Here is a 72,089-nt window from a genome sequence, read left to right as displayed (position 1 = left end):
TAGCCTCATTTTTTGAAGAGACCTTAACGAATGAATCAAAAGATTTAATAAACATGAACAGGAGTTCATGAACACTCATGATTTAGGTTGATCTATAAATGATCATCAGTTATGATATGAATTACAAGTCTTTATTGTTAAATGGTTTTTGGATAAAGACTCTAATTCATATCGGTCCATGTCATATATAATCATATTATATAAAGCACCTTTACCGAGATGTCTTTCCACATCAATAATCCGAATCTAGATTATTTGTATCATTATGATACTCAGTAAACCGTACTTACAACTCCAATTAAAGAATTCCATAACCTTAATTTGTTGTTGTTGACTATTTTTATTCATTCATGTGATCTTAATTCTCTCGTACTAATACAAGATCACATCCTCAATAATGAATATGGAATTTTTCTGATATTTTCAAAATTATTCAAACAATAATTTAACAATCTAAATATAACAATAATAATAAACTATTGTATTTATTTATTCATTGAAAAAACAAATGTCTTTACATGCTTCTAGGACACACTCCTAACAATTTTATTATTACTTATTGTGCAAGTTACACAACGCCCATGGCCCATCTATGTGCATTCTTGAGTCTATAAATAGAGGACTCAAGGATTTATTATTTTGTAAGCTGTAATTCTTTACTTTTAGAGAATTCTAAGAATCTAGTTCTATTATAAATGTTCCTGTATCCTCCCTCTTAGCTTGTGAAACTTGGTTGACTCTAGTCATCTGATCGTAGGTTTTGAGAATTTACATAAATAAGAGTACTAAGTGGACGTAGGTCATTACCGATTAGTGGAGCTGAACCACTATAAATTTTTATGTCATTTGTTATTCATAAGTTCAGTTCTTACTTTATATCATTAGTTTGACTCAATGTTGTTGGCCAAATCTCTAGTCAAAATGTTGGTGCTCTCGTTGAGAGTTGAACTCAAGAAGAAGAAAAAGAAAAATGGCTAAATCTACTAGGAAAACACAGGGTCAGTAAGTTGGTCAGATGTCTGAAATTCCTTAGAATCCACCTCCTCCGCTGGGAGTGATTGATGAAGAGCCTCAAGTAGAACTCAAGGAAGAAAGCCAAGAATTGGATCCTGAAACTCTGCGTGCAACCATGGGAGTGCTGCAAGAAGTGTTAGCCACACTAAAGGCTAACTAACTAGGAGAATGTTGTTGAGACTATGATCATGCAACAAATAGAAGTTGACAAACAAAGGCGAGAGCTCAATGATAGGCAAGATGAGATGGGTCGGCATCAGAAGGATGGAACTGTAGCCTTGGAAGCGGATATACAGTTTGAATAAGGAGTTTGACCTGCATAGAACCATCAACCTGAACCATCACGAAATCCTCAACAGCCAGAATAACACCGGGTTGCTCAACTTGAAAAACAACCCCAAAAGTCTGGTAGACATAGTAAGCGGTGTCAGCCTCCTTGGTCCGGTCGAGTAAGCGAACAACCACCTCGACAAAATAGGGATGAGCAGTGTCCCAAAGCTCAAGACATCCTGTAACTGAAGAGCATGTCCTACCTGAAAGAGGACCAAGAAACGTTCCCTCAGGAAATAGGGGCAGCCATACTTAGGTTTTGCGGTTAGAGATCCCCCACGGCAAAGTAATGTCTCGGGATCTGGCGACCAACACAAGCCTCATAGGCCTCCTCTGGTTTATCGAGACGGTTTTGGATGAAGAGAAGGTGATAGTGCGTACAACAGGTTGTAGTTTAGAGATTGGCATGATTACAAGTAAGGGGATTGCATATACAACAGAAATCCAAGAAGAGACGCTGTTCAATCTAAGGAACAAAGGTTCGAGCAGCAGGACCGTCCACCTACTCCACCAAAGAATCATCGACAAACAAGTCAGAATGCAGGGGGTAGCCAAGGCAGCTGAATGTCTTTGATTGACTAGGGGCATCAGGGCAAAGACGAAGAAATGAAGATCTGAGGGATATACTGACCAACCGAAGGGAATAGTATGATGAACATATCTCTGTTGAAGATAATCCTACCCCTACAATACCAATTGCTACCAGGCCCAAATATATGCTTTGAACCAAGTAGTTCAACACCTGGTCAGCAACAAAACTTCTCACATAGACTATGATCAGAGGAATGGCACTCCTTTCATTGATAGAATTTTCGTGGCCGAAATCCCTAGTAAATTCAAAATGTCTGTGCTACCCAACTATATTGGAAAAGAAGACCCAATATCTCACATGAACAAATTTGAGATACAAATGGATATTCAGAAGGCCTTTGAAGATGCTCGGTGCAGGAGTCTCTCGACCACTCTGTTTGATGCTGCTAAGGTGTGGTATTTTAAATTTCTATGGGCCAGTATAACATCACGGGAAATGTTCGTCAAGTAGTTTTACGGACAATTTTATGCTAGCCACATACATCCAACCGAAGAAAATCAGTTGGTAGATACAATATAGAAGGAAGGAGAACCTCTCAAAGAGTATATTCAGAGGTTCATGAGAGCGACTCCTCACGCCAAAATAGTGGGAGATGAAGGAAAAATTCTGGCCATTACAATTGTGGTACAATGCCAATCCCCATTATGGAGTAGTTTACGAAAAAATGAAGTTAAAACCATCCAAGAGTTTTTGGACCTAGCATATAAGTACATTAAGTTAGAGGAGGCTATCCCCAATGAAGGAAAAGCTCCAAACGCTGATCATAATAAAAAAGAAGATCCAACCAAAGCTGTTGGCGACCCTAGTAAGTTTCACACCGGTGGTAAGAACAACAACAAAAATGGTGGAAAATGGGCAAGCACTGAGCCGTCTACTTTCGATAATAAACGCCATAAACATAATAGATATGAGAAGAAGTGTACCAAGCCAAGCACACCACCGTACCTTTTAGGCGACCAACCCCCATTAGGAAGGACATTTCAAAAAGAAATACAACAAAGTTTTATCACTTCCATAATGATTATGGCCATGATACAAATGAATGCAACCAGCTAATATATGAGATTGAGTTTCTGATATGACAAGGACATTTGAGGAGACTTATACGAGCAGGGCATAATCCCCAACAAGGAGCTAACGGAGGCAACAAGTAGGCACGTGTATGTCAATGCTTGCCTCCCCTACAACCAGCCCCAGTTGCAGACTCTTTGCTCAACATTTGTGGTGGACCACACTTAGTTGGTGATAGTGGTAAGGCAAGAGAGAGGTACACCAGGACCATACATCATGAGAGAGATATTGAAATGCTAACCTTCGAGGAGAAAACTCCCAAAAAAATCTCGAATAGGGGATGATTGTATAACTTTATCTGAGATTTACACACAACATGTTCGGTTCCCCCACACAAATCCCCTGGTCGTATAACATGATGGTGAAGAGAGTGTTGGTGGACACATGAAGCTCAGTAAATATACTTTACAAGTCATCATTGGAAAGAATGAAGCTATCAGTACAAGATTTGGAACCATGCAACCAAACCATTTATGGTTTCTCTAGTGAAAGAACTGCCCCTACGAACAAGAGAATACTCACTACCTTTATAGTAGTTGATCGTCCTTCTACATATATTACTTTGATCGAAAGACCCACCCTGGCAGAGCTACGAGCAGTGACTTCGATGTGGCATCTAGCCATGAAATTCACAACATATGCAGGAATTGGGTGTGTGTTGAGGAATAAAATAGAGGCAAGGGAATGTTATAACTCCTCTATTACAATGGCAAAGAAATATAGAGAGGGGAGTGGGCTCATTTCCTCGAGCAACTCTAGCGGATCAAAGAAAAGTTTGCAGGGAATCCGTGAATCGAATGCCCAATCTGGTGAACAAGTCACCAAATAGGGTGTTGCCCAAAGTGAGGACAAAGACATAGATCCTCACCTTGGGGATTTTGAGGAGGAAGTTGGACCTGTGGAGGATCTCAAGGAGATCCAAATAGAAGAAGAACAACCGACCAGAGTTGTGAAAGTCGATAAAAACTTAGAAACAACAATAAAAAAGAATTGGTGGAATTTTTAAGAGAGAATCAAGAAGTATTTTCCTGGTTGCATAATGATATGGTGGGAATAGACCCGAAAGTTATTAGTCATGTCCTAAACATCGGCAAGAACCACCCACTAGTCCAGAAAAAGAAGGTTGCTTGACAAAGACAGATCCAAAGCGCTAAAATAAGAAGTCGAGAAGCTTAAGGAAAGCATATTCATTAGGGTGGCATTTTATCCATCATGGGTTTCCAATCCCGTATTAGTCCCAAAGCGAAATGGAAAGTGGGGGACTTGCGTAGATTTTACGGACCTCAATAAAGTTTTCTTGAAGGATTGTTTTCCACTACCAAGGATTGACCAACTCGTCGATGATACATTAGGGCATGAAGTGTTATCGTTTATGGATGCATACTCTGGTTACAATCAAATAAGTATGCACCCACCAGGCGAGGAACACACCATGTAATGCCTTTTGGTTTGAAAAATGCTGGTGCGACTTACCAACGACTTGTAAATGACATGTTCAAGGGTTAGATTAGCAATAACATGGAAGTATACATTGATGGCATGTTGGTTAAATCGAAAAAAGATGGTGGGCATGTCAAGGATTTACAAGAGTGCTTCAACATCTTGAAAAAACATTACATGAAGCTTAACCTTCTCAAGTGTTCTTTTTGAGTCGTATTAGGGAAGTTTTTGGGGTGCATAGTGAACTCACGAGGAATAGAAGCTATCCCTGAAAAGATTCAAGCACTGATCGATATGAAATCGCCCACCAAGATTAAAGATGTGCAAAGTCTAACAAGAAGAATTATTGCCATAAGCAGAATTATCTCAAAATCAACCGACAAGTGTGTCCCATTTTTTAATTTGCTCAGGCGAAATAAGAAGTTTGAATGGACAGAAGAGTGTGAGAAGGCATTGCAAGAACTCAAGAAGCATATGGCCCAACCTCTTGTTCTATCTAAACTAGTTGAAAGAGAATCTTTGTACATCTACCTAGCAATAACATAATATGCTACTAGTGCTATTTTGATATGGGAAGAGAATCGCATCCAAAATGTTGTATATAAGTAAGAGGCTAGTAGGAGTAGAATCACGATATCCAGCAATAGAGAAGTTAGCTTATCACTTGGTATTGGCATCCCAAAAGTTACGACCCTATTTTGAAGCTCACCCCACAATAGTTTTCACCGACCAGCCATTATGGCAAGTCTTGCAAAACCCAAAAGTCGTTGGTCGACTATTAAAATGGGTTGTGGAGTTAGTACAGTTCAAAATTTCTTACTTACCACAAACACCAATGAAGAGACAAGCATTAGAAGATTTTGTAGCTGAATTCACTAATCTCCCAACATGCGACTAGACACCAGGAACACAAGTGCAAGCAGAAATTCCCTCTTGGAAGCTATTTGTTGATGGGTCTTCCAGCGAGCACAATTCTGGGGCAGGATTGATTCTTACAACACCAGAAGGGCATCAATTTCACTGTGCACTTAGATTTTTCTTTATTGCCTCCAATAATGAAGCTGAATATGAAGCAGGATTTAGACTAGCTAAGGATGTAAACATAAAATCATTAGAGATATATAGTGATTCACAGCTAGTCATTAATAAGATTTTAGGAGAACATCAAGCTAGAGGGTTGAAAATGGTCGCATATCTAAACAAAACAAAAGACTTGTTGGCGCAATTCAAAATATATACATTGCAACAAATACCTCGCGACTAGAATTTCAACGCTGACGCATTGGCCAAGTTGGCAAGTTCCAAAGATGCATATATGCTAAACATAGTACCGGTCGAACATTTATCAACCCCCAACATACATGAAAATGATTCCACCTTTGTTATACATACAGCTAATACTTTGGTGACTCCCATTATCCAATACCTCGACCTAGGAATATTGCCAACAAAAAGGAATGAATCGAAGAAATTACAAAGACAGTCTGCCCAATTTATTCTAGTTCGTGGAATTTTTTATAGGCGAGGATATTCTATGCCCTTACTATGATGTATTCCCAAAGAAAAAGATAAGGAACTATTACGAGAAGTACATGAAAGGTTTTGTGGAGAACACGCTGGGGGGCAGAGTTTATCAAAGAAGATTCTACATCAGGGGTACTTTTGGCCTACAATGAATGAGGATGCAACGGAATTTATAAAGAAATGTGACAAGTGCCAATTTTTTTCCAAAATACCTCGAGCATCGCAAAATGAGCTGAAGCAGATGTTAAGCCCTTGGCCATTTGCAGTTTGGGGAATAGACCTAATAAGATCTTTGCCAACAGGAAAATGGGGTGTGAAATACGCGGTAGTAGCTCTCGACTAATTCACCAAATGGGTAGAGGGTGAATTGCTTGCAAAAATCATGACCAAGAAAGTTCTAGATTTCGTTGTCAGAAACATGGTGTGCTGATAAGGACTGCCAAAGAAAATAATATATGACAATGGCACATAATTTGATAGCGACCTATTAACTAATTTTTGCGAACGACCTGGTATAAGTAAAAGCTTCTAATCAGTAGCCCATCCACAATCAAATGGAAAAGTCAAAGCTGTGAATAAAACGATAAAGGAGACCCTAGAGAAAAGACTCAAACAGACAAGCAGAGTTTGGATAGAAGAATTACCTGAAGTCCTCTGATCGTATAGAATAACACATCGAACAACAATGGGTCATACGCCATTCTCCTTAACATATGGATATGAAGCCATGCTACCAGTTTGATTAGATCCACCCTCACATCAAAGGCTAACATATGACCAGAATACTACTCACTAATTGCTGATGGAATCATTAGACCTGATAGAAGAACAAAGAGAGAAGGCTCAACTACGAATAACAGGTCATCAACAAAAGGTTGCTCGATATTTTAACTCTCAAGTACACGTGAGAAAGTTTGCTTTAGGAGACTTGGTACTTATAAGAGTTTTCCTTAATACACGCAACAAAGCTGCTGGAGTCCTTGGGCCAAACTGGGAAGGTCCATATCAAATTGAAGAAATTCTACTACCAGGAACATATAAACTTGCTCACATAAACAGAGATCTTGTTCCTCGCTATTGGAATGGAGAACACCTGCGCAAGTATTATCAATGAATATTTATTTTCAAAAAATGGCTTGTATTAATTAGTTTATTCAAGTTTTTGAACAGGGGATAGTCAGTTGTTTGGCTGGTTGCTTATAAGTGTAAGTCGTTTGATCACTCGTACAGGCACAAATTTGTCCATTTTTGAAAAGAAATAAAAGGAACTGTGCGCAGCCAGTTATTCTTGCCAATTATTGTATTTTCTACAAGTATTTGCTCATTACGTGTGTTGTTTTGCTATATTTTCATTATTATTTATAAGTACGCGAGCAGTAAATGTTCAAACATGTATTGGTCTATGGCCAGTGACCAAGCACCTTAAGCTACTCAATCACATGGGGGCCATATAAGATACTAAGAAGCAAAGCATATGAAAATATGTAAACACACGAGTAAAATAAGGGGAATCATACAACAACATTTAGAATATTTTTCTAAATTTTTTAGATTTTGCACAGAAGTATAAAGTGTTATGCTAAGTTCGGTCACACAAGCATATGTTATAGTAACAATTATAATATTAAAAAAGAGATGTCTTTACACCACGAGTAGTACTGCTCGGATGTAATTACAAAACTATCATAAAAGTAACATTGTTTTGAGCAGTGAATTATTTCCGTACCAAAAATAGGTTGCTCAGGTGTTATAATTAAAAAATAAAAGAAAAGAAATAAATTCAGGGAGGGGGTGTTTGATGGGGCTGCTAGTCGACAGTCGCTCCTGCCTCCTCCTCTCCATCGATCCTCATGGCCAAAGAAATCTCAGAGATGCAGGACATTTTTCTCCTCCTCTAGTCGAGCAGTGCATCGAGCAAGCTTAGACTCCCTTATCTGTTTTGGAGGATAATCAAAGTTTACACCTTGATTGTTCTTCCAAAACATATAAAAGCAGGTAAAGGTTGCACCTTAAAACCTCTCCAAGTTTCTCGCATTAATCTCCTCGAGCAATTTCACCTTGTCCTCCAACTCAATGGCCTCCTTCTGACTCGCAACCACCTCATCGTGGTTAGACTTGGACGCAGCCTTGTATTTTTCTTTTAAAGATATGGCCTTGTCAAAGTTCTCCTTGGTTCTTTTTAGCTCCTCATTGAGGGCCTTGATCTTGTCCTTCGCTACTTTTCGCTCCTTCACAAATTTGGAGCCGTCTTCTTCAAAATGGCGCCACCCATTATTTATGGTTAGGATGGCCTTTGAGATACATAAGAATGATGTTAGTAAAAGAAAAAAATAATAATAATATTAACAATAAATACAACAGTTAGAAAAGACTTACGGCGAGAATTTCATGGAAACCACAACCAATGACCTGGTCGGTTTTCGTCGGTTTTCAACGAAGGAAGAGAGAAAAGGACTCTTTGCTTAGTCGATGTTTGGCCACTTTTTGCAGCTTGTCTAATGTGGAGTTGGAGGCATTGGTCAACATCTCATTCATAAAGGGATCTCCCACCTACTTAGTGGAAGATTCAGGTTGAGAAGAGGAAGGAGGAGTAGTGGTCTTTAAAGGAAGAGGAGTCTTTGTTGATCGAGATTTCTTACTCAGAGGTGCCCCATTGGTTTTACCTCCTGAGGCGTAGATGTCAAAAGCATTGTTCGATTGGATGACTGAAAAAGTGTCAAACATATTAATTAAAGCATCCACAAGAATTTATAAAGATCGACAAGGAAAATTCTAAGTATGATACCTGCACTAAAGTTACTAGTCGCAATGTTATCTGCGTTATTATTGCTACAAACATTATCCTCCTTGAAGAAATCCGAATTAAAGCTATTGGTTGGAAAAATAAAGTTGACATTCCTATCAAACATACTACTAGGAATGGGCAACATATTTAAAAGAGTTGAAAAATCCATACCATTTTCCTCCTCAAACGAGTCATATACCCGATTAGGATGATCAAGTACTTTTAGTTTTCCCTTCTCGTGGGAAGGACGAAGAGGTCCTAGTTAAGGATTGGAGCTTGGTTCCCTGATGGTGACCCCCATCGAACGATGCCTGGGGGTTGGGAGATGTCATCAGTGCCTTCTACTGTGGAACTCCAAACAGTTGATTCCTTCACGTCTCGGTCAGACTTCGAAAGGTCGACCAGCCTTAAATTATTTTTGGTTACCAGTTCCTAGACACTCTTCTCTACAGAGATCATACTGGCCAGGGCCACAACCCTCTCTAGCATGCCTTGGGTAGGCTCTGGTCAGAACCATGGGTCTATATTCAACAGAATAGACTAAGACAAAGAAGAAAAAAACGACCAAAATTTTGAACAAATCCAGGAAGAAAAAATTACCTCCCCAAGTGAAGGAAAAGTTGTCGGCTACGAGATCCATGGTGAGGAAATACTCTTGGAAGTATTTACCCACATTGGACTTATAGGTTATATCGGTTAAGAATGTACAGGAAGATTCCTGATGGCAGAAATGGAAAAACCTCGTATTATTTTGGTTGGGGTTGGATTTAAGACTTAAGAAGTAGTTAATTTCGTGGGGAGTGGGTACAAGCCATTTTTTATGATGGTAAAGAATATAGAGTATCGATAACACTCTATACCCATTCAGGGTTATTTGGAATGGAGAAATGTCGAAATAGTTCGCCAACCCTTGAAAAAAGCGTGCAGAGGCAACCCCTACCTCGATGTGATACCTCGACCAAGCACTGTAAGCACTGCCAGGCACATTTGCCCTCTAGTCGGGTGTTGGCTTGAATAAAGTAATCCCATGAGGCCATACTTCTTGGGATACTTGGCCACCATCCTACTCGATATGATGCTAGGAGGGACTATGTACTAGGTACATCATTTTTTATGGCTTCTCTTACAAGAGCATGGAAAAGGAGGGGCTCGGGAGGCTGCACAGTACTTAAGAGTTGGTTGGTGGTCGAAGGACCCTCACCATTGGTCGCATGCTGGCCAATGTGAGGATCGGGGATCATTTTCTTTCTCCGAGCAACATGCTTTACTAGGGCCATAGATGTGTTGGTTTCTGTGGTTTTCTTCTGGTTTGGTTAGAAGGACTTTATGGTATTGGCTGTGGTTGATTTTGTGGAATAGGCAAAGTTGGCTGCTCGGAGTCTATGAACAACAAATTTAGAAGATCTCTGTCTATTGGCCTCTCACCTCCCAGGGGATCGTGCATGAATATTTGAGAAGACGAAGGGGAAGTGAGAATCTACGATCAATAGGGTGAGAAATATAAAAAATAACTACTATTCGTGGAAACTAATTCATTCTTTAGCTAACCAACAGTATTTAGCAACAAAAAAAATCTATTATACGAGCATCAAACATAATAGATCAAAAAGTGAAAATAGTTTTTATTTCAAGAAAAAATTTCGACTTCTGCAAAGGCAGGAGAAACCCAGATTTTTTCCGATAGACCCAAAATCAGTAGTTATACCCTGATAAAGTCTTCCTATAAGGTATCTAGCAAGCAAAGCATATCAACAGGTATGTAAACACACGAGCAAATTAAGTGAAAGCATGCTATAGTACTTAGAGTATTTTTCTAAATTTTGCTTAAATTTTGTTAAATCAAACCAAAGTGTTATGCTAAGTTCGTTCATGCGAATAGATGTTATAATAAAATGAAAATATTATAATATCAAAAGAGAACCTTTTATACCGCGAGCAGTTACTACTCAGATGTAATTGTCTATTAAAAGTAAAAGTTGCCCGTGCAACAATAAAAATATAAATTGTATTGATATCACAAACCATAGTTCATGACAAGTTAAAAATAAAAGAAAAGCATATAGAATTATGAAGCAGTCAAAGGATTTTGTTGAGGTTCTTGAGGCTTCTGGTCGTTGTGGCCTAAGCATCTTCGTTGGCACCCTCAATACCTGTTGCCAGGGATATCTCAGGGGATCCTTGAGCCTTCTCTTCCTCTTCCAAGCGGGCAGCACACCTTGCCAACTCTGCCTCCCTTATTGAGTCAGGTAGATAAGTAAAGTCAGCCTTGGGATCGCTTTTCCAGAACATGTAGAAGCACTGGAATGCTGCTCCTTCTTACTTCTCCAGGTTGCGTACGTTGGCCTCCTCAAGGTCAGCAACCTCCTTGCGGCTGGTCTCCAACTCCAATTAAAGTTTGTGGGCTTCTCGGTAGTTTATCAGCAAGGTTTCCTTGTACTTATCCTTGGAGGCAGTAATTTTGGCAATGGAGTCCTCCTTCTTCTTTAATTCCGCTTCAAGCTTGGAGATCATAGCCTCAGTTTCTCGCAACTCTTCAGCATGCTTTGCCCCAACCACCTTGTGTTGCTTGACCAGCCTCTCCTTAGCTACCTTGATCTCTTCAGCCTGCTTGACGACCACCTCCTCTGAGCTGCGCCAAATGGTACTCACGATCAAAATCCCCTGCGATCAGAACACAAAATTTAAAAGGTTGTTAGTTTCTATTGGAGAGGTGAACAATAAAACTATAATGAAAGCAGTAGCTTACAGTGAATAGTTCGTTCAGCCCACGGCTAAGGAGCTGGTCGACCGGCATGGTAGGAGCGTTGCTGAAAGATTCAAAACTACGCCGGTGTCTGGACAGTTTCTTCAACCTGTAACTGGCCGAAGCACAGGCGGAGTTCAGGATCGCTATGACCAGAGTTTTATCTGGTTGGGCAGCAGGACTTGGGTTGGTGGCAGCTGGAGGTTTTTGGTCGGTGGTTGTAGGGTGAGTCTGGTCGGTAGGCCCTCTTTGCAGATGGGTCGCTGCAGCCTTCTCCAGCCTAGCGCCTGTTTGATTTTTTCCTGCTCGCAGGAGTGGCGGTGGTAGGATTGGTGTACAGGTCGAATGCTCTCTCAGCAAGCATATCTGCAAGGAAGGAAACATACGAACAATCAAGAAATATAATTATAAATGTTGTCTAAATCAAGGAAATAAGAACAAAGAAATTATAAGTAAAATACCTGAGCTACACCTACTGGTCGCTACAATATTTAATGTACTACAACTACACTCACTCTCTGGCTTGAAGAAATCTGAATTTAAATTAGGTGTGTATTTAAAGTTTCCGTCCCCATCAAATAAATGACAAGGAATGGGCAAGTTGTCTAAAATTGAGAAGTCAGTACTGTTCTATTCTGAAGACTCAAGAATAGGCTGGAGGTATTCAGAAACCTTCTTTTTGCCCTTTCCTAAAGGGACCGGAGTAGTGGCAGTCCACGGGGCGCTGGAAGGTTCATTGATGGCCACTCCCGTTGCCCTCCTCCTCGGGGATTGTGACATGTCTTGGAGTTGAACGGGGACTTCTCCACCGGTGGCACTCCCCACTGTTGATTCCCTCACATCCTGGTGAGGTGCCAGAAGGCCGACCAGCCTTAGATTGGCCTCTGTGACCAGCTCTTTGATGCTCTTTTCTATGTTAGTCATGCTGGCCAAAGATGCTACTCATATTTCCATATCTGGAGTAGGAGCTTGTCGATACCATGGAACTGAATGGCATAAAATTTCTAAGAAACGTGCGGGAAAGCTAAAGGAATTCAAGAGACCAGTGAATAAAGAATTTACCTCCTTCAGTGAAGGCCAAGTTGTCGGCGACCAGGTCTGTGGTTAAAAAGTACTCCTGGAAGTACTTTCCCACATTGGATTTGTGGGTAATCTCACTCAAGAAAGTGCGAGCAGATTCCTGATGACAGAAGTGAAAAAACCCCGTATTGTTTTGGTTATGGTTGGACTTAAGATCGAACAGATAGTTGATCTCGTGTGGCGTGGGAACGGGCCACTTTTTATGGTTATAAAGGATATAGAGAGCAGAAAGCACTCTATACCCGTTTGGAGTTATTTGGAAGGGAGCGACCCCAAAGTAATTGGCCACTCCCTGGAATAAAGGATGGAGAGGCCAGATTGCTCCTGCCTCAATGTGGTATCTCGACCAGGTGCTGAAGGCACCGCCATGTAGGTTTGCCCACTGGTCGATGGTGGGTTTATTTAAAGTTACCCCATGAAGTCCATACCTCTTAAGGTAGTTGGTTACCATCCTAGCAGTAATGTTGCTAGGAGGAGCAATGTACCATTCGACATCTAGTCGAAGGACGTCCCGAGGTTGGGCCTTTGTTTGGATTTCTGGTTGAGGAGTTTTTTTGGCTCGTCTACTGGTTGAAGGAATTTTAGCCCGAGTAGCAGGCTAATTTGCAGGTGGGTTGGTTGGTTTCTTTTTCTGGGCGGTTGATTTTACTCAACCCATGTTTGGTGGACTTTTTGAAGGTCTATTAGAAAGGTTATGGGAAAAAGGAATTTCTGGAATTAGTAACGATGACTATTCCTGATCTTCAAGCAACTGGGCGAGCAAATTGTCGTCGATTGGCCTCTCACCTCCCTGTGGGTCATGCATGAAAATCTACGAATAGAGGAAGGGAGATGAGAATCTAAGGCCAAAAGACCAATAACGTGTAAAGAGTCGGAATAACGTTGCTCATGTATAAAAGTTAAGCTTCTATACGACCAGCAACATTCTAACAAAAACACTAAATTCTATGCGAACAGTTTTGAAAATGGATTAAAAAGTAGAAGTGAAATTGAAAAACTTTTCGACTCTGAAAGGGCGGGAAAACCCAGTTTTTTCTACAAGTTTAAAAATCGAATTTTTACTTCGATTTTATGCCCTAAATTAATAATCCTAACTACCAAACTGATTCCTAACCCCTGCAAAATATTATTTTCCTATCATATTAGGCTCGGATCTACGTGCCCATTTATCCCAAAACAATTTCTGCAAGGACATTCAAGAACTCAAAATTTGAAACAGATATTGCATGGCATCTCAACGACTGAAAGGTTTGAGAAACTTACTTGGATGAAGGTTGGAGTAAATTTCTGAAACACTAAGTCAGATGGCTGAACAGAAGCTTCGAGAATCGTCAAGGCTATCTGAGTTTATGGACTTTCTGTGACTTGTTCTTCGATGTTCTTGAGAAGAGAGTATAAAGTAAAAAGTAATTTTGAAGGGGTATTTATATTAGGCGAGGAGCAGTAACCTAGGTAATCATAAGGGTTAACTTTCCAAGGCATGAGTAAGCGTAATAGCCATCAGACCGCTTTTGGGAAACTACAAAGATATGATTGGTTGACTTTTTTGAGAAGGCATGGGTGGCTCTGATAGATTTGACAAGACATACGAAAGGTTGGTTGTCTAAGTTTACTTTATACTGGTCCCAATAAAATAAACTTGGGGGGCAAATGTACACCCAAAAACGGCTCCTGATGACGTGGCAAGATCAACTTACACGTGGCAGGCATGTGACAACTATAAGTGAATAAGTCCTATTCGACCATCGACCAGAGAGTTATTGATTTATCAAGCCTCACGCTTAGGTGCAACCAGTTTGGTTGCATACTTTCATTTACTTTCTTTGGGATATGCAATCTTGTAATATTAACATTTATTATATTTTCTTTTATTACCTTGATACGCAAGTCTTAATTGTAATTAAGGCCATCATCCCATGTAATCTTCTTGAGCCTATAAATAAGAATGAATGTGCTCAAGGAAGGGACTTTTTTTATCTTAGAACTCTGAGAGAAGAATATAGTGTGATTATTCGCCGAAATTGTAATCTTCCCAAGGCTTGTGAAACTCGTGAACCCTAGTTCATTGATCACAGTGTTGGGATTCAACATCAATAAGAACACTAAGTGGACGTAGGTCATTACCATCCAATTAGGGCCGAACAACTATAAATTGTTTGTGTCGTTTTCTTTCTATTTGACTATTCTTCTTGTTTTCATCTCATTTTCTATGATTTATCTGACTCCGTGTCGTTGACCAATTTGAGGGTCAACACCAAATATGTAACATATTTGGTGTTACAAATTCAATCACAAATTTGTAATTTCCAAATATTACCCAATAATGTGTAGATTTGATATTACACATTTTGATTTTAATTTCTCATAGCCATACGAGATATGGCTGTTAGAGATGTGATTTTAACTCCCATAATGTGTATGGAAGTTACAAAATCAAGTGGGAATGAATTTGGAACATTTTGGCAAATTTGGAAAATTGTTTGCTGAAAAAACATCTTGGGTCGCGACCTGAGTTTTTTAGACCGCAACCCAAGAGGCAGAAAACATCATGGGCCACGGCCTAAGCGGCTGACAGCTTTTTCCAAACTTCAGTTTTCTCCAATTTTGAATGTTTCCAACAACCAAGTAACTCCCAAATCTATATTTTAATTCCATAAACATCCAATTAATCATTCATAACAACCATGGGGGTTTGTGGAATTTGAAATTCAAAGGATGTCTCAAAACTCTATAAATAGGAGCCTAATGCTCACTTGTAAGACAAACCATTTTCCATCCACAAAGCACTTGGCTGGAAAATACACCATAGAGGCTTGATAATTCCAGAGAGCTATTTCCTTGAGAGATCCCTTAGTGCTTAGAGAATATGAGGAAATAAGCTTTTGGACAAAGGTCTTGAACCTTGTTCAAGTTGGTAATCCCCACTAATCTACACTTTGGTTGTGTGAGAGTTTGTGTTCCTTTTATTGTTCTTTTCATTCTTTTGATCTTGTTGATCTTATTTACTTGTATTATTATTGTTTTGAATTTGTAATCTTCTTCTTCTAAATCTTTCTATTTACTTGTATTTTGAGCAATTGAGTTGTAATATTTCTTTAATCAATATCATCTTGTCTATTGTATTTTTGCATAGAGTTGTATTTTGGTTTTTCCATATTTTCATTGAGTATAAAAACATATTCTCTAACATAGAGCACCCGTGAGCAAAGGTTAGACAAGAAAACCCAACTTAACATACTAGTTAACCAACAAAAATCATTAGCTAACAATATGCTTCACATATATTAAACAACTAATCTCTGTACATAAACAGAGTACACGACTAGTGCCAAGCGAAGTGCTTCTCCTGGTACTAAGCATATCACCATATGCCGAGTGAGTGTGTAGTGTTCCTGCACCATCACAGCCTGCATTCCGCATGTATTTCCGAGTATGACCTATGCCAATCAATCACAGTCATACATAATGCAATCAATTCAATAAACATAGATACAGAATGGGGTACACAACCCTAATTCACCTTTCAAATAAATAGGTATAACTGTTACATATCAACATCGGGGCTGTGCCCTGCTCTATGTGCAAGTGATAGTTTTCTTACCTCAGGTCCTATGTGAGAATCAAGATGACCTCAAGTGCGATCCATTCCTCGAGCCCCATGGAAAATCCTAGTCACAACATTATAACGTAGGTTTAGTTTTCCCAATAAACCAAAACCCACCATAACTTTTCAATAGTCCTTCTTAGGCCTTAAATACTCTTTAAATATATCCTTATATGTCTTAGGAACCTTAGGTCATGATTCCCTAGGGTTGAACAACGAAACCCAATGGAAATGAATGAAAAATCAGGCTGACAACACGAACCAGTTGACCGCTTTCCCCAAATAGGTCAACTGGTTGGCCAACTCCAAGTGGCTGCCATATCGTAGGCCGGTCGACTGATTAATGTCAGGGAGAAATTTCTCTGCGTTTTTCAGAACTTCACACCTATCTCTATCCGATCCCAACTTGAACCAAACTCAATATTTGTGTCCCAAAACATGTATAAAAGATAATATACATCCAATAACAACATTACGACCTCAAATTTAAGGCGCCAACCCAAAGATTCAATGTTTTAGGTCAAAGTTCCCATTTTTCTTTAAAACTCAAGAACTCAAGAAAATCTTTGATTTTCAACATAAATTCAAATTTTAAATCCCTTAGAAAAAATGTTTCTAATCCCCATATGTCCATCCAAATAATCTACAGCCACCAATTACGAAAATTAAACAAAATCCCCAAAATTTCTCAAGAACAAGTGATGAGCAATCTGAAAAACAAGGGGCAAAATCTCTTACCATTTCACAAAATTCGAAATCCTTAACTTTAGCAACTGCTAATCCTTTCCTTAAAGCTTGAATTCCCTTGTTGATTCCTTAATAAAATCTGCAACCATAAGCTGAGTTCTTAGTGTCTTAGTGCTTTCTGAGCTTGAAGATAATCAAGGAATTATATTAGATTTTCCTTGAACGTACAAGGAAACCTTTAGCCTTGGTTTATCTAGATTTAAGGTCAAAAGACCACCTTTCCCTTCCTTCCAATAACTTAACCCATTAACTCCAAGGGGTAGCCTAGTAATTCTACCATTATTTGCAATAATACCAAAAATTCCCACTATTTCTATAATACCCATTAGACATTAAAAGTCCCACCAATACAACAAAAATTCAACCAAAACCAAATATATCATTTTGACTTTCTGCTATTACCGCTTAAAGGAATCCACCATTGTCAAAATTTACATATTCCAACATAATAACATGGTTGCACAGCACATAGCAGAAAATTACAAATATACCACATATAATCATAAATATACCCTCAACGGGTCAAAATTACAAAAAATGCCCATTCTTACAAAGAACGGGACTTAAACATAATTAAATTTACATAATCACATATATATTCAATTATAATCATATAATTTGACAATAATTTAACTTATGCCCTCCCGACACCCTAATCAATGTACTCAACCTCATTAGAGATTTTCAGGACGCTACAACTATCCCCTCCTAATAGAAATTTCATCCTCGAAATTTACTCGAACAGCCAAGGATATTTATCCCTCGTATTCGACTCTAATTCCCAGGTCACTTTCTTTATTTGTTGTTTCTCTATAACACTTCAACTAAAGTAACAATCTTATTTCGTAAGACTTCCTTTCTATCAAGAATCTCGAAATGTCTAGTAAACTTATGGCTTCACTTTCCACTATTATCAGTGAAACTTGGAGAAACATACTGTCTCCCAACTTGGAACTCCACATCCCTACCTTTTGGATCTTTATAAATTTTCTCTCCATTTGGTGAAACTAATATTCAAGCTATAATCTGATTAATGACTCCACTGGTGTAACACCCCAATTTGCTAATAAGGTTTAGGACCTTGGTTAGCGTGCCTGGAGGGCAATAAAATAATTAACGTGTTAATATATGAATTTAAATGAATATGTGATTAGAATGCATGTTTAGGTGGAATAAATATGCATGTGGGCCCCGTTTGTTTATTAGGGGTAAATAGGTAATTTTAGACCGCTAAGGGCATAAATGCGATAATTGTATTATATGGTTAATATCACGTGTGAGTGGTCATATTATTGTGATGCACGTGCCGAGATGGTCCTTGGGAGCTAATTAGTTTAAAAGTCACAACAGGATTGAATACCCGGCTTGGGAGGAGCCTAGGGGTATTTTGGGAATTTTATAATTTGAGTTTGTGAGTTAATGGTTAATGGTAATTGAGTAACTTGAGTAACCATTGGTAATTATTAAGAGTAACAAGTTTAGATGAGAAAATGGTAGAATTGTGGGAAAGGTGAAATGGCAAATATGCCCTTGAGGTTTAGTTAGGAAAGGATTTTGATGGAGGGGTAAACTAGTCTTTTGGCAGAGGTTTAGATAGCTTCAGCTGGGGGAAAAGGTGATTCACGTATAAACACTTAGTCATATTATTGCTCTTGCTGGAAATTGGAAGAAGAAACTAGAACTGAAGAGGAAACAAGAAGGAAGCTGAAATTTGGAACCTAGGAGGAGAATCAAGAAGCTTGAGGCAACTAAAATCAAGTATAGGCTAAGATTGTTCAGAGGTAAGGGTTTATCCTCTGTTTTTGTTTAAATTTAAGCTTGATTTTTAGAGATTAAGTGTGGAAATTTAAAGATAGTACGGATGGTTTTGTTTGGAAATTCAGTTTGGTAATCAAGGGGAAAGTGGCTTGAAGCTGGGATTGGAGAGAGAGTTCAAGCTTAATTCTTGATTGAGGTAAGAGTTTTAACATCTTTGAATTTTCATATGTGATGTGGTTTAAGAATTTAGAAGCCTGGTTTACATTTTTCAAGCTCTGGTTTAAGTTTTAAAAGCTATGGTTTAAGTTTCTGAAATCTGAAACCAAAGTATGGATTTTGGGTGTGATTGCGTATTTGAGCTTGTTGTTTGTATTTATAGGTTGTTAAATGGTTCATTTGGGGTTTTAAATTGATTTTGGGGTTTAGGTATGTGTTTGGGTTGAATTGGAGGTGTTTTGGCTCGGGGAAAACGCAGGGGAAAACCCAGAATTCTGGGTTCGCGAAGGGGTGTCGCGACCCTGTTCTTTGGTGCCGCGGCGTAGGGCTGCATCAGGAGCGGAAAGTTTCTGGGCGCCGCAGCCCTTAAAGGGGAGCGTCGTGGCCCTAGGCAATTTTCAGACAGAGAATTTTGCATTTTTCGGGCTTTTGCCCGAGGGCTCGGGGGTTGTTTCCATTGCTTTGTTTTAGGGAAATAGAGGTCCCGAGAGCACAGGATTGGCCCCGAGAAGTGGTTTTGGAATGGTTAGTATTAAAGAGAGTTTTATATGTGTTGTGACTAGGTTTTCGGAGAGGCTCAGGATAGAGGACCGTGCTCATAACTTCGGTGCATTGTGAGGCTCGGGATACAGGTAAGAAAAGTGTAGTACCCGTAGAGCAGGGCATGGGCCCATAATGTTATAGCAGGGCACGACCCTAGATTGTATTGCATGTTAGGGTGTAGCCTTGATTGAATTATTATATGCTTGAATGTTGTTTGAGTTATGCTATATGTGATTATAGTAGAATGAACGGCAAAGGAGTCGGGAATGGCAGGGAGCCGAGAACGGCAAAGGAGTCGGGAACGGCAGGGAGCTGAGAACGGCGAAGGCCGAGAACGGTAGGGGGTCTGGGAATAATACTTAGCACATGGAGTGCTTATTGTTAGGGTGAGACCCCAATGGATACATGGGATATCCTTACGGTGAGAACCGAGACCCCAGGCTTTGGTAACGTTTCTGGGACAGCATGGCCGTATTTGCTTAGTCTGATGGACTATCTGTTAATCTGTGGATTATCTAATGTGTTGTTTATATAATATGCATATGTTATGTGCTGTATGAGTTTTCTTGCTGGGCTTCGACTCACGGGTGCTCTGTGTTACAGGTAAGGGCAAAGAGAAAGTCAACCAGCCATGAGTACGGAGAGATTGAAGCGGCGCGTACATGTTCGGCCTGCCGGACTGCTTTGGTTGGGGGCGTTTTGAGAAATGGCTGTATTAAACCTTGATTTTGATAGTTAGTTATCTATAAACTTATTTTGGAGTTGTAAATGTTTTATAAACTGTATTTTGGGACCCCAAATGTTAAACACTTGGACTTTTAAATGAAATAGAGTACTTTCAGAGATTACATCGTTGCCTTTTCGTTTAATCACACTTTTGTTCTAAAATCCTCGTTTAGCGAGTTAATTGCACATTTTAAACTCACTTAGTAACGGCTCTAAGGTAGTAGGTCGTTACAACTTGGTATTAGAGCGAGCCAAGGTTTATTGGTTCTGGAGATTGACCGAACATGTACGCTCGCTGTCATCGAAAAGCTTGACTCAGGGTTGATTGGTATGGTTGATTATTATGATTGAATATGTGCTTGAATGCCATGTTTGCCTGTTTAGTTTGAAAGAGCATGATGAATGAAATAATATATGTATGATGTCAGGGCATGGCCCGTTGTGTGTTATATGCTATTTTTATGTTATCTGGATTGTTGATTTTTGTTGGTTATTTAGAATGGGAGGTGGAATTGGATTTTGTTATCAGGCCTGATGAGCGGTGTCACTGATTGCAGGCATATAGTTATGATGACTCGGCAATCATCTAGACTTCGCGACAGCAGAGCCGAGGATGACAATCAGGGTCAGGACCCTCCACCTGCCCCACAGAACTGACCACAGATATAAGCCGAAATGGAGGCTAGATTGTAGAAAATAGAAGAGGAACTTCGTCAATTGAGGCAGCAGGCCCCTTCACAGGTCACAGGGTTACCAATTCAGCAAAATGTGGCACCAGTGCCGGTTCAGCCTGTGGTTGAGAACAGGTGGGAACCTTTGTACGAAAGATTCAGGAAGCAACAACCTCCTACCTTTGAGGGTGGATCAGACCCACTGTGGGCTGAGCAGTGGATGAATATGATTTCTTTGATCTTAGATTTCATGAGGGTCGAAGGAAATGAGAGGGTAGCTTGCGCTAGCTACATGCTTAGAGAGGATGCCCGCATCTGGTGGGATGTAGTGAGTCAGCGGAGGAATGTTACAGTCATGACTTGGGAAGAATTTAAGAGTATCTTTAATGAGAAATACTACAGTGTAGCAGTTAGAGCTGCGAAAGTTGAAGAGTTTATTAACTTGACCCAGAACAAGTTATCAATTACTGAGTACGCCTTGAGATTTGATAGATTGGCAAAGTTTGCACCAGAGTTAGTGCCAACAGATGAGGCCAGGAGAGACAGGTTTATACGGGGGTTGAATGTCATGATCGCCCATGATGTGAATATTACCTTAAATTTGCACCTATGCTCATGCAGTGGATAAGGCCCTTACAGCAGAGAGGGCCGAGGACCAGATATGTAAGGATAGCGCTGTTAGGCGCGATGCCAGGAGGACGGTGCCTCCTTTTACTGGGCCTAGTCGGGGCAGTGGCCCCAGTGAGCAGAAAAGAAGAGTTCTAGATTCATTTGTTTCTCCTAGTTCTGATAGGAGGGTACGAGGTTCTATTGGAGGTCGTCAGGGCGGAAGTGACAACTGGAGGAGTTTTCTAGTGTGTCCTCGATGCAGACGACAACATCAGGGTGAGTGCCAGATTAGGGCGTGTTTTATTTGTGGAAGTGCCAACCATCTGAAGAAAGACTGCCCACAAGCTAAGAAAGAGGAGCCAAAGCTGGGTGACAGTCTCGCTCCTGCCAGGGTATTCGCTTTGACTCAGACTGAGGCGGAGGCCAGTCCCTCAGTTGTGACAGGTCAGATTTTTAGCGCCGGTTCTTTGTATACTGCATTGATTGATTCGGGTGCTACTCACTCTTTTGTATCTGCTAGGGTGATTGACCAGCTTTGTAGACCTAATATTGTGTATGCTAGGGGTTTCCAGACTTTGTTACCAACAAGAGAACTGGTAGTCTCTAGGAGATGGATTAGAGCATTACCAGTAGAGATAGATGGTAGGGAATTGTTTGCTGATCTGGTTGAACTAGGCATGGATGATTTTGATATGATATTAGGGATGGATTGGTTAACGAGGTATGGAGCAATGATTGATTGCAAGTGGCGAATGGCGACTTTTGAACCAGAAGGTGAGGTACCTTTTGTGTTTGTGGGGATGGTGAATGGACCGCGAGTGCCTATGATCTCAGCACTGAAGGCTAGAGACCTGATGCAGGAAGGTTGCATAGGATTCCTAGCAAGTGTTGTAGATACTTCTAGAGTGGTAACAGTGGGACCGAATGAAACCAGATTGGTATGTGAGTTTCCAGACTTGTTTCCAGCAGATTTGTTGGGATTTTCGCCACAGCAGGAGGTCGAGTTCGTCATAGAGTTGGCATTAGGAGCGAAGCCAGTATCTAGGGGACCCTATAGAATGGCTCCGGTGGAGTTAAAGGAGTTGAAGATTTAGTTACAGGAGTTATTGGATTTGGGGTTCATCAGACCGAGTTTCTCGCCATGGGGTGCTCCAGTGTTATTTGTTCAGAAGAAGGATGGATCGCTTAGGATGTGTATTGATTACAGGGAGTTGAACAAGTTAACTATTAAGAATAAGTATCCACTACCTAGGATCGATGATCTATTTGATCAGTTACAGGGAAGTACGGTGTTTTCAAAGATTGATCTCTGGTCAGGCTATCATTAGTTGAGGATTAAAGAGGAGGACATACCAAAGACTGATTTTCGAACAAGGTATGGGCACTATGAATTTCTGGTTATGTCCTTTGCATTAACCAATGCCCCAGTAACTTTTATGGATATGATGAATAGGATTTTCAAAGATTATCTGGATAGGTTTGTGATTGTATTTATCGATGACATACTAGTGTACTCTCAGACAGAGACAGAGCATGAGTATCATATGCGCTTGGGGTTGTAGCGATTAAGAGAGCGTAAGTTATACGCCAAGTTCAGCAAGTGCGAGTTCTGGTTACCGCAAGTTACATTTCTGGGCCATATTGTCAGTAAGGAGGGGATACTGGTTGACCCAAGTAAGATAGAGGCAGTGAGAGATTGGCCTAGACCGAGCAGTGTTCCTGAGGTCAGAAGCTTTCTTGGCTCAGCAGGATACTACCGACGATTTGTAGAGGGATTCTCCAGAATTGCTACTCCATTGAAAGAATTGACAAGAAAGAAGACCAAGTATGTGTGGACAGATCGGTGTGAAAATAGCTTCAAGGAATTGAAGTGGCGATTGATTACTGCACCAATGTTGAGTCTGCCGATAGACAATGAGAAGTTCGTGGTTTACTGTGACGCTTCCAGACAGGGTTTGGGATGTGTGTTGATGCAAGCTGGGAAGGTAATAGCTTATGCATCAAGGCAATTAAAAGAGTATGAGCAGAGATATCCCACACATGATCTAGAGTTGGCTGCAGTGGTATTCACACTTAAGATTTGGAGACATTACCTGTATGGTGAAAGGTGCAAGATATACACTGATCACAAGAGTTTAAAGTATTTCTTTACTCAGAAAGATTTGAACATGCGCCAAAGACGATGGCTAGAATTGGTAAAGGATTATGATTGTGATATCCTATACCATCCTGGGAAGGCTAATGTAGTGGCTGATGCATTGAGCTGGAAGGGCCCATGACAGTTCTTTAGTTCGAGGCAGATATCAGACAGATTAGTTGAGGAGATGACCAGAGCAGGTATAGAGTTAGTGGTTGGTAGGTTAGCCAACATAACTCTTCAGTCAACGCTCCTTGAGAGGATTAAGGAAGCACAGGGGAGGGATCCCCAGTTGGTTGAACGTAGAGAGAATGTCCTAACTAGAATGACTAAGGACTTCTCTATCTCAGAGATGGGCTTATTGAAGTACAAGGGATAGATTTGTGTTCTGAATGATCCAGATATTCGGTGAGAGATTCTGGATGAGTCACATACCACTCCCTACTCTGTGCACCCAGGTACTACGAAGATGTACCAGGATTTGAGAGTTTTGTATTGGTGGACAGGCATGAAGAGGGATGTGGTGGACTATGTGGCTATGTGCTTAACTTGTCAGCAGATTAAGGCTGAACATCAGAGGCCAGCAGGGTTATTGCAGCCTTTAGGGATTCCCGAGTGGAAATGGGAAAATATCACCATGGACTTTGTGGTTGGATTGCCGAAGACCGTGGGTCAGCATGATTCGGTGTGGGTGATTGTGGACAGGTACACTAAGTCCACCCACTTTTTACCTGTGAGGACAACTTATATTGTGGAGCAGTATGCTGAGCTATATGTGAAGGAAATTGTTCGACTTCATGGGGCTCCGAGGTCGATAGTATCCGACAGGGACCCCACCTTCACCTCCAAGTTTTGGGAGAGCCTACAGAAGGCAATGGGCACACAATTATGATTTAGTACCGCTTATCATCCTCAAACAGATGGGCAATCTGAGAGGACGATTCAAATACTGGAGGATATGTTACGAGCCTGTGTGTTGGATTTTGGGGGATCTTGGAGTAAATACCTCCCTTTGATTGAGTTCTCGTACAACAATAGTTATCAGGCGACTATCGGAGTGGCTCCGTATGAGATGCTGTATGGGAGAAAGTGCAGATCACTGATACACTGGGATGAGACAAGTGAGAGCAGATATGTAGGTCCAGAGATGGTTCAGAGGACTAATGAGGCAATTGACAAAGATTAGAGCGCGTATGCTCGCCTCCCAGAGTCGCCAGAAGAGTTATTTAGACCTGAGATGCAGGAGCCTAGAATTTCAGGTCAGTGATCATGTGTTCCCTAGGGTTTCGCCCCTAAGAGGGGTGAAACGATTTGGAGCTCGGGGCAAGTTAAGTCCCAGGTTTGTTGGCCCCTTCGAGGTTCTAGAACGAGTTAGAGTGGTAGCTTACAGATTAGCGATGCCTCCAGCTCTATCAGGGGTTCATGACGTGTTTCATGTATCCATGCTCCGGAAATATGTGTGAGATACTACTCACGTGTTGAGCTATGAGAATTTGGAGCTGGATCAGGATTTATCATATGAAGAGAAACCTGTTCAGATCCTTGACAGGAAGGACAAAGTCTTGCGAAGAAAGACCATCGCCTTGGTTAAAGTGCTATGGAGAAACAGCAAGGTTGGAGAGGCAACGTGGGAACTTGAGTCTGATATGCAGGAGCGACATCCCGAGTTATTCAGTTAATTTCGAGGACAAAATTCTTGTAAGGAGGGGATAGTTTTAACACCCCAATTTGCTAACAAGGTTTAGGACCTTGGTTAGCGTGCCTGGAGGGCAACAAATGAATTAACGTGTTAATATATGAATTTAAATGAATATGTGATTAGAATGCATGTTTAGGTGGAATAAATATGCATGTGGGCCCCGTTTGTTTGTTAGGGGTAAATTGGTAATTTTAGCCCGCTGAGGGCATAAATGTGATAATTGTATTATATGGTTAATACCACGTGTGAGTGGTGATATTATTGTGATGCATGTGCCGAGACGGTCCTAGGGAGCTAATTAGTTTAAAAGTCACAACGGGATTGAATACCCGGCTTAGGAGGAGCCTAAAGGTATTTTGGGAATTTTATAATTTGAGTTTGTGTTAATGGTTAATGGTAATTGAGTAACTTGAGTAACCATTGGTAATTATTAAGAGTAACAAGTTTAGATGAGAAAATGGTAGAATTGTAGGAAAGGTGAAATGGCAAATATGCCCTTGAGGTTTAGTTAGGAAAGGATTTTGATGGAGGGGTAAACTAGTCTTTTGGCAGAGGTTTAGATAGCTTCAGCTGGGGGAAAAGGTGATTCACATATAAACACTTAGTCATATTATTGCTCATGCTGGAAATTGGAAGAAGAAACTAGAAGTGAAGAGGAAACAAGAAGGAAGCTGAAATTTGGAACCTAGGAGGAGAATCAAGAAGCTTGAGGCAACTAAAATCAAGTATAGGCTAAGATTATTCAGAGGTAAAGGTTTATCCTCTGTTTTTATTTAAGTTTAAGCTTGATTTATAGAGATTAAGTGTGGAAATTTAAAGATAGTATGGCTGGTTTTGTTTGGAAATTCAGTTTGGTAATCAAGGGGAAAGTGGCTTGAAGCTGGGATTGGAGAGAGAGAGTTCAAGCTTAATATTTGATTGAGGTAAGAGTTTTAACATCTTTGAATTTTCATATGTGATGTGGTTTAAGAATTTAGAAGCCTGGTTTACATTTTTCAAGCTCTGGTTTAAGTTTTAAAAGCTATGGTTTAAGTTTCTGAAATCTGAAACCAAAGTATGGATTTTGGATGTGATTGCGTGTTTGAGCTTGTTGTTGGTATTTATAGGTTGTTAAATGGTTCATTTGGGATTTTAAATTGATTTTGGGGTTTAGGTATGTGTTTGGGTTGAATTGGAGGTGTTTTGGCTCTGGGACAACGCAGGGGAAAACCCAGAATTCCGGGGTCGCGAAGGGGCGCCGCGGCCCTGTTCTTTGGTGCCGCGGCGCAGGGCTGCATCAGGAGCAGGAAAGTTTGTGAGTGCCGCAACCCTTAAAGGGGAGCGCCGTGACCCTAGGCAATTTTCAGACAGTGAATTTCGCATTTTTAGGGCTTTTGCTCGGGGGCTCGGGGGATGTTTCCGTTGCTTTGTTTTAGGGAAATAGGGGTCCCGAGAGCACGGGATTGGCCCTGAGAAGTGGTTTTGGAATGGTTAGTATTAAAGAGTGTTTTATATGTGTTGTGACTAGGTTTACGGAGAGGCTCAGGATAGAGGACCATGCTCGTGACTTCAGTGCATTGTGAAGCTCGGGATACAGGTAAGAAAACTGTAGTACGGTCCTAGTAGAATTTCGCATGGGCCCATAATGTTGTTGCAGGGCACAGTCCTAGATTGTATTGCATGTTAGGGTGTAGCCTTGATTGAATTATTATATGCTTGAATGTTGTTTGAGTTATGCTATATGTGATTATAGTAGAATGAACGACAAAGGAGTCGGGAACAGTAGGGAGCCAAGAACGGCGAAGGGCCGAGAACGGCGAAGGCTGAGAATGGCAGTGGGGCCAGGAATAATACTTAGCACATGGAGTGCTTATTGTTAGGGTAAGACCCCAATGGATGCATGGGATATCCTTAAGGTGAGAACCGAGACCCCAGGCTTTTGTAGTGCTTCTGGGACGGCATGGCCGTATTTGCTTAGTCTGGTGGACTATCTGTTAATCTGTGGATTATCTGATGTGTTGTTTATATAATATGCATATGTTATGTGCTGTATGAGTTTTCTTGCTGGGCTTCGGCTCATGGGTGCTCTATGTTGCAGGTAAGGGCAAGGAGAAAGTCAACCAGCCATGAGTACAGAGAGCGTGAAGCGGCGCGTACATGTTTGGCCTGCACGACTGCTTTGGTTTGGGACGTTTTGAGAAATGGCTGTATTAAACCGTGATTTTGATAGTTAGTTATCTGTAAACCTATTTCGGAGTTGTAAATGTTTTATAAACTATATTTTGGGAACCCAAATGTTAAACACTTGGAATTTTAAATGAAATAGAGTACTTTCAAAGGTTGCAACCTTGTCTTTTCGTTTAATCACACTTTTGTTCTAAAAACCTCGTTTAGTGAGTTAATTGCACATTTTAAACTCACTTAGTAACGGCTCTAAGGTAGTAGGGCGCTACAACTGGTCCTCTGAGCATCTCAAGACTACGATACTTTCTCTCACCCATTTCATTCCAATAGATAGGTGATCTGCATTTTCTATCATATAATATCTCATACGGAGCTACTCCGATACTTGACTGATAACCATTACTATAGGAAAAACTCAATCAAGGGAAGGTACTTACTCCACGGTCCCTCGAATTCCGAAACACATGCCCAAAGCATGTCCTCTAATATCTACATCGCCCTTTTAGATTGTTCATTTGTCCGAGGATGATAAACAGTACTAAATCTCAACCTTGTACCCATTGTCTACTGCAAGCCTTCCCAAAACTTGGAAGTAGAAATGTAAGATCTCAATCCAAAATTTTAAATATTGGTGCCCCATGGAGACTTACAATCTCCTTCACATATAACTCAACATACCGATCTACATTATAACTCATTCGCATAAGTAGAAAGTGCACTGACTTGGTATATTGATACCCAATCACCCATACCAAGTCATGCCATCCTACCATCCTAGATAATTCATCCTCCAAAATCCATGGTTATATTCTACTATTTCCATTCCGGGGTGCCAAGATTAACATTGTTGGCCTATGGTATTCAACTTTCACTTGTTGAATAGTTAGAAACTTAGCCACATATTCAATTACATCTTTCTTCATCCCTGACCACCAATATAAAGATTTCAAATCCTAACATGTCTTCGTGGTATATGGATGTAACAAGTATGGAGTAGTATGAGAATCATCCAGAATGTATTCCTTAATACCATTATCCATCAGAAAACACAACCGATCCTTATATCTGAACATATCCATATCAAAACTAGTAAAGTCTTTAGCCACTCTAGCTAAGGCCTTCTCTCTATTTTTAACGAATCATGGATCACTCCTTTGCATTTCTTTGTAATTCACCCAAAAAGAGTAGACTGAAGGGTTCTATTTGCCAATTCACCAACCACAAACTCTATACCAGCACTGGTAATCTCCTCAGCTAACTTTGTTGTGATCTGTTTTAAATTACACACTTGACTCGAATCTTTTATACACAGGGTACCAACCACCACAATGGTTTTCCCTGAATGTTAAAGGATTTCACATTCATAACCCTTCACCTATTTAACCAATTTTTTTTATCTCATTTCTGTATCTTTCTAGGTAATGGAATACTTTAACACTAATGTTAGTGTAAATCTCAAACTTCTCCACATATAAGAAATGTCACCACACCTTAATTGCAATTACCACTGCTACCAATTGGAGGTCACGTGCTGGATACCTCTGCTCATACTCTATTAGCTATCTCTGATCATCAATTATGACTTTCCTAGTTTGCATAAGGGCCCATCTAGTCCCTATCGTGACACTCCACAATACACTATGAGCTCTTCATCCTCAAACGGTAAACTAAGCACTAGTGCAATAATAAATTTTTATTTTAACCTTTGGAAGCTATATTTGAATCTGTTAGTTCACACCCACCTCAAGTTCTTACATACTAGTTCAGTCAAAGGTGTTGCAATCCTCAAGGTTCCTTCAACAAAATGTTAATAGTGTTATGCTAATCCAAGGAAACTTCTAACTTCTGAAGAATTCCTTGGCCTTGGTCAATATTTTACTACTTTTATCTTAACTTATTCAACCTGGTTCATCCATCAATCCATTCTTTCTCACAATGTAACTCAGAAATATTACTTGAAGAAGTCAGAACCCACACTGCTTGAACCTTGCATGTAATTTATGCTGCTTTAGCTTCTATAGTACCAATTTAAGATGTTCTTCAAATTCTTCCCCTGACTTGTGGGGAAGGCAGTCTTTAGAATATCTTCTTCCTTGATCCTCAGCTGGTGATAATCAGATTGAAGATCAATCTTTAAGAGCATTATTTTGTCTTACAACCGATCAAACAAGTCATCAGTCCTTGGTAGTGGATAGTTATTCTTGATAATCACCTTATTTAATTCCTAGTAGCCATTACACATCTACAACAATACCCTCTTTCTTCTTCCAAAATAATACTGGTGTATCCCACGATGAAAAACTCATTTTGATAAACCCTAAATCCAATAGCTCTTGTAACTAAACCTCCAGTTCTTTTAACTCTGTCGGTACCATTTTGTAAAGTTCTTTTGATATCGGTTCTATTCTCAGTGCCAATTCTAAATCAAACTTGGTCTCTTGGTGCGGTAATAACTCAAATAAATCTTTGGGAAACACATTCAGAACCCCCAACCCAATCTGGTCTCCTCTAGTTCAACGGTTCCTGCAATAGGTCTCTATCCTTCAATACTAAGGTCGTTGGAATGAGGGATCCATATATAGCACCCATAATCACGTAGGGGTCCTCCCCTATGGGCTCAAAATGACTATCTTTCTCCTTTCCATGCCCTGGACTTGGATAACCAACCATAACTCGTATTATGTCAAAGTTCTCATTTTCTAACTCCACCCAGTCTGTAAATAATTCTCTACTATCCACCTCCACTGGTTAAGATTTAATCCATCTCCTAAAGATTACTAATTCTCTAATACTTAACAGGGTTCCAAACCTCACACAATGCACATCACAAGGTCTTTAAAGTTTATATATAACTACACTTGATACAAACAGACAAGTGGCACCAAATTTTCACCTAGATTGTGTGCCCTCAAAATAAATTCTCCAATTCTCGTTCCATCCCGACGCTTGCTTTGAGTACCCCAAAATCGTTTATCTAACCTGGTGATACCTGAAATATTTACATCATTTCGTTTAAATAAATAGGGCCACTACCCCTACTAGATCATATAAACAGAGGGATCGTCCTCCTAGCATAGCGTCTTGTGACACCCTCTCCAGATATGTTGTTCTGTGTACCCTTCAATAAAGCATTTCTCCACCACCAGAGCATATGCAGTAACTCTCGATACAGATGCGGTTTTGCCATCGCGAGCCATCATAAAATTAAGTCCTAAAAACAAATCTTTCTTTTTCCTGCGACATATGTTGGCACTAAGTCGTCAATAAACCTTGCCAACCTATCATGCTTCAAGGCATGTTCAATCACATTCCTATTTCCCTGAACCAACTAATGAACTTGTCCACCTTCGTAGTCATATTGCGTCATTATAATCATTTTCATTAAATATTTACTGGAATTCTTCCAAAATCATTGTAGGAATATTCATTGTCTAGGTTATAACCTCCCACCATATCCAAGCACCATCTTGGACCATAAACTTGGCATAAGACATCATACCATCACCCAACACCCCCATAAAATCTGGGATGGAACTATTCATGCTTATCTGGTGCTCAAATCTGCTCGAAATGGATCTAAGCCTCCCTCAAACGGAAGGGTGTTACTTCCAAAACCTTTCTCACAATGGTTCCAATCGATTTCCTTACTTGAGGTTGTATCACCAAAAAAATATCAGTGTAGGAATCACATGATGAGCAACATTCTCTAATAGAATCTTATGCCTCAAATGTCCAATCTCTCATCTTGTCTCTATAATTATGCTTGCACATCAGTTAACATTTGCGCCCACTAGATGAGGAGTAATCTGACGTTCCATAAAAACATACTCCGCCTCTACACTCTTGCCGCAGAGTCTAATTGATCTCCTTAGAAGCACTATCCCCAATACTTCTAAATCGATGAGTCCGGTTTGTCAGGTAATGACAACAACCTCTAGATCATCCCATGATCAAACCCATACAAACACAACATTCACATAGCAGACAAGGGCCAAACCCTATCAATATAGTTCATGCTTCCTATTATAGAATGTAGATAAGGCATATAGTTCAATCACGCAATTAAATACATATTCAAAAACTTAATTACCAAACCGTGAGTCGAGATTGTCTTTAGCAGCGAGTGTACATGTTCGGTCAATCTTTAGGAACCATAAACTTTGGCAGCTTTGATACCAAGTTGTAACTCCCCACTAGTCAAGGATCGTTACACTGTGTGTTTAAAATAATGCTTAAGTCGTTAAGTGAGTCATTTGGACTCAAAAATATAATTAAAATTAATTAAAAGCTTAGGTGATAAACTTTTTGTCTAAGGATATAAACTTTTCTTCAAAACTTCAAATATTTGCTAGGGATTTGAAAAGAGTTAATTAAAAACATAATTACAACCACAATTTACAAAATAGTCCAACTAGGCGAGAAAATCAGACTTATACCCAAAGTCCCTCAAAATAACTTGACCATGATCGCCAAGAAGTCTGAACATGTAAGCGCCACTCCAAATCCCTCCAACTCATGGTTGGTTGATCTTTCCCTTGCTTTACCTGCGGCATAGAGCAGCCGTGAGCCAAGGCCCAACAAAAAAACCCAACATAACATAATAATTAACAAATTAAACATGATTAGCTAACAATATGCTTCACAGATATTAAACAACTCATTTCAGTACATACACAAAGTACATGGCCAATGTCAAGCAAACTACTTCTCCCTGCACTAAGCATACGAGCATATGCCTAGCGAGTGTGTACAACACTCCATAGTGGTCCCGTGCCATTACGGCCTGCATTTAGCATGTATTGCCGAGTACGGCCTATGCCGATCAATCACTGTCATACATAAATGCAATCACTTCAATAAACACTGATACAGAACAAAGTACACAACCCTAATTAACCTTTCAAATAAACAGTTATAACTGTTACATATCAACATCAGGGTCGTGCCCTACTTTATGTCCAAGTGATAATTTTCTTACCTCAGGTCCTATGCGAGAATCATGATGATCTCAAGTGTTATCCTTTCCTCGAGCCCCGCAGAAAATCCTAGTCACAACATTATAACGTAGGTTTAGTTTCCGAATAAACCACAACCCACCATAACTTTTCTATTGTAAATCCCCGCATTTAGGGCACCAGGTAGAATTCTTGTTTACGGGAATTTTTATTCTAAATTTTTTTTATTCCCAAGTATTTTGATACTTGAAAGAAATATGGTATGCCTTGTATGTAAGTTATGTGTTTAAATATTTGTTATCATGTGATAATTTTGGTTATGCAATCTACTAAGATTGTGGTCACAGACCGCGTCAAAATACCTAATCGGGTGAAAATCTTAGATTTAAAATATTCTCCTATAATTATGGCGAAAAATAAAAAAAAACTAAGTTGAGCATAAAATAATTATGAATAAGGGAAAACAAACAATTTTAATGAATTTTCCAGGAAAATTCAATATGTGCAAGCTATGAGAATATATTTTATTTTACTTATGGTGGAATTAAGACCAAAGGAAATTACATAAGTAAAATTATGTAATATTTATTTTAGTAAGTTTAATGTCATAAAACTATTTTGGTGTGACATTTAATTAAAATATATTTTATCCTAGGTCTCTAAGTTAAAATCTAGAGGAATTTCATTTATGTAAGATGACTTCTCTAGTCTTGGGGAGTTAGTAGCTTTATTTATTTTTTAAATGGGAGGGTATGAGTGTCTTTTCCATATGGGGCGGCTGACTTGGGGTATTGGTGAAAGATTAATCATTTCTTTTTTCCATTTACCAAGTTTTCTTCAAAACTACTAAAGAAAAATCAAAGGTCTCACCTTCTTTTCTTCTCTCCTTCCACATGCCTAGCTCACTCTCTCTCCATTCATTTTTTTGTTTCATTTTATTTTGGTATTCAACAAGAGAAGCTCTCCCTTCTCTCTAGAATGTTTGAAAATCATTCCCTTTTTCTCACTAGAAACTCCATTGAAGCTTGGAGATAAAAGCTTAATGAACCAAAGATTTAAAGGTAAGTTGGCATCTTTTGTTTCTCCTTTTCTTCTTCTCTATGCCGAAGCCCTAAAGGGCTGTCCCTCTATTTTTTTTTGGCTAGGTTCTCATTCATTCAAGCTCACTTGATCATCAATTTAAAGCCTAAGAGTGTTGCATGCACTCCACTTTCTTTGAAGACTAAGGTAAGCTTAGGAATTTGGAAACCCTAACTTCACTCTCATTTCTCACTTATTTTCTTCTTCCTATTGTTTGAATCTGATCATGGAGAGTTTAGGATGAGTGTCAAGGAACTAAGAGGATAATGGAGTGGTTTGAAAAGCTCAAGGACCCAAAAGAAACAAAATATAGAACTTCAATGGAAAAAATTATGTGTTTTGATAATAGTTTATGTTAAATCTTCCTATCTGCATTTTTGAGATGCATGGAACGTTTTGTTCTCTTGTTTATATTGTAATAAGGTATTTGATATCATTATATGATGCATGCATGCGTGCTATGTTGATTTTTTTAGTGGAAATCCAAAGTTTCCTTAGGTATGAGCAAATCTGCTTGCTGTCTTGTTTATGGTCTGACTTCCAACAGGTCTAATATGACTTAATGAAGCTATTTGTTAAAATATATTACATATTTTTGTTGTTTAGAACGATTATTTAAGCTTAGGCTTTTGAAACACTTAAAAAAATATTTTCTAAAGTGGGAGTTATGGCCCTTGCAAAATCTATACTCAACATGAAATTAGAATCCTGACTGCTTGCACCTAAATCTTTGTAAAAAATTGTTTAACATGATATGTTTACATCTAGGAGCTAATATTTGGTAGATATATAGTATAGATAATGATTATGAGGTAAAAATACATTTTTGTTAAAATTATTATGGTTTGTGAGTTATGAATTTTCTAACTTATATGCTTAAAACTGTTTGCTGCCAAAATGGTGTTTTTACATTGGGTTCCAACAGGCCAAAACTTAGGTTATTATTCAAATTTTCAAATGAAACTTTCAGAATTTTATTATTTAGAAAGAGTACTTAATTTTAACATTTTGAAACTCTAAAAAATGTTATGTCTAAGTAAATTTTTAAGCTTTTTGTGATTGATGTGCAAGTTGGAGTGAAAAACCGACCTCTTCATGAATGCATGTTTGAACAATGTTTTGGAAAGTTTAAAATAACCATTTTTGGCTGGTTTTAATTATGTAGACTCTTTATATATTAATTAAAAGGCATGCTAGAGTTGACTAAGAAATACCTCATAGATTGTGAGTTTTGATTTTTCTAAATGTTTGTCAAATCAAGTTATGTATTGGACATATTTTGTTTTTAAACTTTAAGTCATAATTCACTAGTCAAATCATATTTTTCTAAAAGTAAATAGATGATAACTTTCTATGGATTAAGGGTTAAAATTTAAGTGGCTTAAAATATAATGAGGTTTTATATTTTATTGAAAAATCTTAAGATAATACTCTTGTGTGAGTTATGAGTTTTTTTCACAAAAATAATTATCACTTAGGACTAAAATTTGTTTATTTGAAAATATAATTTTTTTTTGGATAATAAAATTTATGGGTTACTTAATTTACTAAAAAAATGACTTTTTAATTGAAAAGAGTAGTAAAATAAATTTTAATTTTCACACATGGGGGAAAAATGGTCTGATTGCCCAAACTTTTGTAACACACCACAAAAAAAGGAAACTTTTCTCAAAAATAAAATAATTACATTTTTTCAAAGAGTCAAACTTGATAATTCTAATTTTAGAACGTTTTCCTTTACAATTTTAATAAATTGGGAGATAGTGTTTAATACTTTTATTTTATAAGGTAAATAAGAAAGTGATGATGGAAGTTTTCTTTAAGTTTATGAATAATGCGATAAGGTTGTAAATTTCAAGGGTTTAGTCTATGCATTTAGATTTAAGAGAAAATGTTTTTAGAGTGTTGAAAATTAGTTAAGTTAGGATGTTTCCTATTCGCTCAACTTAAAGACATAAACTTAATTAACTGAATGCCATAATTAATCTAAGTTACTGTATGAATTCCATTACAGTGTTATTCGCGCAAAAAACTCATTTCTGGAGTCAGGAATCTTGCTTATCCACTAAACACAACTGGTAAGACAACTTATGAGTGTTTGGCTACAACATGACATGACTAGTTTGAACTTAATACTTAAGTATACAATTGAAAACTAGTTCTAGAAGGTTACTTAAGACTGTTGTCCTAAGGAGGTTCACATACTCATAAGTAAGGTAAGTAGTTATGATTATGACACTCGGCTTGCTACCCGTATCAAGTAAGTAAGAACTGGATAGCTCCCGATAAGTAAGTAAGCAAGCATCGAACGCCTCCAGTGACTTTGTACGTAACCTCGGTTGGCCACCATAATAATTAAGATGTTCGATTTAATACCCACGACATAAGAGTCCAGTTAAACTCTGTGACATATAAGTGAGACGTCCAATTTAACACTCACGACATAAGAGTTCAATTAAACTCCGTGACGCATATGTAAGATGATTATGGAATCAAGCCATTAAGATTATGAGAGTATGTTTAATTCTCCTAGGAGTCTTAGTAACCGGTATATTTTAAGTATACACCCATGTTTGTCCTGAGTAAGTTAAGTATGCTAAGTAAATCAAGTAAGTTAAGTACGATAAAATGATAAGTATGATATGCATGTTAAGTATGATAAGAATATAAGTATGATATGTATGATATATATGAAATGTATGTTAAGTATGATAGGTGTGTTATGAGTTAAGATTATATGTATATGTACTCTTGCTCTGGGATTTTCTGCATGCAGATCTAATTATGTTACAACTTTGGTTATTGGGCATTACAATAAGTTTGCCAGGACGTTCATGTGTTCTTGAAATTGATTGTTAGGGTTCAGATTCTCTGGAACCCTATTTATGATTGTATATATGTATTCTTACTGTTTGGATTTCCCTGTTTGTCTTTTTTAGGCTATGTATGTTAAGTTGTTCTTACTAAGTATTTCGCTTACCTACTTGTTTCATGTTGTAGGTAAGCTAAAAGGCAAGACAGAATAGTGAGCGCTGGAGTCTGTCATGCAGAATGTACATGTGGCCCAAATGTGGAAGTCATTACGCTCTTGTCTTGTTTTATTTTGTTTAAGAACTTTATGTCATTTGTGTTAAAGTTGTTTTAAGGTTTTAAATTCTATAATCTCATTTTAAGCATGCACGTGCTTCTAAACTAAGTGTTTAAAAGTTTTTATTTTATATGGATTTTTGGGTCCTTTAGTTAACAAAATTAAAATGTTTCCACAAACGATGTATGTTTTCCGCAATTATGTTAGTCAGTTTTACTAGGTCATTACAATTGGTATCAGAACTCAAGTTGAGCCGGTTTTGTAGATAACCCACATGTACATTCGCAGATATAGACCGACACTCACTATCGGTGCTGTCATTCTTTTGTTGTTTGCACTTTTGTATGTGTTGTACCTACTTGAATCCTGTAAATTGTAGGTTAAAATGTCTATCAATCCTGTTATACCCTTTCCATCCCTATCGTACACTCGAGAACATATCTTCCACCTTTACCAGACTTTTATGCGAAGGGGTCCCCGTACAGTTCACGACTTCTACCCATACCTTTGTCGTTTGAAACCTCGTGAGATGAGGGAATGGACTAGGAATCACTACAAGAAAAAAAAGTATTCATAACACTTAAAAACTGCTAACCGGGAGTATTGATAACGCTTCTGAAAACGCTAACATAGCCCCTGTTATTAAAAGTCCTGTCTTTTCTATAACGGTATTTGAATGTTATGTTCGATGTTATCTTAAACTATTCAATAACACATTTTTAGTTGCTATAATATTCAAATAATAACATTTAGTTAGAGTATTTAATTATAAATTTGACATTTAATCTTAATACTTTTTGCATAACACTTTTCAACTGTTACATTTGATTATTTTGATAGCATTTTTAATTTGTTATATTATATAAATCATAACGATTTGTTACACTTATAATATGTTTCTAAATCATAACATATTAAAAGTCTAGTAATAAAATTTTGTTACTTTAGTGTGGATAATATATTTTAAATTTTATTTTTATAAGTATACTTATAAAGTTTTTTTTTAATTAAAATATTTTCATTATTGTATTTTGATAAAAAAAATCAAAATTATTCATAAAATGTAATTCTCAATAGATTGATGAAACGTAAGTATTACATTAAACAATAACTAATTCAAATCATGAATGTGTCTACTTCATGAGATCTTAGTTCTAACTTTAAGTTTGAAAGCATAACATAATAAAGTTTTATAATCTTGAACATTTTTTACTTCAAAAAATGAAAAACAGAACCATTACAAGATACACAAAAGTAAACCATGCATGAAACTTGCTCCATCCTTCAATTCATCATCCTTTGTGCACTTGTCTTTGTTGTGAGTCCATTTGCTTAGCTACAACAAAATTTAAATAATTAATGCTTCAACTTAAAGTTAATAGTAAACTAACAGAGTATGGAGAGAATAAGCCCATTAATAATTAAATTACATTAAACTGTCTGCCAACAAGAGACCAAGCAGAAATATCTACACAAATAAAATCTTCCATTCTGCTCTAATAGCATTGGTAGAATCTAAGAATAGTTCAAGAAATGCACTCTTGCATTATGTTCTTCTTACTGAATGCAATAAACCTACAGTACACCTTTTTATTGCGATTAACAAAATTAAATATGAATCATCTATAAAACAAAGAATATAATCCCAGCAAAGGATCTTCAAGGAGCCCATCAATGTAAAAACAAAAAATATAGTTGACAAAGTTATTAATAAAAAGTGCCAAAAGTAAGAATTAAGTATTCATCAACCAAGAATGAGACAAATTAAAAGCATCACTAATATGAGAGGGATAGGTATATGTCTAAACATTCACAGTTTTTTTTTTACCAAAAAAGCATGCTCATATGAAATGAAAGATACAAGAGCTCAAAAGGATAAAATGCCACTGAGTTGAAGGGAACATCAAAAACATCAAAGAGAAACAATAGCTCCACCACTTGAACCTCATACATGAAAAATTTCTTGTACTGTATATGCATTTAATGATAAATGAAAAAGAGAACCCAGTACCAATAGAATTGGCCTAATATACTCAATTGGGGAAATCAAGCAATCACTAGAGTAGAATGGTGATAGACAGAAGTAAATCAGCTTTAGCAAATTTCTACAAACCATTTGTTATAAATATGTCTCAAATGAAGTAATAGCTAAAAAGCATTAGAAGACCTTTCTACATAGCATATTAACACACAACCATGTATTTGGTGTAAATCATGCAGCCATAAACACTACCTTTAATGTGTCTAAAGTCTCATAATCCTAGAGCATTTTGAGCCAAATTTTCCTCTCACTTGAAGTTGAGTTCCTGTCTTTCTGATGTACTCGACAGTTTGTTGGGTAACTTCAGAAGTAGCTGGCATGAAAAGTGATCAGCAAGAGCACTGAGATTTTGAATACTTTGCACCTTTCTTTAACAATGCCTGCAAAAACCAGTTAATAATACATCATATAAGAGCACTGAGATTTTGAATACGCAATGGTCTGCACTAAAGTCATTAAGACTAGCTTAAAGGTGTTTGTTGAATGGATGTGAGTGAGAACCTTCTATCTAATAAATGAAATTATACCATCACCACCTATATATGTGACACTACAAAATGAGATCTCTATTTTCTATTCTCTTAAGTTACTACTTTTGTTTTAAGCGGTTGAGCCAAGAGCATATATTTATTATAGTAATATATATAGAAAAGAGAAAGCTAAACTCAGTAAAGATATATAGAGAAAAAAAGTGTAACAAAGGCATAATTGAACATCAATTCAGTTTAACATTGATGTTTATAAGCAATTGAAACACACATCATATATAATAATTTCTCAGCGGGTAGTAGCAAGACAAAAACAAATGCTCTTGCACACAATCTGAGGAATAAAGAAGCATGCAACATACTGCTTGTGCATACAACACAAGGTAAGTGTAAATATGGATAGAATGAAAATGAGATTACAATATAATAATATACCTTGTTGATGATAAGGCCGGTCAGAGAAATATCGTGAGAGCTCCTTGTTGGATCTTTTTCCAAACCATTTTCCTCAAAGTGTTCATTGTAAACACGAAGAAACAATTATGCAAGTCTTCTAATCAATTACATATACTATATATAATAATGTTATTTGTAAAACAAAAGTTTATTATATAAATAATATAAGAAAATTAATAAAGCATTAGGTACAATAAAAGCAACAGGGCATGGTGCTCCATCTGGTTCTGAACTATACCTAATTTTCTTATTTACAAGCAGCAACACAACATTTTTTAATAGGCAACAGCAACAACAAGGCATGGTATACATGTTAAGAAATGAAAAAAATAGTTTGGAGATTAATACTACATTGTTTTGATAGAAGTATTGGCAAAGAAACCATGAATAAAGTTGCATCTATAGGAACAAATGAATGATTAGTCTATTGAGATACCAAAATGCATGAAGCCCTTACCTTCAGAGGTTTTGATGATGAGTGACCAGAATCCTCAGTGCCACTGCTCTCATTTTCCAAACTCAACCTCACACGGAGCTCGACTGGCTTCGAGTTTACTACCAAATTTAGCAATGAAATCAAGGGTTTAAGTTATTTCTCATACTAGTTCATCTTAAGGGTACTAGTAGTGTCATATATATACATATATATATTATATATACAGAGAGAAAGAGAGAGATTTACTTACATTGGGAAAGGGAGGGTTTTGAGAGGTGTTGTGGGATAGCTGTGAGGTGAGAAGGAGAAGGAGAAGCCATGGTCTCTTTCTGCATTTCTGCTTTAATGATTTACAACACATCAGAGAAGAAAAATCAGAAACAACACCCACGAATGGCAGCAGCTTGGACAATGGATGGCGGTTCACCAATAACACCAATCCCCCTACAATTAGAAAATGACAACAATTCAAAGGGTGTAGAGAATTTGATTAACTTGGAAATAGAAGCTGAAAAATGCACATTAATAGCAGATGGCATCAAAAGGTAGAAATAACTGACCAGACATTCTCAATTTTTCCATGGGCATCGGTTATAATCCAATGTCTTCTAAGAAGTTGGACAGGGCGTTCTGAGTTATTGGTAATTCGTATTCTGTATGCAAAGAAATAGCGACCCTTTGAAGGCTGACTCTGGCCCTCAATATACACACACCTCACTTGAACCCTGATTCCCTGAAAAATCATAGGTTTCAAATTTAATATTTAACATTGATGAAATAATCTGATCACTTATGTTCGAAGCTTATCAAGTCTGTCTAATTATAGGAGTAATTCATTAGAAAACAATCAAACATCACTTTAACTTGCTCCAACATCCAACATACAAAATCATAAATATACTTATTATTAAAAATCCTCCCCAGACTAAGGAGAATTGAAATGGATAATCTTGAAGTTAAAATAGGAGTTAGAAGCTAGATAAACCAAATATAAGCAGAAACGTTAATATTATATTAAAAAATGATTGAAATACTAATAAAAATCTAATGATTTGATGAAGCATAAGTTCACAACAGTACCAAGGTTGTTGCATCACTTAAGCATTTCAAAAGAGAGTGGGGCGCAATTTCTCTCAGCTCATCGCGATAATTAGCTGCATCCTGAGAATAAGTTTGAAATGTCAGAATCTGCTATATAGTTAACTGATTTCTAAACTCAATAAAGCAACATACGAAAAAGAATAAGAATAAAGAAGGAATGAATAGTGGAGCGCCGTCAACAGTCAAGAGAGGAAAACAAAATAATTAAGAAGAGAAACCAACCAAACAATAAAGAGGAAATTAACTTCAGCATCATCTCACAACTGTATTGAATCCTCACCAACAGCAAAACAACTTAGCAACAATCTCTATCCTTCTAATTCTCCTCACGCCTCTCCAAAAATTTACTTCAACACTGCATAGTTCAAAAAACAAAAGCAGCAAAGCCTGTTTTACTGGCAGGGAAAACACTGTCTTTAATGTGAAACCAATAGTACCAACTATTGGTTTAGTAGTATCAGTGCACACAGAAACATAAAATACCAGGTCCAAGCCTTTCATATGGGCATAAATGAAAGTTACAATGCATCCTAGCTTTTTCCCATTTCACTCTAAATTTGTCATCTTTTCTCAACTTCTGAACAAAAAGCACATGTACTACAAACAAAAAAGTTATTTTAGGGCAAAAAGCTTAAGTTTGTACATCTTTTAAACTTCTTGATTCCCCCTAATCCCAGAATCAGTTTTAAACGTTTAGATGTCACTATTAGCTCAAAATCTCCATTCATAAGGAAAAAGGGAAAAGATACCGACACAACCAACAATAAGAAAAACGTAAATTACATTAAGAAAAACAATAGCTCTGTATAAAACTACTAATTTGGATCGAAAAACTACTATTCTGTTTCAAACCCAACGAAATAATTAAGTAGAAACTAATAATTTGAATCCTAAAAGAATAAGCTTTTTCGATGGGAGCAGGTGACTAAGCATGAATCCATCAGCATAGAAATATTTTTACCACGTATTAAGTCAAGTGCCTGTTGGGAAAGGAAATTAAGAAATTAGATATATCTCATTAGCTTAAAATTATTTTGATAATATGACCATAATTCGCATCATAATCAGAATCCAAGTAGGAAACATTCTTTTTTCTTCAGAAATTTGTCTCACTACATTCTTTGTAAAAGACATAATAGTAGCAACTATAAGCGAACTTAAACATTATGAACTACTATCGCTGGTCAAAAGTTTCACCTGAAAGTCAATGTGTAACCATCCCCCTTAAATATAGCTTTGTAAAGAAAAGAAATCTTACATGGCTGGGTGGAATGTGTTTTCCACTTAGCAAATCAAGTAGCAGGGTTCCAAAGCTGTAAACCACACTTTCTGATGTCACTCTTCCTGGCAGGGGAAAATGAATAACTAATTATTGCTCCATTTGAATAATTTTGTGCAATATGTTGAAAGATTCTGTAAAAAATTTATATATGTGGTGGGAAAGGAATCGTTCTGGTTGTCCAAATTATACAAAATCAATTATGAGCTACTTAGAAATTCGCAAAAGTAAACATAAGTTATATTATAAGAATGAAGATTGCACTCTCTGTGACTATGATTAGTACCTGTCCTCAAGTATTCCGGAGGGGTGAAAGTCAGGTTGGTACTATAGCTCTTGCCATCTCTACTATTCTTCATAAGACCAAAGCAGGAGAGTCTTGGATTACCATCCTGTCAAGTTCAGGGTTTTAGAAAATAGGAATAGCTTACCAGAGACACCCTAGCCACAAAACAATTCGGAAATAGAGAAAGCGTGAAAAGGAAAAGTACTTCATCAAACAAGACTCTATAAGCATTAAGATCATGATATAGTGCTCGCCCTTTGCTGTTGCAATATTCTAAGGCCTGTGCCAGATACAAAGCCACCCGCACTCTCATTGCCCATTTCATAGGCTGGGTATCCCCTACAATTCAAAATAGATAACCTTTAAAATCAATTATACACCTATGATGCATAAATGAATCCTTTAAATAAAGAAGAAAAAAAGACTCAATTCATTTCCCTTTTATAGATCCTAAAGTATGTATTAACATGAGATAATTCCTAAGGGGGTGGGCATAATTTGATTAGAGCAAAAAGTGCACCAAAAATAAAGAAACTCTCTCCAATTATAAAACCAATCAATGATCTTCATTCATATATTGTTAAATTTGATATGTTTTCCCATCGACAAATACCTTGTAACCATCAACTCAAAGAGGGAGAGAAAAAAGAAAAACAGACAAAAGGAGGAGACACCTTACAATGAAAAAGATGCTTAGAGAGAGTCTCATTAGGCATGAACTCGGCAACAAGGAGTCTCTCATCGCCTTCACAGCAACACCCAATCAAATTTGCCAAGCGCTCACTGTGCAGCTGTCCCACCGTCTTGGCTTCCTCCTGAAAACCCAAAACAAGCACAATGGATCAACAAAACTAGCAAAACAATATCATCAAAACACGCACATTCTTTCTCCATAAGAATCAAAGTAAATAGAGCACGAACCATAAATTGGCGAGCATCGGGCCAAGCCGACCTATTGAAACGCTTCATAGAAATATAAAAGTCATCGTCAACCTTGCCTTTGTAAACAACATTGGGAGCCTTTTCTCCGTGCTCCGATACATAACTCTCTCAGTCACAAAACCGACTTCTCTTCTTCGAATAACGTCAACAAGTCGTGAATCCTACCAGCCTCTTCATAGTCCTATAACTTCCAAAACATATATATACATAACTCTCTGATTGGCATCCGATAATATCCTAATAGAAAGAGTGGAGAATACCCCGAACCCTGACCTCAGATTTTGCCGCCACTTCCATTTGGTGCTTCAACAGAGCATAAGTTTGGCTCTGAGAAAGAAACAAGCTAGACTCGGTACTCGAACTCGAGCTCGAGCTCGAACTCCGACTTCTTCCTCCGCCATTGGCATCCCTATCCGAAGAACTCGCCAAAATCCTACAACCCCTCCAATTCGAATCTCCACCTCCATAAACAAACCTTCTCGTCCCGAAATCCAATTCTGAGACGCCATATCTACCTTGACCCGATGGCATACACCTCGTCCCCGTCACCTTACTGTTAAAATCAGCGATGAATGACATTTGGGCTCAACTATTCGGACAGAACAAGATGAAGGGGAATGGGTTGGAAGGTCAAAGATGAAGGGTCTCAGCCTAAGGGAGAGAGGGAAGAGATTGAGAGAGATTAGGGATTTAGAGAATAAAGAATGAGAGAACGAGAGAACGAGAGAATAGGGAGAGAGGGAAGAGATTGAGAGAGATTAGAGATTAGGGATTCAGACTGAGAGAACAAGAGAATAGAGAGAATAGAGAAAACCCTTCTTCATTTTTTATTTTGCTTTTTTATTTGTGAAGTAAAATTTCATTTGGCGCCTGTTACTTTTCATTTGGCGCCGATACTGTGTCCGTGTATTTTTATTTGGCATGTATTAATAACACTTCTAAAGTTATGTAAGATTTTGCCGTAATATTTGGTCAAAAATGTTGTAGTGAATATCACTTTTCACTAACATCGGGCTGGTACCCCTGCATGCTTGTGGGTAAGATTCACAACTACCCGTCTTAGAAGTACAATATTGGCATTGTACCAATGTGTATGTTGAAAGCGAACCTTCACTACTTGGACAACGTTTCGTGCCGAGATCGAGTTGGAGTTTGGACTACCCCTCAGCATACACCATGGTATTTTCAATACAAGTTTGACATGCACTTTTAGGTGATCATGGAGATCCGGGGAGACAGAGACCCTCTTGGAGACTACGGAATTGATATGAACACTAATTCAGACATGGACATGTTAGACACTTAGGATCGTAGAAGTGTTTTCTTTGAGAACTTTCCTTAACCTCAAACTATGTTATTCGTAAATTTTTCTGATGTCTGACTAGGGTAGGCCCAGTAGAAACCCTAAGTTATAGAATGGGATTTGATATCCTTCTTATGAACCTTTTGTAAACTTCTCCTAACCTGACATTGGCTACTTTATGATATATTTTGGATTCCATCTAATCCTGCAATAAATTTCTTTATGCTATGTTGTTGTGTTAATGACATTGTTTGTGGGTGTGTTATGATCGTTGTTTTGGTGTGGCTATTTCATAGTTAGTGTGCTAGTATTTATTGTTTACTTTAATACATGGAAAGGTGTAACCTATGGCACCTCCGAGGACTAGAGCTCTGCAGGCAGCAGGACGTACCCCAGACTTAGCAGCAAAAGTGGTTGAGATTCGTAGAGCATTGGAAGCTCAGAATGCTCGTATCGATCAGTGCCACAAATGACAAGCAGATTCAGATGCCTGCCAAACTGAGATGTTTCAAATGTTACTCCAATACCTCCCAGTGGCACCAACTAACAACCAGAATGCGCCAACAACAGCTGGAGTAGCAAACCAAGTTCCACCAGTTAACGAGGCACGAGTGGAACCAAAGGTTGAGGCATCATAGTTGGCTCAACAGAAACCCATTTTTGAACGTTTCAGCTGATAGAACCCACCAACTTTTGCTGGTACTGCCAACCCTATGGTGGCAGAAGAATGGATAAGCACACTGGAAAGGATCTTCGATTTCATTGAAGTCACTGAGTGTGAAAAGGTGTTATGTGTTGTATACATGTTAAGAAAAGACACCTGAATTTTGTGGGACACCACAAAGAAGGGGAGTAAGGTAGCAGGGATGGAGTGGCAACAGTTCCTAACCTTGTTTTACGCAAAATATTATAATCGAGTAGTGGTGGACCATAAAGTGGTATAGTTCACCCATTTGAAGCAAAGGATGTTGAGTGTACAAGATTATGTTTGGAAATTTGACTAGCTGTCTAGATTCACGCCGGACATGATCAATACCGAATAAACAAAAGTTTGGAGATTCATGAGGGGTCTACGAGAAGATCCGACAAAGATGGTGGATTTCGGGAAGACAGGTCCAGAGACATATGCTAAAGCGATGGAATGAACTATCTGCCAAGAGTTTTTGTGTGGTGTGGATAGCAATGGACCCTAAAGATAAGAAGATAGGAGGTTTACTCCTTCCAACTCAGGGAAATTTTAAACTAGTAGGAATAGGCCAAGGGGGAGATTCACTCCAAGGACCAATCAGAACTCGTGAAGGTCAAACAACTAGGGTGGCTCTAGATTCACCGAGGATGGAACACAATAAGATAGAAAGAGGACCTCCTAATTTCCAACCAACTGGCCCTTACAAGACAACTAAGGCGTGATTTCAAACAGTGGCTAATCTGCAATAAGTATGGTTGTCTCCATCAGGGCGATTGTAAAGCTGGTTTATTATATGCCTGCAACAAATCAGGTCATGTAGCCAGGGAATGCCCCAACTTAGGCGAAAGGGGTATGAACAACAAACAGAAGTAGGTAGGAGACCCACCACGAGTTTATGCACTGACCCAAGGCATCGAAGGAGCTGGGCCATCTAATATGGTGTCAAGTCAGATCCCTATCACCCAAACCACAACATATACATTAATGGACATTGGTTCATCACATTCTTCCATTGGTGCTTCATTTTTCAAATATATCGATAGAATGTCTGAACCTATGCCTAGTGTATGTGGGTTATCTTTGCATTCTAGTGAACATATGTCAGTGCGATTACGGGTAGGAGCCGTACCAGTTTGGGTAGAAGGATGAGAATTAACAGTTGATCTGTTAATACTAGACATGCATGTTTATGATGTAATATTCAAAATGGACTAGTTATCTAAGTATGGCACGATGGTGAATTGCAAGTAAAAGAGAGTAGTTTTCCATTCGGCAAGCGAGGAACCATTCACTTTTCAAGGAACGTCCAGAGATAAGAAGTTTTCCATGGTCTCAGCAATGAAGGAAAATAAGATGTTGGAGGATGGATGTATTGGATATCTATCTCATGTTGTGGATAAGGACCAGGAGGATAATCTATGACCAATGGATGTGCCAATCGTATGTAAGAATCTCGAGGTATTTCTTGACGATCTTTTAGGGATTCCACCAGACCGAGAAGTAGATTTTGAGATAGAATTGGTTCATAGAATGGCACCTATCTCGAAGACTCCTTATTGAATGGCGCCAACGGAGCTTAAGGAACTGCAGACCCAACTCCAATAGTTGTTGAATAAGAAATTCATAAGGCTGAGTTGTTGGAAAAACAATCAGAGTATACAGCGAAATTGGCGTGGTGGGCCCAGTGAATATTACACAAAAGTTATCGATCTCTCATGTAAAAAAATTATATGTTCAAGAAAAACATCTAGACAGAAACATTAATATACAATACTATTAATCACGTAACACATATATAAATATATATTTATATATATCATATAAATATATACACAAATATTCATTAACAAAAGTATTTACCTCTTGAATTCTAACAAGTGTCGTTGAGTATTTTTGTATATATATCGATCTTCCTATCCCACACTTTGAGTACTCAAACCACGATCTTCTGGAGTGTTCTCTACACCTCGAGATGTGTGTGGGCATATAGAGAACATGGGTTTGTAATTTAGGAATCATAAGAATGTCTCAACATATGAGAACTTGGATTATGGCTTGAGAAGGGTTAGAATAAAAGAAGAAGAAGAATACAATCTTTTGTCTACAAAATTATGGAATTTTCTAAATTATCTCTGACTTGTGTGTGTTTGTCTCTATATGTCCTTTCTTGTTATTCTATAACATATAAATAGAGATTATTGTATTACCTTATCATTCCTAATAATATCATAATGATGATAGGAATTGATTTAGGTAAATATCTAACTTATCAAATTTGAAAATATCTATTTCAAATTATTAATTAATTAAATAAATAAAATAAAGACAACACAGATACATTATCTGTGCACTATTACACACATGGCACAGTCCCTGGATTGTGTCATGCTTGAACAACAGTATTCTATTTTCAGGGATATAACATTTTTCTTTTATTTATTTATTTAACTAACATCAATCCTTCCACAAAATATAGTATTATCCTTTTAAGGAAAAAGATCCCAACCATATTTCAAAATTTAAATTTTAAATTCAAAATTCAAATTGATGATCATCATTATTATCATCTTTTTAAATTCAATAAATAAAAAACTATTTGTAATTTACTCCCACTCAAATAAAATAATTAATTTAAAAAATTAACTCATTTATATATATGCATTTTGAAATTATATATTTAAATTAATAAACATATTTTTGAAAATTTAATAATTAATTCCAAAATAATTATTCAACTTCAATTATCATATAATTGTGTATTTGACCCGAAGAATAAAATTCTTCTCAAATTTCCAAATTACAGTTTTACCCTTGTATCAACTCTTACATTGATATGGTGTTGATAGAGCCACCCTGGGGACCTATGGACCTATAATATGAAGCTCCGATAAATATTTGATTATTAATCAAAGCCCTTTGATTAAATAATCATATTTATTAATCTCATGATTAATTCACTATAAATATGAGATTGAACTCTTGATAATTATAGACATACATTTACAGAGTACTTTATTAAAGAATAAAGTGTCTATTGATATAATCATTACATACAACGTTAATTCTCTATTGATGGTTTATAATTAAAAAGGAATGAAATTACCACTTTACCCTTTTAACTATTCTTGTTCCTAGAGTTCCATTGACTTTACTAGTGAATGTTGCGTCAAAACAAGTTTACAATGTGAGTGCTCATAACCTTTTCATTTCCAAATGTTAACCCAATAGAGAACCATTATTCAATCTATTAGAAGGTATAAATTCCATATCTATTACACTAGGTCCCCAGCCAAGTATATCATTGAGTCCCTAAAACAATTGTTCTTAGCCTAATCATTCTGACAAACCTTAACGCATGAATCAAAGGATAAGATGACATATATAGGAGTTCATAGTAACCTCAAGATTAAGATCGTCGTGTATATGATCATCGTTTGATGTGTTTGATTAATACTATGGAATAGTGTTTAAACAAGTATTGACAAATCACATCTGGTCCAGTTTTATATATCACTATATATAAAGTACCTTCACTAAAGTGTCCTACTACACTAGTGACCCTGATCTAGGTCACTTGTATTCATAATACTAGCAAACCATACTAGCAGTAATTAATCTAAAGATTCAATAACTTTATTTTACTGCAAATTGTTTTACGTTTATTATCTTAATCTCGATCCTCTCATACCAATATGAGATTAAGACCACATAGATAAACTTTGGAATCTTCTGATATTTACTTAATATTATCAACATAATATCGGACATAGTCTATATATATAATAATTCAATTCAATTATTTATTTCATTTAAAACATTTGTCAACTACAATTGCTTTAAGGGCACTATTCCAAACAATCTCCCACTTGCCCTAAAGCAAATTGTGGCATCTCTCTTAATGTGTTAATCACATTCTCCTGAACGAATTTGTCTAACAAAGTCTTTGTTAATAGTTTTGTAAGAAACTATTTTGAAGCTATCTTCAAGATCATTACATCAATGATGTAAAATGGTCTTGAATTAAATGTTATTTCATTCCATGTGCTATACCCTCTCATGATTTCTAGTTCTTCTAGAATAGTTGTATCTCCATTGATTTCGCAATGAGATACTAGTAGGTTATTCAAGTCTGAAACCCTTTCCAGGATGGTAAAGAACTCAACTAAAGCAAATAGCCTATTTAACTGCCCATAGCTGTTACATTTTAGCTTCTATGGTGAAATGTATAAATCTGAAATGTCCAATACATTTCTAGATTAATGTCTTTCCTCCACAGTCATGGAACCTGATTTTGAAATCAATATTTGAAGATTTCTATCTGGTTTAAAATCAGTTCATCTTTTGGGATCTTAGGTCACTTCCTAAATACATGAATATATAATCTCCATTATATTCAAGATACTAAAAAAAATTAACTCCTTATTATTCAATGACTCAATCCATCATTGGAATGACAACTGCTGACTGTTCCCACCGTTTAACAAATGTTAATTCGAACACATAACATTTAATACTTTAAAGAGTGCATCACTGAGTTGTAGGAACACTGTCTCATGTCCTTCTTTTCTAGTAAAAGAATAAATGGACATTATTATTATTTAGATAATACATCTTCCTGACCGGGAAGGCAAAAAGCCTTTCTTTAATTTCTATAAACTAATGTATTTAAGCTTCATATCTATATAAGTCGCTTGAGCCAGTGCCAAAGGATTGTTCTTTCAATCTCTATAGACTTGAATGTATAGAACATGTTTGGCTTTTCCAAATCTAATATTTAGGAATGTTCAGCTAACCATTTCTTTCCTATTGATAATTTCTCTACATCATTCCCAATTATCAGAACTTTATCAATATTAAGAATAAGAATCACAACAGAATCTTTTTGGTCGAGATCTTCAAACAGTTTTTTCATGTTAGCCATTGAGTAAAGACTACTTAGACATCCAGTAAAATTAATCTCATAATCTATGCATAAAGCAATGGATAAGAGTATGTAAACAAATTTAAGCATGGTTACAGTAGAAGGTATTTATTCGAGTAATAAATTCTTCTTTTCGTTTATAGCCTTAGGTTATTAACCTTACTTTGAAAAGTCTGTACTTTTCACTGTTCTTCTCTTCATCTTGAATATCCTGTTTCAAACTGAATTTTAATGAACTTTTGTTGAATGTTTCAAGAATCCTGATGTCATAGAATTCCAAATTTCATTTTTAGATTCACGGTGTTTCAACCATTGTTTTCTGTAAAATCATTTTCATTTCATACTAGCCTGTGAATGAAATATAGTTAAATTGTGTTACACACAATTAACTAAACTTTATGTTTGTAATGGAATAGTTACTAACTAACGCTCAAACTACAATAATGTTTTACATAATTTGTGATATTCTTTGGTTTTATCCTTGTTAATTATCAGTAACTTGCTTACTTGACTTTCAGTCATTGTTTCTAGTATATCTTAACTAGAAATATATAGTGATTATAATAATCATGCTTCATTAAAGTAGCATTTAAGAGATACAAACTCTTTTGTAATCTCTTATGATTATTGAATTGTTTCACTAAATGACTTCATGGAAAACTTTCAATTTATTCACATAACCACTTGTGAATCCCAACTTTTAAGTCTTTGACGTTGTACAATCAAACATATATCGAGTATAACAAGTGTTAAAATTATAGAAATAATAAAGACGATATATTTAATCTTATCTAATATGATTATATTTCATTTCCAAAATATTAATGTTGCTTTAGCATTCTAGTTGTATGTGAGTTGGGTTTGAATTCCAAGTTCACATGTGAATTACTTGAATTCCAAATTTGAGTTTAGACTTGTAACGTCCTATGTTTTTGGGTACCTTTAAACGACTCGGGTCGGGATTTTTCCCCGAGTTAAGAATATTATTTTAAATAATATTATATTTTGTTTGTAAGTATTCCATGAGTTATTGCTAGCCAAAATATGAATTTTGTGATTTTAAAAGTCAAGATAAGACTTTCGGCCCTGGATCGACACAAAAACCCTGATCGGGTAAAAATCTCGGAAAATAAAACGAAAAATCATGGCAATTATATTTTGGGCATAAAATACATTCATAAAAGTTAAAGTTTGGTCAAAAATAATAAACCTAAAAGAAAATGGAAATTTTAAGGCATTTTGTGGTAAATGCCTAATTTTGCCGAAATTGGGAATTTTATTCCATGAATGGACCTTAGGTTAAATTTTTTTATGTGATTAATTAAATTAAATGTGAGATACATTAAATTTAATTAATTAATGTTAATTTTGGTGATTAAAACTTAATAAGAGTGAAAAAAGGTGTCAAAAGCCAATTTGGACTTTTCTTCTTATGAAACCTTTATTAACCTTTATTAAAAAAAAAAAAAATTATTAATGATCACATATATGGCAAAGGGTGGCCGGCCATGTGGTCTTTTAGAGTTGTGTGAACCCAATTTTATAAAATTCAAATCCCATTTAATTAAGAAGTCAAGTGGGCAAGTGGGTAGAAAAGCACTCAAGTGTTTTGTGATATTTTGAAGAGTATTGTGAGCTATTCTAACCCCCAAACCGATCCCCACACTCTCTCATTCACTCTCATCTGATTTTTGGAGACTCTCTCAAGTGTTCTCTCCATTTTCAACCCCAAGAACACCAAAGAAACTTGGAAGCTAAGTCTTGGTCTAGGAAGGGTTTTCCCTAATGTAAAGTCTCATTAATCTAGACTTTTGTCAAGTTTTAATCATAGAGTTCAAATAGCTAATTACCTATGTTGTTGGGGGAAGTTGGTTAGGGTTTTTGAAAGGTTTTGAAGGAGTCAAAGCTTATAGGAAGGTCCAAACCTTAAGCAAGAACACCAAAGAGGTAAAAAGTTTACTTTTGATGATTTTGTTGTAGGGTTTTTAGTTTTAAGCATTATTTTGTATATCTAATGCTTAAAGTTTCTTGTTGGTGATGTAATAAGGTTATGGTAGTTGTTTAATAATTTTTATGATGCATGTGTATTGATTTTTGAAAATGGGAACCAAAACCCCCAAGGGTTTTGTAGGATACCCTAAAATAAAACATGTTTTGAGCTGTGACTTCCAAGGGGTCAAGCAGCCACTGTATATTGGTTTTGTAAAATTAAATTGTACTGTGATGTTGTTGAGATTGAGTACATAAAATTGAGCTTTTGAAACACTAAAAAATGTTTAGAAATGAGTAAGTTATGCTATTTCAAAGTTTAGGTAAAAAACAGTTTTTTCGTATTCTTATTTTCGGAACCAAGTTTGGACAGCCACTGTATAGGGAAAATGAACCCAGTTTTTTCTAAATTTGTGTGGACATATTTCTGGCATAACCTATTAGTCAACTGTAAAATTTAATAAGAAAATATTAAACGGTTTGAAAGTTATTAACTATCAAAGTTTGGAAAAAATAAGGACTTGAAAATAAGGTCATTTTTACCTCATTGTTGGAAAATGATTTCACCAATCAAAAATGCTCATTTTGACCTAAGATTTTACAAAGACTTAAATGGCATAACAAAAATGGAATTGGAAAATTTTGGTAACAATTGGGTAAGTAAATTTCAAGTTATGAACTAACGAAGTATGTAGTTAAAAATGTGAAAAATAGGCTTTTCACACTTAGTGTAAAAATGAGATTTTGGAACATAAGGTAAAAAGTAAAATTTTGTTTATTTCAAGATATAAAATGGTATGTCTTGAAATCATATTTTCACTAAAATTACCCCTTTGAGTTTAAATGAATTATTTTTATTAAAGAGTTTTTATTCTTTTTAAAAAATAAGAGATTTAATTTATTAATAGTTAATAAATTAAAAGAGGGTTTAAAACCTTATATTTTGAGAAAATAATTAAATGAATTATTTTTCTAGTAAGTAAAATTGATTAATTGATTTTGGAAAGTTAATTAGACAAGATGAGAAATTTATAACGGTTTTCCTAATTAAGACAAATTAGGCAATTTTCTTAAAACGGTTTTTAAATATTAAAACCTTAAGAAAAATAAAAGGAAAATTTAAAGAGTTTATTTTCTTTAAAAATAATTAAGGAATTTATTTGTATTTTCTGGATATAATACCGGCTAAAATCTTACATATTTTAACTGACTAGTCGAAAGTGCGGGTTAATAGCGATACCTTGAAAGAATAAGATGTTTAGCAGGTTGTGGGGAAATACCATTGTGATACTCAAGCCTAGGTATCGAGACCTTAGGATAGGTCTCCCCGAGACTTAGGGTTTAGTCTCGAATATTTTGTATGACTTTCCGTAATAGGTTTAAAACCAAATAAGGATTATAAATCCTTACAAATGACTTTTATTAAAATGACCAAACTGCCCAAAATAATAATAATGAATTATGTGTGCCATAATTAATCCGAGTATACTGTATGGATAACTACAGTATTGGCTAAGCGTAACTGGACTGAACGTTGGAGGGTGAAAACTTGCTGAGCGCTAAGGACTCCAAGTAAGTCAACTTATATTGTATGGCTGCAACATGAAATGATTATTGTCTTGTATGTTAATATAGGGATACATGCACATATATAGGCTGTCATAGAAAGTTGCTTAGAGACGTTAGTCTAGTGAGTGCTGATTTAGAAAATATGAACGGTAGAAGGCCGTCATATCCTAGACGGTTGATCCCCGTCACACTGCTTGATTTTATTTATGTCCGGTTCATTACCGCGACGAGTGGCCATGAGATGAGGATAAGCTGGTTAAACCTAGGGGCGCCAAGATAAATGGGACCTAGGGGCCCTCATGCTTACTTAATCATTGGACGGTTAGAATCCGAGCAAGTGCTCTGATAAGTTATTCCCGGATAGCAGCCGTGAATATTGGCCATTCAGTGAGAGTGCCTAGAGATACTAGGGGTTGCCAAGATTGAGTGAGGCTGAACACCCTAGGGGCAACTACTCACCAAGACCACTGATTAACATAGAAGTCTCCGTAAAACCGTGTAAATTGGATTACTCTCTTGAATATGTAGCGAGGCCCTAAGTAACACGATAGTTACCCTTGATGAGAATATTTATTGGCTAGATCTTAGAGTGGAGACTCGGTTCTCTTTTACAGATTAGCAATTATGTTGGAGGGCGCGTTACACCTGAATTGTTGGAAATTATCGAGCGTTGGTCTCGAATTATATTGTGATATAATGTATCTGCTTGCTCTGGGATTTTCTGAGTGCAGGATATAATTGTTGATAAGATATAGTTGTGATATAATATATCTGCTTGCTCTGGGATTTTCTGAGTGCAGGGATATAATTGTTGATAAGATATAGTTGTGATATAATATATCTTCTTGTTCTGGGATTTTTTCTGAGTGCAGGATTTTATCTAGACATGAATTAATTTATCCTTGGTTATCAGGCATGACCATAAGTTTGCCAGGATGCTTTAGCGTTCTTGAAATTGATTGTGTAGGGTCCCGGATGGGTCCGGAACCCTAATTCTCTTTATGCTTGTTTGAAAGTTGATCTTACTAAGCGTTATCGCTTACCTAGTTGTTTCATGTTGTAGGTAAGAGCAAAGGCAAGGCAGAGCAGTGAGCGCTGGAGTCTTCCTTGCAAATGTACATGTGAACTGACCTTTTGGGAAGCCTTTTTATTTTTGGAAATGTTGTGTAATTTTCCTAAACTAGGCTCACTCTAATCTTTATAAAACATGTTTGTAAGTAAATGATAAGTATGGCCATACGACTTTTTAAAAAAGTTTTTTTTCTATGGGTTTTTGAGACATTTTGTTAAATGAAAACATTTATATTTCCGCATTATTGAGTCTTGAAAATCCGGGTCGTTACAAGACTTCCTTTTGATTAGATCAAACAAGTCTTTATGTGACTTTACTTTGAATGTTGCACGAAAATTTCTTTGTTTTCAACAAAATTAAACATATCTTAAATAAATGTCAATCAATATTGACTTATTATTTATTTTCTCTTTTAGCTTTTAACATTAAAAGATTCAATATATATCTCTATGTATTAGCCAAACGATTATGTGATTTTTGATCCGTCATTAGAGAATGTTCCTTTTTGTTAACTTTAATTAATAGACAATATAAATATGGAGAGAACCAATGAATGGTTCCATTAAAAGACTGACTTTTATTTGTTTTATTTGTCTAATTAATTACAAGCCAATCTAAAAAAATAATTCACATATATATATTTCACTTAATCGTGGTTGGAATAATATGTCTTAAGTCTATGATTTGCCCATTAATGAATAATTCATAATCATTGATGAAATAGGTGGAACAAATATATTTCAAAAATAACAACTGAATTTATTATTCAAAAGAAATATTTAAACTTGTTCACTCATCATATAAAGGAACCTAAAAAATAGTTTCTAGAAAGAATTCTAGAACTAATTTAAAGAAAGAACTTATTAGTTTCTTTCATAATGAAAAACAATTATTTCAAAATGACAAAATTTTAAATTGTTTGGAAAATAAACAAAATAAATTTCTAATCTAATATTTTATTTATTCAATTGTTTCCATCACTTCTTCTTCGATTTGGTTTCAATGCAATTACCCTTTTTCTCAAAAGATTTTTGCATCCCTAAAGACAAGAATAAATGAAAAATAATATTAGTAGCATAATTTTGAATCAACCATTCAAAATATTAAAGAAGAGATTTTGAGTGAATCGAATTTACCCCGTATTTCAAAAATTGAGCATGTGCCATAGCATCACTCTTTATCATGGCCCACATCTCGTATGTAGTTTCAATAACCATATATCTATCTTTAATGTCGTCATGCATGGTCGATAACATGCATTGACGTGCCAGGTGATTCAATCTCATCCATTCACCATATTTTTCATCTTCATCAAACTTGGATGAAAAGTTTGGAACTTCTGGAGGTAGATCATAGATCTCTCCATACAACTTTTAAGCTCCAAAGACAATGTGAATCCCTTCATACCATCTTCTTATGTGGTTAAGATCACTAAATGGAATCATTTCCAAGAGTTTATCAATGAGGTGTATTTGAATTCCCAAGTTTTCAAGTCCATTGTTGCTGGAAATAAATAAATAAAATATCATGAATTATAATATATAATAAATACCAAATTTTATTTGGCAAAGTAAACATGATGCATGAACGCAACATATAAAAACACATAAAAATTATATACTAATCCACGATAAAATTTATTTGAAAATTAATAGACCAGCCTTGGGGTAGATCAGACTAATTCCAAAATTAATTTTGAGACAAATCTCAATTTCATAATTGAAAATTTAAAAACGTCTTTTTCTCTTTTGACTTATGAACTACCGCTAGTTTGGTCAAGATGCACTAGTCATGTTCGAAAGCCTAGATACATCTTTGGAGTGTAACCCATTATTTTCAATCAATAACTTAACTCAAGAGTGTGCCTTAGGGTCATTCAAACTTGAAATACATCACTAATTATATTCTGATAAGAGAAGTCAACCTTGAGATAAAATAAACATATTTGGAAGCCTTTCCTTAGGGAGGCCGGAAATGGAGGCGACACGAGACCCTTCATATGCCTCTCAGTGTTCAACCAATAATAGAGACCATGGGACTTATTGTCATAACTCCCTCTCCCACTCACTATTTTGGAAAAAGTGTGTTTTTTACAAAATCAATATTTTTTTAATTAAGTTGTAAAATTAAATTTAATTATTTTTACCAAATGATATTCTAATAATTACTAATCCAATTAAGCAAAACATAAAAAAAATTGTGCCATTAATTCTAAATTTAATTTTATTTTAATTACGAGAATATCCTTTTTATTTTAATAAAATATTTTTCATTAAAATAACAAATTAAACAGTTTTAATTTTGATTTACCATATTTTACTAATTAAGAGTAAGTTTATTATTATATGAGTTATCATATATAAACATATAAAAAAATATAGGACGTTCCTAATAGCATGTTTCTACACGAATGTAATGCATGCTAAATGCATACTGTGTGGGTAAATGAAAGGCATGTTATAATGCATGACAAAATATTAAACATTTTAATCACATTCAAACATTTATAATAAGTAAATAAAAGCGGGTTGGTAACTTTTGGGTATTTCTAAAAAAATTACAACACTTGCAAAAAATACAAGAAAATGTAACCTAAACTAATTAAGGCCTGATGAAAAGCACATTGATCTTGAACCTTGAGATGTAGTCTTGTTGAGTCAGTGCCACCCCGTTTCCATATCCATTTTGAATTATACATCTTTTTAAATATTTTAAACAAACTTTTAAAATAATTAAACTTTTGGTTTTAACACCCAAATAGTTTCTAAGACCGAATTTGAATTTGGGCAATTTAATTCGAAAATAAAATTAAGATTCAAAATAATTTTAATTTTGGATATTTTAATTATGGAAGAGAATAATTAAAGCAATTTTAATTAAGGAAAATAATCAATATTATTTCAATTAAAGAAATTTCCAAATTAAAACTATTTTCATTCAATTTTAGATTTTTAATTAAATGAATAATTAAAACAATTATGGTAACAACACATTAGGGTTTGTAAAATACAAACCCCAAGAGTGTATCATTGAGGTGTGGCTGAGCAGGCAGTCGCGCACGACACGACTGGGTAGGTAGGCACCCATAGCATGACTAGGCAGGCAGGTGCATAAGGGGCACAAGCCTGGGCAGAGCTAGCGTGCAGGGGCACGGTAGGGCAGGCAGGCGCGCAAAGGGCACGGGCTGACGCAGGGTCATGGCTCGGGGCTCGGGCTCAGGCTTGGGCCTCGTGGCTTAGGCCATCTTGGAATTTCAGCTTGAATTTTAAAAGAAAAATTACAAAATTCCTATGCCCCAAAATTGGCTTACATATTTCATCTAGAAATTTTAAGAATAATTCCTAAACCCAAAAGCACCATTATAAACCACCCTTAAGAATCTATCATCATGAATACAAACATCCATCCATTCAAACATATATCACATATAATATAAAAATGCACATAGTCCGACACATCAATTAATAATATGTATAGATTAATAAATTGACTCTAATACCAATTGTTGGAAAAACAATCAGAGTACACAGTGAAATTGGCATGGTGGGCCCAATGAATATTACACAAAAATTTTCCATCTCCATATAAATAATTTATATGTTTAAGAAAAACATACAGACATAAACATTAATATACAATATTATTAATCATGCAACATATATATAAATATACATATATTCATATATATATATCATACAAACATATACACAAATATTTGTAGCATACCAATTTTTATTTTATTTTTGTGCTTTGTTTTATTTTAATTGTTAAGTGTTAGAATTTTTTTTATCTTTTATTGTTTGAATTGTTTGGTAGAAATTGTGTGAATTTAATTGTTAATTGTTTTATTTATTTATTAATTTAATTAAGTGAGAAAATGAGTTTTGATTGAATGCACCAAGGTGCATGGCAGGTAGTGATGCACCATAGCAATTGGGTGTGTGCATGTGCATGGTTGCATGGTGTGCATGCAATAGATTTCCTACACATTAATTTCCTTTATTTGGTTTATTTTTATTTAATTAAAAGAATTAAAAATAAAGAAAATAAAAGAAGTGGAAAGGAGAAGTGGCGTGTTGGAGAGTGGGAAATGAGGGATTTTCTTTCCTATTTGGTTTTTTCTTAGATTAATTTGATTGGATGGCCATTGGATAAAATAGGAAAAGAGTTGACATCTTTATGCACTCTTTATTTTCCTATAATTAAGAAAAAAAATTAAATAGAAAACAAGTAAATGAAAATAATTAAAAAGAGGAAACTTACCTATTTCCATTAGGACTAGTTATTTTCTAGGATTGATTTAAAAGAAAGAGAGCATTTGTGCTCTTGTGACCGACGACCTAAAGAGAGAAGGAGAGAGAGTGAGCGTGAGATAGAGAGAGAAAGAGAGAAGAAAAGGAGGAGAAGAATAAGAGAAGGAAAGGTTCAATCCTAGGGTATGTATTTTATTTTGTATTTGTGTTTCTAGATCCTGTCTTCTTTTTGTTTCTTGAGTTTTGATGAGTTATTGGTTGTCATTTGTTGGTGTTCTTCTTTCCTTCATGTGGGTTCGAAACCCTAGGGCGTGAACAAGTTGTGGCTATAATTTTTGGGTTGGTCACTTTTTTTTTCTTGATTTTACAACCAAGAGACGTAATGAGATTTCTAATCTTTTTGTTGTTATGATTTCTTGGGTTGTATTGGTTGATTGATATTTTGACTTTGATGAATGAAGGGTTGGCCTAGGCATGTGACACTATGATTTTATGTGGTTTTGGTGTTAGGCATCATTTTATTATTGGTCATGGGAATATTTTCTTATGGTTATACTATGAAAATATTTTGTTTTTATTTGTATAAGGTGAGGTTTGATGAAAGATAAGCGTTAGAAGCTTTACTATTGTATGTGTATTGGATTCTGCCTAGGGGAATGTTTAGGTTTATGATGGTTTGTGATTTTGAATATGGATTTATATTGTCTATGAAACTATGTTGATATCTTGTTATAGAAATTGTTTGATCTTAGGATCTTGAGCATGATGATATTTGATGTTATGATATCTATGTGAAAGCATGAAAGGGTTTGGTTTGATCCACTAAATATGATGATCTTGGTATTTTACGTTTATGACCATGAGGGTTTAGGCCTATAGGGTATTGATGCATGATTGTGTTATTTTTTTCATTATTATTTTTCTTTTCACCTATACTTGTTAGGAACATGTTATGTTAATTGGTTAAAGGAAGAGTTTATCTTGAATCTTTTATAAATGATAAATTAGTGATACATGAAGGTTATGGTTGAGTTTCTTGAAAAGAATGAATTAAAAAGATGAATTTTGCTTGCTGATTTTGTGTATAATTGGTGAGTAAATTGGTGGGACAATGATTTAAACAGACAAGTAATGTCCCTAATGATATTTTGATTTTATGTAAATAAAATGGTGTTTTATTTCACATTTAAAATTGTGTTTTTACTCAATTAATACATGCTGATTTTTATGAATAAAATGTGATTTTAATCTAAGATTGTGATTTTGAATGAATTAATAGTTGCTGAATTTTTTTATTAAAAATAAGAAAAGTCTTTTAAATGAGATAAATAATGTGAGTGCATTAAATAAATTATACCCTCAGTTATGTATATGTAAAAGTGATATTTTCTAAAATTTAAATATGATGTTTCACATTATTATTTAGGTGCAATTTTTTATTTAAATGAGAAAATATTTTAGTTTTCAATTCACCTATAATTTTAGACAAAATATATAGTTGCTGAATGTTTGTGTTAACAAGCTAAAATAATTCTTTTGTTTAAAATTTATGAGTCTTACACCTCTATAATTCAATTATTAAATATTATAAGTGCAAATACATTTTCCACACTTTAAATTATAAATTCTTACATTTAATCATGTAATTTTTATTAATTTAGAAAAATGTTATTTCCTAAAGGAAACAAGAAATTTATTAAGTATGGCTAAATGAAAACAAGTTTTGTTATTTTCTACGATATTTAAAATAATAAATGGGACTATTATTTTATGAGAAATTAAGAAAAAGCTAAATGAATTATTTTTATAAAGTAAAAATAATATATTAAATGGTTTATTCAAACTTTGGGTCTGAAAGAGACAAATATTGGTAAAGCAATAATGTTGCTGAATTTTAGTTGAAAAAGTAAGAGATAAACATGTAGGAATAATCGTTCTAAAACGTTACATTTTAACAACGCTCTCACGTATGCATGTCGCATGCAAATACATTTTTACGTTCAAATATATGCCTATTGTTCAAACATATTGGGCAACTTTGTAACCATGAATGGTTAATAGGTAGAATTAACATTTTTCTTTTATGATTTTATGTGAAAATGTGTATGTTTGGAATTATTGGGCAACTTGTACCACATGTCCATGAGTCATGCACACGTGGGGTATATGTGTTGTGCAAGAGTATTGCCATGTGATTCTAAGAGACGACGTTTGATTATGACTATAGGCTCGTTGTGAAGTTTTTCTCATTTTTGGTTTGCTCAGAGCTGAGGTAAGGAAGTTAGATAGAATTTCTATGTTTATGCTATGAAGTGGTAAGATTGGTATGTTATGAGAATAATGATATGCTATGTATGATGAATGACCATGAGATATGAAGTATGGAATTCTATCTTGAAATGCTATGATGAATGTGAGTGCGACATGTGTTCTCCTTTGTGTTGTTTTGAAATGGATTTCATGTGTTTGTATGATGTATGAAAAAACAAATGATTGTTAGCATGTTGAACGCGAAACAACAAGTGGGTTACTAAGGATATGATGTAACCTGAGTTAATAAGGACATGACGTAACTCTTAGGGAAGACACACCGAGGTTATTCAATGACCAGAGCCTCCTGTTTACTTCATAGAGGAGGTCTTCCTGTTTTATGCTTTTACTGGTTATGTCAAGATGTGACATGGACAATAGTGGCGCCATGATCACGAAGAGTATGATTATGATGTATGATTATGATGTATGGATATGATGTATGGTTATGTCGTATGATTATGATATGTTATGAGTTTTACGATATGAATATGTTCTTATTGTGTTTCCTTATATGTTGTATTTGTTTGTACTTCATTACTGAGTTTTTAGCTGACCCCCTTACTTTCCCCGTTTTAGGTAATAAATAAGGTTTCTCTTTGGCACGTGCTGTGATGTGGGGAGTTCGGACGTCTGAGTGTGTATGGCGTGGGGGTATCCTATCAACGAATAAACGATCAACTTAAGTGCCTAATTTTAAAGAATGATGTTATGGACCTTAATTTTTAAACCTATCAGTGAGACTTAACATTTTTTATATTTTTAAACGTTGCATAAGCACACTTATGTTTATTTTAAACTATTGGCCCAACTTGCATGTTTTATCAAGGCCCCACTTGATTTCATATGTTAAGTGGTGTTCTTCTATTATTTGAGTATTGAGACGTTTTACAAAGAAATAGATTAGGGCGCTTTACAAATGGTATTAGAGCTGGTCGTTCATGTTTCCAAGGACCCTCCCCATACATGCTAAAGATGGGAAAATCTCACCACACCGTGTCGTAAGTACTTTCTTTAATTGTTATTTTTATTATTTTCTTTTAAGTAATTAGTTTTGTGACTGTTGTGTAGAAAGTATGCCTCTAGTGATTAAGACTTCTAGAAAGATACTTCTTGAAGAGATCAGTGGGATCTCAAGGGTTCATATAGATGAGATAAGCGATGGAGATGAGTGGATATCAGCTCCCTAAAGGATGTTTATTGTGAATGAACGTATTTAGTGGATGAGATGCATCATACAAAATCCCAAGTATGGCACTCTCAAGTTTTAAGTAAAGCGAAGAATGGAATGCGATGATGATAATATAACTGAACACTATCAAGATCAAAGGACACATAAGCTTTACGACACAGTTGTTAATAAAGACATAGGTTAGGGAGTTTACTCCATGACATTATCTTGCGAGGTGATGTTGTTAACTAGATAGATACGTGCAGTAGCAGAGGAGCATACAAAGTTGACATACCACAACATTTGGTAGCAAACATCAGTAAAACCAAGATGGAGTAAATGGAGACTAAGGATGCGGAAAGGCGAGTAATTCCACGATAACATATTTCAACATAGAGGACAATGACAAGCTATGAGCTAATGCAACAATGAGGATAAGTAATGTGTTGTGACATGACAAAATAAGAAAAAGGCTACTAGTACAAGCTAAGGATTCCCAAAGACAACAAGATAATTAGCAATCCTAAAGATGGATGCTAGAATTTGGTGGGACGTGGTTAAGTAGACACAAAATTTCAACACCATGACCTGGGCTGACTTTGTACAAGTTTTCAGCAAAAAGTACTACAACACTACTATACTAGCAACTAAAGTTAATAAGTTTATGACACTGACACAAGGTAGTCCTCCAGTCACAGAGTATGCCCAGAAGTTTGACAGAATGGCAAGGTTTGCATCTGAGATAGTCTCAACAACGGTCATGAGAGTTCAAAGATTCATAAGGGGACTGAAGCCTATGAATGCCAGGGATGTCAAAGTGACCAGTACAGAGCTAGTTAGCTATGCTGAGATTCTGACAAAGCTTTAGACACTGAGTACATGAAGAGCTGTATATGGAAGGACTGTGCTGCAAGGAGAGAGGCTAATAAGAGTAAAGTCTTTCAAGAGAGTAACAAGAGGAGGTCCAATAGGGTCAAAATAGTGGCACTCACAAAAGGCCCAAGGTCGCAGTTCCCAAAGGTAATCACAACAACAATAATAATTGTGGAAACCACCAGAACTTCAAGACCAAGTTCCCCAATTGTCTCAAGTGTTCACGCAGACATTTAGGAGAATTTTAGGCAAGCTCAAATAGATGCTACGAGTGTGGTCAAGCAGGCCACTTGAAGGAGGACTGCCCACAGTGGATGGCAAGAGTTGGACAAGGAAACAATGGTAAGTTCCTGCTAGAGTGTTTGCTTTGATCCAGGGAGTAATTGCAAATAGTAAAACAATTGTCATAGGAGAGATTTTGTTGTCATCTAAATGGTTATAATCAGCCTCTATAGTAGTTGAGGGTAGAGAGTGCCTAGTAGACCTCACAGAGCTATACATACCAAATTATGATGTCATACTTGGCATGGACTGGTTAGCCTAACATGGAGTGACGATTGACTGTTGGAAAAAGACCGTGGAGTTCAGACCAATAGAAGGAGAACTCTCTTCTTTTAAGGGAGAACTAGCGAATTTTCGTACACCAATAATATCAACACTGGAAGCATGAAATATGATACAGAAATGGGGTGTTCTACATATCTGGCTAGTGTGGTGGATAAATCCAAGTAGACAGAGCAAAAAACCAGAGAATGTTTATATCGTTTGTGAGTTTCCAGAAGTGTTTCCCGAGGAATTACCAGGTTGACCCCCAGACAGAGAAATCGAATTCGTGATCGAACTTGCACCAGAAACAACACCAATATCTAAAGCACCCTATCGAATGGCACCTACAGAGTTGAAGCAAATCAAGAACCAGCTACATGAATTTTTGGAGGGGTTCATAAGACCTAGTCATTCGCCATGGAAGGCACCAGTCCTGTTTGTGAAAAAGAAGGACGAGAGCATGAGAATGTGCATTGATTACTGAGAACTCAATAAGGTAACCATTAAGAAAAAATATCCTTTGCCTAGGATAGATGACCTTTTTGATTAGCTGCAAGGGGAAACATTATTCTCAAAGATTGATCTGCGATCCGGGTATCATCAGTTGAAAGTAAAGGAGGGAGACATTCCAAAGACGACCTTCATAACTCGCTACGAGAACTATGTGTTCCTAGTGATGTCTTTTGGACTAACTAATGCCTCAACAACATTCATGGACATGATGAACAAGGTATTTAAGGACTATTTGGATACATTTGTAGTAGTGTTTATAGACGATATCCTTATCTACTCAAAGACCAAGGAGGAGCATGAGGAACACTTAAGGTTGATCCTAAAAAGACTACGAGAACATCAATTATATGCTAAGTTCTTTAAGTGTGAGTTTTGGTTGGAACAAGTAACTTTCCTAGGGAATATAGTGTCCAAGAATGTAATAGTAGTGGATCCGTCAAAGATCGAGTCCCTTAGAGACTAGCCCCAGCCGAACAATGCCTCAGAGGTTTGAAGCTTCTTAGGGTTAGCAGGTTATTATCGGAAGTTTGTCGAGGGTTTTTCAAAGATTGCAACACCCTTGACCAACTTGACTCGTAAACATCAGAGGTTCACATGGACCGAGAAATATGAAGAAATCTTTTAGACTATGAAATACAAATTGAACTTTGCACCTATCCCTTGTGTTCCCACAGAGGGCGGGAAATTCGTGGTGTATTGCGACGCATCAGAGAACGACTTAGGGTGTCTGTTGATGCAAGATGGGAAGGTGGTAGCTTATGCTTCCAGACAAGTCAAGGACTATGAGTAGCGGTATCCCACTCATGATCTTGAGTTAGCGGCAGTGGTGTTTGCACTAAAGATATGGAGACATCACCTTTATGGTGATAAGTGCAAAATTTACACCAACCACAAAAGTCTAAAATATTACTTCACTCAGAAAGAACTGAATATGAGGCAGCAAAGGTGGTTAGAACTACTGAAAGACTAAGATCGTGAAATCCTATACCACCACGGCAAGGCCAATGTGGTTGTAGATGCATTAAGTAGGCGGGGACATGGGAGTGTCTCAGCTCTTAACATAATAGAGGTGCCTCTATAGAAGGAGACTATAAACGCCGGTCTTGAGTTCATGGCAGGAGGCCTAACGAACCTCACGTTACAATCCTCCATACTGGAACAAATTAGAGAAGGACCGAAAGTGGATGAAGTCCTAATGAAGCAAGAGGCTTTGGTACAGGTAACAGTGACTTCACTATATCCAACAGTGGATTGCTGCAATATAAGGATAGGATTTGTGTGCCTAATAATAATTAGATTAAGGAAAGTATTATGAAAGAGGCCCATACAACACCTAATTCCTTATATCCAAGGTCGACAAAGTTGCACCAAGACCTTAAGGCGTTGTATTGGTGCCCTGGAATGAAGAAGGACATTGCTGTGTTTGTTGCCAGATGTTTGACATGCCAGCAAGTTAAGGCAGAACACCAAAGGCTAGAAGGGTTACTTCAACTGCTTTACGTTCCATAATGGAAATGGGAAGATATAGTAATGGATTTTGTGGTAGGACTACCTAGGACCACAATGAAACATGATTCTGCTTGGGTAATAGTGGATAGGCTCACTAAGTCCTCCCATTCTCTACCAGTCAAGACCACCTACTCAGCGGACGAGTATGCAGAGTTGTATGTGAGCGAGATAATGAGGCTTCATGGGGTCCCAAAGTCGATAATTTCTGATCGAGGGTCAGTATTCACATCGAACTTTTGGAAGAGATTACAGATAGCCATGGGAACAAGGTTAAAGTTAAGTACCGCATTCCATACCCAGACTCATGGGTAGTCTAAGAGGACTAGACAAATTCTAGAAGACATGTTGAGATGCTATGTTTTGGACTTTTTTGAATCTTGGAGTCGATACCTGCCTCTAATGGAGTTCTCCTATAATAATAATTTTCAATTCACTAGTGAGATGGCTCCCTATGAGATGCTTTATGGGTGCAAGTGTAGATCATATTTGCACTGGGATGAAGTTGGGGAGAAGTAGATATTAGGCCCTGAGGCAATTAGGGAAGCTAGCGAGGCAATCTAGAAAATTCACCAATGGATGCTTACCGCTCAAAGTACGCAAAAGAGTTACGCAGACCTTAAGAGAAGGGACATCGAGTTTTCAGTGGGCAAGTTTGTGTTCTTGAGAGTCTCACCAATGAAAGGTGGTATGCTTTTTGGGAAGAAAGGGAAGTTGAGCCCGAGATATACAGGTCCATTTGAGATTTTGGACAAAGTAGGGCAAGTTGTGTACCGTTTAGCATTACCCCCAGCGCTAGCCAAAATGCATAATGTCTTTCACATCTCAATGTTGCCTAAGTACATGTCAGATCCCTCTGATGTTTTAAGTTATGAGCCGTTAAAGCTGAAGCAGGACCTGAGTTACGATGAACAGTCCGAGCATGTTATCGACAAGGGAATCAAGGAACTGAAATCTAAAAGGATTCCATTAGTTAAGGTCCTATGGAAGAATAGTACAAAACGAAAAGCAACATGGGAGTTGGAGGAAGACAAGAGAGAAAGATACCCTGAGTTATTTGGAAAGAAAGAATTTCGGGATGAAATTCCTTTTAAGGAGGGTAAATTGTAGCGCACCAATTTTTTTTTTTAATTTTGTGCTTTGTTTTATTTTAATTGTTAAGTGTTAGAAATTATTATTTTTTTTAATTTTTTATTGTTTGAATTGTTTGGTAGAAATTGTGTGAATTTAAATATTAATTGTTTTATTTATTAATTAATTTAATTAAGTGAGAAGATGAGTTTTGATTGAATGCACCAAGGTGCATGGTAGGTAGTGATGCACCTTAGCAATTGGGTGTGTGCATGCAATAGATTTCCTACACATTAATTTCCTTTATTTGGTTTATTTTTATTTAATTAAAATAAATAAAAAAGAAAATAAAAGAAGAGGAAATGAGAAGTGGCGTGTAGGAGAGTGCGAAATGAGTGATTTCATTTCCTATTTGGTTTGGTCTTAGATTAATTTGATTGGATGACCATTGGATAAAATAGGAAAAGAGCTATCATCTTTATGCATTCTTTATTTTCCTATAATTAAGAAAAAAAATTAGGAATAGTTATTTTGTTGGATTGATTTAAAAGAAAGGAAAGAAAAGAAAGAGTGCATTTGAGCTCTTGTGACCGTGAGATAGAGAGAGAAAGAGATAAGAAAACAAGGAGGAGAAGAAGAAGAGAAGGAAGGATTCAATCCTAGTGTATGCATTTTTCTTTTGTATTTGTGGTTTCTAGATCCTCTCTTCTTTTTGTTTCTTGAGTTTTGATTACTTATTTGTTGTGGTTTTTTGGTGTTCTTCGTTTCTTCATGTGGGTTCGAAACCCTAGGGCTTGAACAAGTGGTGGCTTTAATTTTTGAGTTGGTCACTTTTGTGTTCTTGATTTTACAATCAAGAGAGGTAATAAGATCTCTAATCCTTTCGTTGTTGTGATTTCTTGGGTTGTATTGGTTGATTGATATTTTGGCTTTGATGCATAGAGGGTTGGCCTAGGCGTCTGGCACTATGATTTCATGTGGTTTTGGTGTTAGACATCATTTTATTATTGGTCAGGGAAAAAATTTTTATGGTTAAACTATGAAAATGTTTTGTTTTTATTTGTATAAGATGAGATTTGATGCAAGATAAGGGTTAGAAGCTTTACTATTGTATGTGTATTGGATTCGGCCAAGGGGTATGTTTAGGTTTATGATGGTTTGTGATTTTGAATATGGATTGATATTGTCTATGAAACTATGTTGATATCTTGTTATAGAAATTGTTTGATCTTAGGATCTTGAGCATGATGATATTTGATGTTATGATATCTATGTGAAAACATGCAAGGGTTTGGTTTGATCCACTAAATATTATGATCTTGGTATTTTAAGTTTATGACCATGCAAGGGTTTGGTGAACTTTGGTACTGCTCCTGTGACTAAAAGATCCTTTAAATTTTTTAATTTCTGGTGTAATCTTGATGGTTTTCAGAGGATAGTGTTTAATAGCTGGACTAGAGAGGTTAAAGGGACCCCAATGTTTTGCCTAGTCTCTAAGCTTAAAAGACTGAGAATGGAACTGAAAAACCTTAATAGAGATGGGAAAGCTGATGTGTTTGTTCAGGAGGTGAAGACACTGAAGATGCTGCTTGATATTCAGGGGCAACTCCAAGCTGATCCTGGTAACACCTATTTGGTTGATGAGGAGATTTCTTGTAGGAAGAGGTTTCAATTAGCCTACAATAATAAGATCCAATTTCTTAGGCAGAAGGTTAAAGAAGATTGGCTAAAACAAGGAGATGAGAATTGCAAGTTATTCCATAATAGCATTCGGTCTAGGATCACTCAAAATTCTATTTATTCTATTTGGGATATGAAGGGTAATTGGCTAGACAGGCAGGAAGATGTGCAACAAGCTTTCCAGAATTACTATACAGATTTACTCGGCTCTGAAATGAAAAGGAGAAGGACTGTTTTAGACTCAGTGGTGCAGCAGGGAGCAACTGTTTCATCTCAGCAAGCTGCGTTTTTATGTGGGAATTATACATCAGAGGAGGTCAAACGAGCACTTTACTCAATTCCTGATGACAAATCCCCTGGTCCCGATGGTTATAGTAGTGCTTTCTTTAAAAAATCTTGGAACATTATTGGTACAGACTTTACTCAGGCAGTTCTTTCTTTTCTTCACTCGGGGAGGATCCTGAAAGAGATTAACACTACTAATATAATTCTTATCCCTAAGACTAATTGCCCTAAACATGTGAGTGACTTTAGACCTATTGCTTGCTGTAATGTGGTTTACAAGGTTGCAACGAAGCTTATTTGTAATAGATTAAGGGAGGTTTTACCTTTGATAATTTCTGAAAACCAGAGTGGTTTTATCAAAGGTAGAAATATTGCTCATAACATAATGCTCTGTCAGGACATGGTTAGAGAGTATGGAAGGAAAAAAGCTAAGGCAGCTTGCCTTATCAAGATTGATCTTCAAAAGGCCTATGACTCCCTAGATTGGAATTTGTTGCAAGAAATGATGTATGCACTTAAATTTCCAGCTCAATTCATTCGGCTTGTCATGGTCTGTGTTACATCAGCTAGATTCTCGATTATTCTTAATGGAGCCCCTTCAGATTTGATTCATTCTAGAAGAGGATTAAGGCAAGGGGACCCCATGTCCCCTCTTCTCTTTGTGATTGGAATGGAATATTTGTCCAGAATTCTTGCTAGAGTTGCTCTGCATTCCGATTTTAAATATCACCCTCGATGTGACTGTTTGCATTTAACTCATTTGTGCTTTGTAGATGATTTACTTCTTTTTAGTCGGGGTGAGTTCAAGGCAATGTACATGCTCTTAAGAGGGTTTCAATTATTTTCGGAAACCTCTGGTTTGCAGGCTAATAAGCAGAAATCTGCTATTTTTGGAGCTGGTATGCAGGAGGAGGTTTGGTTTCAATTATCTGAGGCTACTGGTTTTCAGAAAGGTAGGCTCCCTTTCAATTACTTAGGGATGACTATTAGTAATAAAAGACTCTCCATAGCTGATTGTGATTGCTTGGTGGAAAAGATGGTGAAAAGAATAAGAATTTGGAGTACTAGGAACATATCTTATGCTGGCCGGTGTACACTCATCAACTCTGTTCTGCTCTCCATAAACAACTACTGGTCTCAAATAGTTGTATTACCTAAATCGGTGATTAACAAGATTAACCAGGTTTGCAGGAACTTTTTATGGCATAATGGAGTTCGTTTGGAAGGGCCTGGGAGAGTTTCCTGGCCTGAAGTTAGTTGTCCTAAGCAGAGAGGTGGTCTGGGTTTTAAAGATGTCGGGTTGTGGAACAAGTGTGCTATTGGTAAATATGTCTGGGCTATTGCGAAAGAGGAAGAGAACTTGTGGGTGAAATGGATCCATGCCGTTTACTTAAAGCAAGAGGACTGGTGGAGCTATAAGGCGCCTAGTTCTAGTAGTTGGTATTGGAAAAGAATTGTTAGGATCAAAGAGGATTTCAAGGTTGCTTATCAAGAATCCTTGCTCAGCAGGGATCAGTATAGTATAGCTAATTGGTATAAGCTATTGATAAACAAGTCCCAAACCAGATGGAATTATGCTTTTATCTGGAATAGACTTGGTATACCTAAGCATAAATTTGTCTCTTGTTGATGTTAAAGCAACGGCTTCCTTCTAAAGATAGGCTCTTTCGGTTTGGAATAACCCAAGATTCGCTGTGTGTTATTTGTGGCCTGCATGATGAAAGCCATAGACATCTTTTCTTCGATTGCCACTTTAGTAAGAGCTGCCTTCTCTCTATATTGCAGTGGCTTAGAATTGGTTCCAACTGTTGCGAGATGATAGGTTTGATGAATTGGATTCGTAGAAGTAGGCAGTCGGCGTGTAAAAGAAGTGTATATTTGTGTGCTCTAAGTGCTTGTGTTTACCATATCTGGAAAGCAAGGAACTGTGCCTTTTGGAATAGGTCGGTTCCGTTAGTGTCCTGTGTTTCTCAAAATATCAAGACTGATATTTGTATTAGACTGAGGAGGTTACTTGATAGGAACCTTGGTAAGGAGGATTTGGCTTGGGTGAGGAAGATTTATTGTAATTAATGCTGTTTAGTAGTCTGTTTCTTTCTTTGGTGTCTGTTTAATTGGTGTTTGTAATTTTGTTGTGCTTAATACAAGTTGCTGATTTACCAAAAAAAAGTTTATGACCATGAGGGTTTTGGCCTATAGGGTATTGATGCATGATTGTTTTGTTTTATTATTATTATTTTTCTTGTCACCTATACTTATTAGGAACATGTTAGGTTAATTGGTTAAATGAAGAGTTTGTCTTGAATCTTTTATAAATGATAAATTAGTGATACATGAAAGTTATGGTTGAGTTTCTTGAAAAGCATGAATTAAAAAAATGAATTTCATGATGAATTATGCTTGCTGATTTTGTGTATAATTGGTGGGACAATGATTTAAATGCACAAGTAATGTCTCTAATGATATTTTGATTTTATGTAAATAATAGGATGTTTTATTTCACATTTAAAATGGTGTTTTTACTCCATTAATACATGCTGATTTTTATGAATAAAATGTGATTTTAATCTAAGAATGTGATTTTTAATGAATTAATAGTTGCTGGAATTTTTGATTAAAAATAAGAAAGGTCTTTTAAATGAGAAAAATAATGTGAGTGTATTAAATAAATTATACCCTAAGTTATGTACATGTAAAAGTGATATTTTCTAAAATATAAATATGATGTTTTACAT

The 72,089-nt window shown here is 36.5% G+C and overlaps 1 protein-coding gene and 2 long non-coding RNA genes across 3 annotated transcripts; all 3 read right to left on the bottom strand.

Moving 5' to 3' along the window:
• Nucleotides 1-38,668: 38,668 nt before the first annotated feature.
• On the bottom strand, nt 38,669-39,632 carry LOC133804844 (uncharacterized). Its single transcript, XR_009878659.1, has 2 exons — nt 39,540-39,632; nt 38,669-38,996 (listed from the first exon to the last, which is right to left on the bottom strand). It is a non-coding gene; the product is annotated as an uncharacterized LOC133804844 (long non-coding RNA).
• A 622-nt stretch (nt 39,633-40,254) lies between these two features.
• On the bottom strand, nt 40,255-41,598 carry LOC133806303 (uncharacterized). Its single transcript, XM_062244423.1, has 4 exons — nt 41,446-41,598; nt 41,077-41,157; nt 40,557-40,729; nt 40,255-40,440 (listed from the first exon to the last, which is right to left on the bottom strand). The coding sequence occupies exons 1-4, from the start codon at nt 41,596-41,598 to the stop codon at nt 40,371-40,373; spliced, it is 477 nt and encodes a 158-aa protein (XP_062100407.1). The 3' UTR covers nt 40,255-40,370.
• Nucleotides 41,599-42,022: 424 nt separating this feature from the next.
• Nucleotides 42,023-42,747, bottom strand: LOC133804904 (uncharacterized). Its single transcript, XR_009878697.1, has 3 exons — nt 42,663-42,747; nt 42,356-42,441; nt 42,023-42,077 (listed from the first exon to the last, which is right to left on the bottom strand). It is a non-coding gene; the product is annotated as an uncharacterized LOC133804904 (long non-coding RNA).
• Nucleotides 42,748-72,089: the final 29,342 nt, after the last annotated feature.

The sequence above is a fragment of the Humulus lupulus genome, chromosome X, assembly GCF_963169125.1.
Source record: "Humulus lupulus chromosome X, drHumLupu1.1, whole genome shotgun sequence".
NCBI classification, from domain to species: Eukaryota; Viridiplantae; Streptophyta; class Magnoliopsida; order Rosales; family Cannabaceae; genus Humulus; species Humulus lupulus.
Note: the sequence above shows the minus strand (reverse complement) of the source record. Positions and strands in the feature narration are given on the sequence as shown.

What these genes read in the sequence shown, in the direction of transcription:
- LOC133806303 (XM_062244423.1), bottom strand. Translation starts at nt 41,598, where the DNA reads ATGAAAGGCTTGGACCTGGTATTTTATGTTTCTGTGTGCACTGATACT. An exon ending in TAAGTGATGCAACAACCTTG is followed by an intron (nt 40,730 to 41,076) that starts GTACTGTTGTGA and finishes ATGATTTTTCAG; the next exon opens with GGAATCAGGGTTCAAGTGAG. An exon ending in GGAAAAATTGAGAATGTCTG is followed by an intron (nt 40,441 to 40,556) that starts GTCAGTTATTTC and finishes TTCTAATTGTAG; the next exon opens with GGGGATTGGTGTTATTGGTG.